General features: G+C 39.0%; 1 long non-coding RNA gene across 1 annotated transcript; it reads right to left on the bottom strand.

Annotated features, from left to right (window-relative positions):
- Positions 1–37988: 37988 nt before the first annotated feature.
- LOC128319161 (uncharacterized) lies at positions 37989–58868 on the bottom strand. Its single transcript, XR_008302592.1, has 3 exons — positions 58634–58868; positions 58126–58436; positions 37989–38562 (listed from the first exon to the last, which is right to left on the bottom strand). It is a non-coding gene; the product is annotated as an uncharacterized LOC128319161 (long non-coding RNA).
- Positions 58869–72089: the final 13221 nt, after the last annotated feature.

Here is a 72089-nt window from a genome sequence, read left to right as displayed (position 1 = left end):
AAATTCAGAAACACATCGACATTAAGTCAAAAAGGAAAGTGTAGGTCCTTATAAACATCATAAGCTTGTTGCTGATTGGACATGGTTTATGAAAATGATATACACCTTTTCAGACTTTTATGTCATTAGCATAGTAAAAACTATTTGGTGTATATTATGTACTTATGTTATTAGAGTAAGGAATTCGTTCTTCTGAATAATTGTGCTTTAGGCAGCTTTTAAGCGCTTACTTACCCTCAAAGTTGACATATAAAAAAAAAATAAAAATCATCTTGATAAAAATAAGCCCAAATAAAAGCATCGTAGATTCATTTCATCTTATATTTCATCTTACTGTACACAATGTCTGTCTCCCCGTTTTCTGTGATCTCTCAGACTGACGCACGCTGTAGCCAATCAGCAGCGAGCATGTGATGTCCAGTAAGGACCTACCCTTTCCGATTGTGTGTTTTGGAATTTGCTGTTGTGTTTTCACATTTACTGTGGTGTTTTGGGTTTTGTTGTTGTGTTTTCTGAATTGTTCTTGTGTGTGTTTTTTCTGTTATTTTCAATTTTGTTGTTCTGTTCTCTGGTTTGCTGTTGTATTTTTGATCTGTCGTGTTTTTAGTTTTGTTGTTGCATTTTTGATTTTGCTGTCATGTTTTTGTCTTGCTGGTGTGTTTTTGATTTTGCCATCATGTTTGTGATTTGCTGTTGTGATTTGTTGTTGTGTTTTGCACTTACAAAAACTCTATAGAGTTCCAGTAAATCACACCTGCAAGTATGAATATAATAATGAATGAATACACATATATTGACATACTCCAGAATTCTCAAAGTCTGTAAAAGTAGAGAGTTACACAGATGTTCTGTTCTCATCATCGAAGGATTACAGTGACTGGTCAAGGTTATGTTGTTGTTCCTTTATCTGCTCCCGTTAGGGGTCGCCACAGCAGACCACCTTCTATTGTTCACATGTTGATTTGGCATAGGTTTTACGCTGGATGCCCACCCTGACATAACCTACCCATTTATCCAGGCTTGGGCCCAGCACTGAGAGTGCACTAGCCTGTGTACCCCTGCTGGCTAGGGTCGGCACCCAGCATAGGGCTCAAACCCACGATCCCAAGATCAAGAGGCCCATGCTTTACCAACTGAGCTAGCCAGGTGGTATAATGACATCATAACGCCATTGCCCTCAAACAACCACTCTTCTGCTCCCCATTCTCCATAAAACTGGCCTCTGTTAAACAGCAGGTTACATTTTTCACTTCTAAATGGTCCCCAACATAGGGGCCCTCGAGATAGTGTTGCCTAAAAACATCTGAGTTTGGACAGATGACCTCCGGATGCCACCCGGGCGTGAGCTGAGCCATAGCTGTCGGGAGGGTGAGCACTTGCAGCTTAGAGGGGCCTCCGCTCTGATTACAGTCGGGCCCCAAGGGACCTCAGTGCTATGCTACTGTGAACTATAGCCCACTAAGTACAGCCAGACCTGGCCACCCTTACTCCAGCCATGAGGAACATCTATTTATATTAGACTTTACACTTTCTGTTCATAGAAGTACATAAATACACGCTCCACTGCTTCACGTAGACATAATAATCACACACCAGTCCCTAAGTGTTAATGCTTGAACTGTAAAACCCACTCACTCGCCTGTTAGTTTTGTTTAAAATGAGATCAGTGCCATCAATGTGAGTAATTCTCCAAAAGCGAGCCTGTGCGGGTCCGTCCCCTCGTAGAAACTAGAATGTTGTTATTTTTGGCTGCCGCGATCAATCTTACAATATCCTGGTAGACTTTGAAATGGGGGGCCGATATAATGAGCCCCGGTCAACCCCCCCCAACGAGCTTACCACTCCTGCCAAGTCTGATGGCTTTCTAATAGCAACACTGAGCTTTTCATTCTTCTCAAGTAAGTTTCTCTCTCTCTCTCTCTCTCACTCTCTCTCTTTCACTCTCTCTCTCTCTTTCACTCACTCCTGGAGCCCCTCTAAGTGGTTTCAGATTCTGAGTCCTGTCTGGGGCACAATCTTAATAAGGTTTGCCATGATGAAGGAGAGAAGTCTAGTTTAGACTGCGAATGCTTGTGCAAGCAGACTGAAAGGCAACTCCCCCAAAACCCCCCCAACAGTGTATGTTGATAGGAAGTTTGGATACACTACCTGAAATGCAGGTTTTGCTTTTATTATTAACTCCTGTCCTATTTGCATTTCACTAGATGGAAGATGCCTTTATGCAGGCCAGGACAGAGATACATGTGTGCATGCATGCAAGCTTTGAGGCTCATGTGTGCACAAAGCAACCTTTTATAGAGAAATCAAAAGAAACATTTGGACATTCATCTGTATTGTCACTAGGCCGTTGAAATGAGCCTCTGTGGAACTAATACAAAGGGACTCCTCTAGCCTGCAGCATCACAATCACACAATTCACCTTTCATATATTTTTCAATTCAAAATCGATTAGTGAATCTGTGAATCTGTGTAGTGCTCCAAATATCTTCTTTTTATGACCCTGAGGTAGGAGTAGAAAAAACAGAGGTAGTAATGTCAGCATATTCAGTTCTTCAACCTCAGCTACATCACTCGAGTTTATAATTGGTCTCAACTAGAGATGTGCATGAGACTGTTTTTTAAATCCCACTCATGCAGTCATTATTTTTGCTTGTACCTGATATTTTCTAACAAATTGAGCTGGTTCTGTTTCCCAAAAGATAATAATGATCCTGACCAGGCACTTACTAAGGATGAATAACTGATGCAAATGCAGCATGCAACATGGACTTTGTAAACAAAACAAACAAACAAACAAAAAAATTTCTTGTATTTGTATCTGTTTAAAACACATTATTTGTTCAATCTGAAAAATCTATTCATATTCGCTTAAATCTTTGGTGCATGTGCAATGGAGGGAAATGGCTTATTTCATTAATTGTGGTTTTTGACCTCAGAGAAGGTCTTTCACATTTCAGGAACTGTCTATGGTGAGCCATAGAGGAAGTTAAGGTGTAAGGCCAATGGCGGCTGCTGCTGCTGCAGGATGGCTTACCTCTCTGTAGCACAGGATACCAGCCAGACTGATGTCTATCTCCTCTTCCAGCCTTGAGGCATGCGACGCTTGCAGAATTCAGCCCCAGGTGCATTACATTTAGATCTTTCACCTCATCAAGTCTGATGCAGATTTCAGACAAGTTTGTTGCTTGAGTAAAGTGGTCTAATGGAGGACATCATCTTCTGCTGAATAGTGTTGTGAGCTCAGTCAGAAATGAACTACTAAGTGGATTGGCTAACACTTTACTATATTAATATATTAAAACTTCACTAATGCTTTCATATCAGGAAATAATGGAGCATATACATCAACAGCCTCTGACTGATATATGAATAGCCATTAATAATATTAATAATTAAATATTATCATCTTGTTTGCTCATTTTGTTAATCAATATCAGGACTTTAGTATTAATAAAGATCATTTACATTACTATGAAAAGCGTATTTGGAAAAAATGTAGGTTAATGCAAATTATAGGCAATGAGAGGGCCTTTTTATTTTTTGTCTTCCAGCACCTCCAATTCTAAACTAAACCCTAACACACAATATAAATACAAATGTAAAAAACAGTCCCCTCCAAAAGTATTGAAATGGCAAGGCCAGTTCTTTGTTTTTGCTATACACAGAAGACATTTGGGTTTGAAATGAAAAGACGAATGTGAGATGATAGATCCAAATTTCATCTTTCATTTCCTGATATTTACATGTAAATCTGTTAAACAACTTACAACACGGTATCTTTTGTTTGAACTCACCCATTTTTCAAGTGATCAAAAATATTCAAATGTGGCTGACAGTTGTTTCTTGTTGCTCAGGTGTGCTCTGTTAGATTGGTTGATAACTTTGAATGTCTGCTCTTAGATTTAGCCCTGGGTTTTGCCTGTGAAGACTGCATTTGTTGTTGAAAAGAATAAACCAACATGCAGACCAAAGAGCTGCCTATGGGGAAAAAGCAAACCAATTTGAATCTGAGAAAAGAGGGAAAATCAATCAGAGCCATTCCACAAGCATTGGGCATAGCCAATACAACAATTTGGAATGTCCTGAAGAAGAAAGGAACCACTGGTGTACTTATAATCATACATCAAACAGGTCAGCCAAGGAAAACAACAGCAGTTGATGACAAAAACATTGTGAGAGCTGTAAAAAAACAAAACAAAACAGAACAGTCAGTGACATGACCAATAACCTCTACAGGGCAGGGGTGAAGATATCACAATCCACCATACTTCGCAAAGAAGTACAGAGATGAGCCACAAAAGTTCTCGAACTCAGAGTAACCTCTACCAAAGATATTCAAAGGCCAAAGTTTTAGAGCATGGTGCCAATAAAATGTGTTGATTTTAATCATGTTGTCTCAAAGCAACATGTTAGTGGTGCTGGCTATGAATTGCAAAATTTGCCAAGCTACTTAAATATCCTAATGTTGGGGTTAATGTACATTGAGCACTTTAATAAGTAAGGAATAAAACATGATGATGCATGCTATTGTAGGAAAATAATCAGTGATGGGGTGGATTATCACACTCCAATACAAAGTGAAGATACTGATACAACCCAAAGTTGACTGATTTCCAAAAAATAGCATGCCCTATTTTCCATTCCATGTTGTGTAATGCAACAATTTATAGTTACATTTAATGTTGTGCAACATATGGGAGACAAGTAAGTTCCTGTTATCCCCTACGTTATAGCAGCTATAAACAGTCATTCTCTCACCAGCCTCTCCTTTTCTCTCTCTTGACATTAATAAGATCAACAAAACATTAAAGAACACAGATTGTCATGTTATCAAGAAACCAGAATTTCCAAAGTCCTCTGTCCTTCAGACTTTCCTGTATTGGAAATCTTACTGACTGACACTGGAGACTCCTTCCATAACCATATAAACAAATATATGTTTTTCTTTGTTATATAACAACATGCTTTTTAATCTGTTTATTATTAGCATTAGAATATGTAGAATGTCCATCATACAAATCTCTATGAATTAGCTGTTGCTATGGAAACTATAGTATTTTAGAATATGCACATTAATATAAACCTGTGAATTGAATTAGAGCTGCTCTTATTGACAATTAATCAACATCTTCCGACCAATCAGATTCAAGAATTCAGCAGCATTGTGGTATAATGTACACTATTGATATTACTGAAAGTCATTATATTAATTAACAGAATGAGTTAACAAGCTGCTAATACTTAACTATTAGCATTATCAATGGCTATTAATGGTTAATGTATACACTTCATTATTTCCTGATGTGCTAATTATTAGTTTATGTATGAAGTCATCATTATATAAGCATTAGTTAAGTATTAATATCTGCTTGTATTGAATGCTTAAAGTGTTACCACTGATTTCAAACACAGACATCTGATTGATGCTAACAAAAAAGTCATATAAAAGTTTCAGTGAAAACTTCAGGTCCTTTAGAATATTTGTATGTTTTTGAGGCTCTCCTTATTGATCTAAAACACATGTGCTGAAATTGAGTATCAGAGCTGTCTAGGAAAAGCTGCACGTGTTCGTCTAGTGCCTGTACAACCATACAGTGCATAATCAGTGCATTCATATTACACTTATTGATTGTCTTTGACCGATATGTCTGTTAGGGATAAGATTTTATCCAGGCCATCTGACGCCCATTGATTACTTTGTTGTTTATATAAGATCTCAAAAAAAAAAAAAACATTGGCAGTTTTGGACTTTATTATAACTCCCATGTTGATCAAGAAAGGCTAACTAAATTCCATGTCTGCTTGTTGTGTCTATATCCTTCCAAATAACTCTGACTCATGTATACTCGTGCACGCACTGCCAAAGACCAAAACTTCAGATGTAAACTGAAATCCAATACTTAAGATACAGATCTGATTTGCTCCAAACAACATCTCAAGATGTCTCTTATCATTAGTCTGCTGTTCCTACCACCTCTCAAAGGAACAGTAAACACTAACTTAATCTCTGGCAATCTAATCAAGCAGTGAGTGGATTGTACGGTGCCTGTGCATCCAACATGGCCATGAATGGTGGAAATGAAAAAAGGAATGGCTCTGATGTACAAAAGTACACAACAGCACTGCTGAATGCTCGAATCTGATTGGTCAGAAGGTGTTAATTCATTTTCTGTAACATGAGCTCTGAGAGTGGTTCCAACTGCAAGGGTTATATTAATACACTCCTTCTAATATGTTATCGTTTCTATAGTAACAAATTAGACAAAGTGTTGTATGGTGGACACTCCAAATGCATGTGATCATTGACACGGTGAAGTTTTCGGTGAGGAGATGTTTATTTAGCCTTTTCAGAAGGAGTCTCCAGTGCCAGTGCTTTGTAACAGTAACTTTTCCGACACGTGAAGCTTTTCAGGAGAGAGAGCTTCTGTGTTTATAGGTGCTATAACATAAGTGGAAACAGGAACTAAATTGATTTGCGGATGTTCCACAACATTAAACATAAATATAAACAGATAAAAGGTATCATGTATTGTTCAATAATGAATTAAACATTGTAATCATTGTCAAATTGCTGTAGTATAGGAGCAATAAAACACTTTAGGATGTGCCATTTAAGACAATAATCAACACTGAGGCATCACACCACTATCTGTTTGGTTATTTTTTCTATATTAGCATGCCTATCATGTTTTATTCCTTACCTAATCCATTATGTTTACCTCTCAGGTTCTACTATACCTTGAGTCTGTAAGAACTGTTTAAGAGCCTGCTTTAAGAGTGTGGCAGAATGTACAACAGACAACACAAGCGTCCCGGCTAACCATGTGGAGAAGGGTTCTGGGAAAATGTGCTGCAAGCCATGAGTGGAAAACGTAAAACTTGTCATCTCCATCCAAAAGTGCAGCCACAGCTTCATCCGCAACTATTTTCTGGCACGCGCTCAAAGCGTCTCCCTCGCCTCGTTTTCCTCGTAGTAGGTTGGGAAGAGTGGGTGACCACGACGCCCTCCACACTATGCTCACCACATCAAGTGAGCTGGAAACGCTATGATTGTATTTAAACGCCGCCAGGCCATCCTTGCAGATATCTTAATGCCAAGTGAAACCAAAGAACACAGATGAATGATAGACAGGAACACCGTAGACGGGAGATATAGGTTGGAGTCTAGAATGCACAAGCATATGTTGTAGATTTGGCCCTTGTTTTTTTGAGCTCTTCTCGATTTTGCAGATAAAATGAAGAGGTCCTAAATTAGAGCCATGGGGAACCCATGCACTCAAACACAAAATACAGAGCACTTGTTTTCCTTGGACCTTCAATCTGCTACTTTTGATGGGTTTAATGTAATAATGTTCTTTACATAACACTAAACAGGTTAGCCTGTTTTTTTTTCATTAAAATTTCAAAGCCTGTTGTCTGTTAGCACAGGTGGCAGCTTAGATCACCAACGAACTCTCATTAATTAATCACAACCGATCTATTATGTAAGGAATTATGAATATTATGTTAGAGGAAAATAATTAACAACTATAATTAGCAAAGTTGATAAACATTTCCAAAAACATCATGTCCTGAAGTAGTTTATTCCTCTTATAGCACATCTGTTTGCTAACTTTTTATTATTTATTAAAGAATGACACATCGTATTTATATTCATTTATAGTTACAGTTACTGTTGTGGAATGCTATATACAGGTATATACATTTGTTCCCTTACCCGCAACAAGTTTATAAAAAAAAACACAGCTTGTCCTGAGTAATTTACCTCTGACTGTTGCAAGTGCTGACACTGGAGGCTCCTTCCGTGGAGGCTGACACTGGAGGCTCCTCCTTCCAACACTTCTCCATATCAACAGACACATTTTTTAAAAATCTGCTTATGTGGTGCATCTCCCATGCAACTCCCTGTGTAAGTTCTCACTATAGAAACGATAATATATTAGGACGACCACATTAATATGACACCTTCAGCTGGCAATACTGTCAGAGCTGCTGTTACAGAAAATTAATCAAGACCTTCTGACTAATCAGAATCGGATCGAATTGGATGGACTGGATAGGCAAGATGATGACAAAGAACCTGATTTAGTCTGATGAAAACTCTAAATCAGGGGTGTCTAATCTTATCTGGAAAGGGCCAGTGTGGGTGCAGGTTTTCATTCCAACCAGGCAGGAGCCACACCTGAGTCTCCTGAACGCCAAGATCAACTGATTAAACAGGTGGAATCAGGTGTGGCTCCTGCATGATTGGAATGAAAACCTGCACCCACACTGACCCTTGCTCTAAACCTTTTGAGGTGTCTGTTAAAAGAAGTCCAAGAGAATTATTTTAAATGCACTGAAAACTTTTTTTTATGTGCATGTTCTTCCTGTGTCCTCGCAGGTTTCTCGTGGGTTCTCAGGTTTCCTCCTACGTCCTAAAAACTGCTGGTAGGTTTTTAGGAAATTAGATTTAAAATAAATTGCCTCAAATGTGACTGTGTGTGCATGTTGCCCTGTGATGGACTGTCATCAAGTTGTATTCCCATCCCATGGGTTGGCTCAGGATTCACCGCAGTCCAAAAAGAGATACTGAAGAGGAATGAATGAATGAATGAATGAATAAATGAATGAATGATTGAAGTCCTAAAAACCTGTAAAAAGCCTGATGTTAGAAAAACACATTTAGTTTAACATCTCATCTCATGAGTCAGCTCGGGATCCACCGCAGTCCAAAAGGAGATACTGAAGATAAATGAATGAACGAATGAATGAATGAATGAAGTCCAGAAAACCTGTAAAAAACCTGATGTTAGAAAAACACCTTTAGTTTAACTTTTTCCCCAAAATCTTTCTGCAGTCTCAGAAAGTCGAGTTGATCATCATAACATTTTCCAACAATGTACACTCCTCCTCCGCCCCACATCTATTTTTTTTTTTTTTAAAGATTTGTTTCTGTTTCTGGTAGCCGTTTCAATAGTAACAACTAGACAAACCAGAATGCCTGTGGCGGGCCCACTTCCTCCCTGGGTGCCCCTAACTCATCGCTGATTGGCCCTGCCGCCTTTCATCTGGGCTCATGCCCTAATCAGAAGGGCTTGTGTTTTCGCTTTTTTCTCTACTTTTGGAAATGAGGTTTGCATTCTGCTTCCAGCAGCCTGGCCTGCTTGGGGGGCCAGCCAGCCGCCACGCTCTCCTAACACACACTCAAAGATTTGGCAGCCATGGTTGGTGACATCACACACACACAAACACACACACACACACAGTATAAAAGCAGACATGCAGTGAAAAACGAGACTCCAAAGTCAGTTCTCTGTTCTCATTCCCTCTAGTCTCTTGTTAAACCCTCCCCTTTTCCAAATGCCAAACTCCAGCAAAGCCGTGCTTTTTTTTTTTTTTTTTTGAAACAGCACACAATTTTAAACAATCCTACCATGATGATATCATAAATAAACAAAAAGTTAACCCCCAGCTTCCACATCTCTTGCACTTGTCTGTGCATGACCTCTGCTGCTTGACAAAATGTTTCAAGAACAGAATTATGTTTAGCAGCGGAACTTCCTGTCAAGAGGGAATACTGCTTCCTGTTTTTGAAACAAATTATATGGTCAGGGTCACAAGTTTGCCCTCAGGGGATAGCGTGTTCCCTCTCTGGAGAGCATCACTGAATGGAATAATAAAACTCATTTCCAGTGTCTTTCCAAGTGACGTCTAGATCACCGTTTTACTCTGAAAGTGTTACTTTCATTTATACCATAGCGCTGCTGTATTCTTGATTCTGATTGGTTAGAAGATGTTGATTAATTAGTGAGAAGATGTTGATTACAGAGTGATTGTATGGAGGATGATCTACATAAACTGATTCTTGTAATAGTTTCTATGAGAAAATGTTTACTTGGCGTTTATGGAAGTCTCCAGTGTCAGCACTTTGTAACAGTTAGAGGTAAAGCTGGACAGAGAACGTTTTGTGTTTCTCAGTACCATGACAATCACCATTTATTATCTTATGAATTTCAAGAGAGAGAACAACGGTATCAATGGGGGATGCCTCCATCACAAAGAAGTCTAATCCTTCTTGTTACTAACTTGTATGCCAGAAACACCCTTAAAATATACTTCAAACATGAAGGAAGCTATTGAAGATAAACTATTTCAGATATTTGCCTTGACCCTGATTGGATCAATTCCAAAATCTATTTAGTGCATCTGCTAGTTCCAGTGATAAGTCTATATAAATCCTATAAATATTCAACCACATGTTCATGAGATACTGCGCAAATGATAATCACAGAGGGATGGATGGACAGACAGACAGATGGACAGACAGATGGACAACCCGAAAACACAACGCCTCCATGGTAAGAGAATTGCTGTTTAGTGATAATAGGATGTAACTCATTTAAAGGATTTTCTACAACATTAAATGTAACTATAAATGGATAAAACATTTAACATGTTGTAGTTTCATTATGAAAAATATGATCATTTTCTATTGGTGCCAAGCTTGAGAAGATACCAAAAACCATACAGTACTTGTCAACCGAAAAAGGTATGGTTTGCTGGTAACAAAAGTTGCAGTACTTTGTCTGGTGGGGAAAAAAAAAGCCAAAACTAATCTTTGTAAGGGGAACTTCATACTTTCCCTTGTTCCTGGACCCAAAAGTCCATTTGCCCTGAGGGTCCAGTACATTTAGTCATATGGTAAAACTGTTTTCGAACCAGCGTGTGGTTGCAGGAAATCTCTGGTCTACCTGAAAACTCCAGTCCAGGGTTCACCTCCAGTGAACTCAGGTATGGATGGATGGTGTGAAAGCATCCAGAGGGCCAGACAGCAAGAAAGGTAACTGGTTCAAGTTTACTTCCTATTTCAAGTTTGACAATAACACAGAAAGGGATGTTGTGGTCCGCAGTTGAAACGGAAGAAATATAAAAAAAAAATACAGTAAGTACAACTTAAAAAGTGTATTATTTCTAAATAGGTACCAGCTTTGACTGAAAGGCTGAGCAGTAAAGAAACGGTAATTAAATAAATAATACATCACTTAAATAAGCTTTAATGAGAAGGATGGTACAGTGGTGTAGCAGGTAGAGATGCTTCACAGCTGCAGGGTTTGATTCTGAGTTCGAGTTTCTCCCATCTCCAAAGAACATGCTGGTATGTGGATTGGCTGCTCTAAATTGCCTCTAGGTATGAATGAGTGTGTATTTGTGTGATGCCCTGCAGGGCATCCAGGGTGTATTCCTGCCTTATGCTCAGTATTCTCAGTATAGGTACAGTTTTCTCCAGTACAACTCTGACCAGGACTGAACCTGCCTACTGCACCTGTAATGGTGTTGCCCTATCCCAAACAAATCCAATCAATCCTGGGGAATTTATATAATGTGCATGTTACAGTCTGGATTGGAGAGACCAGTGGTAAAGTGCATGTGTCCAGTGCCAGGTTGTGGATAAATGTCATCCCTGATCAGATGAGTCATGTCCACTTATGTCCAACCACTAATAGGATAAACTGAATAAACAGTGATCAATTGCAGAAATCTGTTCTGCTATTAGGGCTTATCACTAACCGTATGCCCAGGGTGTGCCAGCCTCACCCATCTGCCTCACACAGGGGTCTCAATAATTCTCAGTGGGATTAGCGAGGGAGGAGGAGGGTGTCGGATTCCGGATATATCTGTGTGGGCAACTGCATCTGATGAATTGAGTATGAGGACGGATAATGTGTAATCCCTCCAGTTGATCATCTGCAGTTTAGTTGCCTTTGTTCCCCCAGTCTTACATTTCGAGGCGCAACATCCAGGTGATTAAGGCAGTTATCCTCAATTCCCTCTCTTGCTGAAAAACCCAGGCTGGCTGAACACACCCTCCATCTGGAGCCTGGAGGACATGGAACTATCTAATCCTCAACATGAAGGCTGCAAGGGACATGTATGTCAGCAAACTGACCCATGTCACATGTAACATTTCAACTACACTGAAGGAAATAGTGCGGAGTTTCTGTGGTATCCATATGGGTTTCTTCCAGGTTCTCTAGTTTCTTCCCACCTCACAAAAACATGCTAGTATCTGGATTAGCTATGCTAAATTGCCCCTAGGTGTGAATAATTGTCTGAGTGTGTAAGCTGGATGGATTTATGTCCCACCCAGGGTATATTCCCACTTCGTGCCCAGTGTTCCCAGGATAGGCCCCGTGTCCACTGCAACCCTGACCAGGCTAATGCGCTCACTGAAGAATGAATGAGTCGTGCCTTGCAAACTTTTATTAATGTTGCACAACCATTTCTTGCTTTATTTCCTGGATCTTGATTATAATTATGGTCATGAGCATGCATAACATTTTGTAGTTCAATCACTCCTCATGTGAATCAGTAGCTCAGCATATGAAAAACATTTGATACTGGCCTGATAAGTGTCCTGCCATATGCTCTGGATGTGAAAGGAGAAAGTGAGGAAGAGACTGTGGGGGGAGAAGGGTGTCTTGGGAAAGAGGAAGAATGTGAAGTGAACACTTGTCAGGTCCGCACTGCCTGCTCTTCGGTCTTCAGCAGCCATTGTTGGGAGTTCCTCGGTTGCTTTTTTTCCCTTCTTTTTCTGTCAAAGTGCTATGTGGCCCCTGACCTCGTCTCTGTGCATGTGAGCTGTGTTTATAGGCCGGGTGCCTCTGAACCAGCAGTGCTCTTTATCACATTTTTTCCCACTAGAGCATGATAAAAGAGAAGGGAAGCACTACTCTGTTCATCCCCCCCCCCCGCCAACCCCTTTCCAGCCAGCCCACCTCCAGGGGTTTCCACATCTCTGCAAGCTGTACATCCAAAGGCACGCAGACACTTTACAATCACACACACACACGCAGGCAGAACTGCACAGCCACACAGACATGCAACACATGAAAACGATACTGAGAACAAGCTAAACAAACAGTGAGGAACTGTGAGATTTGATCAGGAAATAATGGTATGCAAAGCCATGTTAGGTTTTCAAATGAGAATTGCTGTACGTTTTTGAGAGCAAATATTTGGGCCGTTGTCAGATCTGTAGCGGAGTATTTGACTAGCTTTCCTCCAGCGCTATCTAAGAGGATGTTTTCTTAACAAACATTGGCCTGCCTACACATTCTTTTTTATCACTGTATCACGCTTCAAGGTCTGAATAGTAACACCCAACAGTGTCATTGTTCCCAATACCCCCCTGTCCAACAGCCATGATGAGAAAAAATGAGCTCAAGACCCCACTAGTCAATTGTCTCTATTGTGTCATCTCACAACCTGGTAAATAATCACATGATTCCTAAACAAACAGTGACATTTTAAAGATTGATTGTATTCTTTAAAGTAAAAGTGAATATGTTTAAAAAAAATCTCATTAGCTTTTTGTGTGTGTGTCTTTACAATGTCTCTACACAATTAATTGTCATTAATTATACCACATCACTGTTGAATGACTGATTTTGATTAATTTTCTATAAGGACAGTAGTTCTCAGGTTTATTAATATGAATCACAGGTTCATATTAATAAACTCTTTCTAATACGTTATCATTTCTATAGTAACAGTGGACATTCCGCATACTCTAAGACTAAAACTAAATGCATTTTTTAAAAAGTTGCTGAAAAGAAAAATGTATAATCGTTGGTATGGTGAAGCTTTCAGTAGAGAGAGTTTATTTAACATTTTTTAACATTTGTGGAAGGAGTCTCCAGTGTCAGCACTTTGTAACAGTCAGAGGTATGTTTTCCCACATGGAAAGTCTTCAGGCCAGAGGAATTTGTGCTTTGTGGTTTCTTTTGTATTCTTAACTTCAAAAAAGAGAAAAACAGAAAGGAACGATTGGTTATAGATGTCATAAGTAATAGCAGGAACTTTCTTGTTTTGTGTTTTAATGAAACGACACATCATGCTTTTTATCTATATATATTTTAATACCATATAGATAAAAAGCATGATGTGTTGTTCATTAATAAATAAATAAATAAATAAATAAATAAATAAATAATACAGCATGGGCAAATAGTTATGGTATAAGAAGAATAAAACACTTTGGGATGATTCTCTTTTTTTCTAAATAGGTTACCAGTTACAATGATCACAAAATAGAATAGTTCAAATTGAATTTGAATTATTTAAAAGATTTAGTATTGAAATGCATTTCAGTATAGTGATATTAAATTATAACAACAGTAGTTGTGCTACACTATGCTTTCTTATTGCATTTCTGATAGAAAGTGTCATTTTCACGGGCAAAGGAAACTAGTAATTTTATCAGATATCAATATCAGATTACTTTTAATGTATTTACTCAAAGTGACAAACAGTGTTCAATTTGTTCCCCCTTTCTTTACACAGAATATGTTATAGATTTGTTTTCCTTACAAATGTACTTGAATAAGAATAAAAGGATGGAGACATGGAGCCCTAATATGCATGTCTTGAAAGACGTGTCAAAGTTAAAACTATAGAATAGGGTTTAATGTAAACTTCTGACTCATCAAGAATAGAGTGTCTCTTTGGTCCTGGCTCAGATCTGACGCTTGCCACCTTGAGACAGTGGGACAATGGCTATCTCCAGTGGCAGAATGGTTTTGATGAGTGAGCATATAGTATTTGTTGTGAACTGCTGGCAGACCTCAGCGTGGCTCTGCCTGTGTTGTGGGTCCATGCAGAGCAGCAGGAGCTGTGACCCCATGCCTCCTTCACCCTGATCTGGCTGAGGGGGTAGCTGTGGGGGACAATGGTGTCTCTCTCTCAGGCCTCGCACGGCTCACGTTCGGCCCACATTCCTCTTGCCCACTCCCCACCCAGGGCGAACAATGCCTGCCCTTTTCACAGACTCTCTCTCCCCCCATTCCTTGACCGGCGTCTTCAATGGAGTGGTCCACGTTAATGATGGCACCATGCTCTCAGCAGGGAAGAATTCAAGAGCCTAGCTTACATTCCGTCAAAGATGTGTATCAAACGTAGAAAGGCCTCCGTCAAGCAGCAAACAAGAATGATTTGGTGCCAATACAGGACGTAGTGCAACTGTCATGGAAACACTTCTGACTTCATTGAACGTCATCACCCGGAGTAGTCAGAAATATAAAGCGGTATATCCTTCTATCTGACACATCATCTTGTGTAATCAACTGTACTTAGATTTTTTTTTGTGCCAGGGAAAAACAAACAAGTACCATGATCCAAGATCCAGCCTCCCATTTCCGAGCAACTATTTTAATCCTATACATGTTTGCAGGTTTAACTTAGCAACAATGAAGAGAAAAGGAAGTCTTCCATAAACCAGCTTATCTTTTAACGATGATATAAAGACAATCTTACATAACTCAGAAACTGTGTAAGCTGATCTCATCCATGGCTACCGTCTGTCCTGCAACCCCCGAGAAGCCTGTTGCATGAGTTTGCGTTATTTACGTAACCTAATTGTATGAACCTGAAGATGACAATCAAAGGAAGGTGAAAGATCTGGTGCCATGGCTTCCTCTCAGCATTTATGGCTTATGCAGGTGGTCCAGAAGAGAAGTTTCACAGTAGAGAGATATTCAGAGGAGAAAAATGAGATCAAACTATTTTATTGTACAGAGACTAGTAACTGTCATAATATTATCATAATCTCAGCTCATTAGCTTTATTTCCATACAGTGGATGTGCTTGTCATTTTGTTCTCTCCTGCTATTTTCTCCCAAAGTTTTTGAATAAGACAAATGTCTCCTTTTTTAGTTTCATCAGTAATTGGACAGTGTTTTTACTGATTGCTTGTATAGGTGACGGACTGCAGAGAACCCCAAAGTTGCTTATTTAACAACAACAAAACGTCCCAAAAATGTCTTTTTCCTTTTATATCACAGCAAATTTGCTGACGATTACAATGATTTTTATTTAATCAACAACAGATCGTGTTTTTATCAACGTATAGTTACATTTAATGTTGTGTATTGTCAAGTTAGTTCCTGTTATCACTTACATTACAGCAGCTATAAACAGTCATTCCTTCACCAGCCTCTCTTTCTTCTCTCTTTTGAAGTTAACAAGACAAAAGAATGCAGCTTGTCATGTTACAGAGGAACTGCAAAACATAAACTCCCATGTCGAAAAGCACTGACAGTGGAGACTCATTCCGAAACCATTAAATAAAGTCTCCGTGCAGAACACTTCACTGTATCAATGATTATACATTTTTTTTTGTTGAATCACAACATCGTTTAATCCGTTTATTACACCTACACTGGAGTTTATGTGAGCATGCACTATACATGACTCTGAGCTGCTACTACAGAAATGATAAGACATTAATATAAACCTATGATTAGACCTGCTGCTATAATAAATTAATCAACTCCTTCTGACCAATCAGAATTGAGAATTCAATAGCATTATGGTATAAACAGATGAAATGTATATATTGTTTGTTTGTGTGTAACTGCGTATACTGTATGTAATATGTATATGAATTTTTCATAAATATGTACATAAATTTTTGACACCTACTAAATCTGACCCTAATCTTAACTTTGGTAACCATAAAAAAAATGATTTACTCTTTTAGTCTTGCAAAAAAAAAAAAAAAATCATCATACCATTTATAAAAAGCACTTACATAGTCAGGACATTTTGCTCATTACAACACACACACACACACACACACACACACACACAACCAGTAAAATCCTAATTTTATTTCTAAGCATCTCAACAATAGTCTCCGGAAACAATTCTTTAAGAAACAATGATCAAGCTGCCAAAATAAAAATGTGATAGCACAACAGAAAGAACAATATATTTTGACTATGACACAATATGATAAAAATATACAAGTATAAATAGTTCATGAATCACCTCATTGTTTGCACTCCGCTCAATGTGTGAGGCCTTGCACATTTTCACGAGTCTCGAACACAACTCTCGCAGGTTAAATGACCTTTCTGTACGTGCCATCAAAGTGCCGTCTTGCAGAGTGCAGCATTAAAGGCAGTGAATGAACGTGTTACAGATTTGGCACATTGAGCCTGTAATGAGGCAGCAGAGCTCGTTGAACCAGAGCCATGACCACATTGTTCTACTGCAGACACAGACCTGAGGCTTTATTAATTATCATATTGGCAAGAATTGATTAAATCGCATTAAATCCTCAGCAGGAGACATTTCACATCTCACAAAAGAGCCTATGGCTTCGAGGAACATTGATTTTTTTTTTTTTACTTAGAAACATCACTGTAGTGACCCAGATGAAAAATAATCCAAATTGATAAATCAAGTTTTTAAAAGTTAACCCCAAACCCACAGATGCCAGACATATTGATTATCACACATCTATCAATCATCTCCCAAAGATTCATGCAGCAGCTGGTAAGTAATCAGGTGTCATTAGGTAAGAAAAAAAGTAGAATTATTGATATTTCTGTAAGTTTATTTAATATTTATGGAAGAAGTCTCCAGTTTCAGTGCTTTGTAATTATCAATAAGTTTGCCACCATAGGAAAGTTTTCAGGACAGAGGACTTTGTGCTTTCGAGTTTCTTGGTAACATGACTAGCTGTGTTTTTTTTTGTTTTTTTTTTGTCTTATTAATGTGTAGCTGCTAATGTAAATAATAACAAGAACTAACTTGTTTCATGGAGAATGCATGACATTAAATCTAACTATAAATTCATAAAAAATAATATGCTGCTCATTAATAAATTAGAAATTCCAAGCATTGGTAAATTGCTGTGGTATAAGAGGAACAAACGTTTAAGGATGTGAGGTTGTAGGCAAATCATCAACTGCAGGGTTGTAGCAGTAGCTCTGCTTTGCCTTGGGCCACATTACACCACTCTGTCACTGATTAATTTCCTATAACAGCATGACCTGTTGTGTTATATTTCTTACTTAATACTCAATAAAATTACTTTTACTTAGTTTTGAAGAAAATTACTACAAATAACACAATTTTAACATTGACATTTATGTACCTCCTTTTTCAACGAAGTCCCACTGACGCCCCCCCCCCCCCCCCCCCCCCCCCAGACATGTATCATTATCTAAGATTAGGATATTAATTCGCCAAACCAGCTAATATACTCCTCAATACAGCTAGCTCAGCACCATATGTGAGTTTGAAAAGGATCTAAATGACTAGTCCTTATCTAAGTCCATAACAGCAGGAGTAGTCCAATACTAAGCTGAGCCCTCACTAAGGATACAGCTATCCAGCTCCAACTCATTTATCTCTGCCAAATATATAAATAATGGCAGCAGGAAGATGCTACATTTTGCCAAGCTCTCACAGGTCCATATGGACTCATGACTCACTCATATGGAATCATCTAAAATGGCTATATTACTTCCTGTAATAAGATACTGTTCCCGTTTTTTTGACATAGTAGTCAAAAACACCTAAAAAACATCCAGGGTAAATGTAAAATCACTTTTGCATGAAACAAGCCAACAGCGCAGGCCTTTGAAACATTTCAGCAGACCATCTTCCCTGCTGATTCTTTCTTTCATGTCCATCTAAACAAATGTATGTAAAATATATGCAACTTGTAAGAGGTTTGTTTCCCAATTTCTCATTTGAGAGCAAGAACACAATGAGTCCCATTTTGCTGCATTGTTTCCCAGGGGGTTCCTTATAGTTACATAATAATCAGCTCCATATGCCCACCACCACTAATTATGTCCCAGGGTTGAGAAGAGATGGTGCAGATTAACTATGGCAGCCCAGGTTTCCCAAGTGTGATCAAGCATGGCCTTTTTTCTGCCACCCCCCTTTTTCAATCTATCTGCCGACCAAATTTATTTAGATAGCACAGCCTCCTTGACCAATTTTGGGAATAATAGACAGAGGTTGGGTGATTCATGGTTGGAGAAGCACATTGTCAATGTCTCAGATGTGGGGAGGGTTACTCAATGCCTACTTACAACCTGAATAATAGATCATTTTACTGATAATTATTACAGATTGATAGATACAGCGCACTAATTGGTGCAGCTCATACAATTGCCTCTGCAAAATTGCTGCACCTCTAAACCCCCATCTTGTATCTTTGAGACCAAGCAGCTGGTTGTCTTAGAGAGACGTTGCCCTTGCCCTGTCAGCTCCAGTGCTCATTAGTGGTGCTGTACACTGACACGGCCATAGAGGAACGGTTAACATCCACCTGTCAGACTGTGTCTGCTGATGGCAGAAGCGTGGGCTGTGGAGGCAGGGGGCCAAGCACTGCAGGGTGGGGATTGTGGGGTGGGCATGAGGTCACATTGGCCACCGTGAGACACTAGTTCACCTCCTCAGAACAATGCATTTGCTCATCTGTCTGCGTCTTCTCCCATAAAGCTCTGCCCACTTAACTTCGTTAAGAAGCTAAAAGGAACAGCTAGTACACGCCTGCATGCTGGGGAAGTCCTGCCAAAAAAAAAAAAAGACTTAATAAAGAACAAAAAATGATGAGGATGTACAGCAATAATGATCTGAGCTGATGAATGGATGTTAGGAGTAATTTTGTTAATAACTGTGATATAAAAATATCCAGGTCTTGAGAAATGCCACGGCTGAAGACGTGGGGTGCAGAATGAACGTGGTACTGTGGGGTGAAATACAACTTATTAATATTACGTTAATGATCACATTATTATCAATCCCAGAATTTTATATAATCCATTAATAATGAGAAATAGTTTCGATTTAAGCACTCTTTGTAGCATTACATAACTCTAAAAAAACATACATTTTATTAATTATTACAAGTTGCTACACTTTTCCAAAAAAAAAAAAAGAGGTTGCTTGATGGTTGGTTGATGGTTTTAGCCTGCAAAAGTGTTTCTAAAAGGATAAGGATCCTACATAAAACCTTAAGAGATCCACAAATGCACAAACTGAAGAATCCTTTACAGTACTAGATGAAACCTGTTTTTTTTTTAATCCAAAGTTCATTACAATTAAAATGATGTGCTTTAAAGTGCATCGCTTTATACTGACCTATTCATGTGGATTTGTCTTCATTTTTAATTTGTTGTTCTAGCTTTTAGAAGTTTTTAGATACATATCATACCTTAGCCTTCACAGAGATCACTTTCCAGTCGGTGTACAGGAATATACATCCCTTCATGCTCTTTATCTTATCTTCAGGAAACTGCATACTAAGTGCAACATCTATTTTCGTAAGCATGATAATTACAGTATTCATCTCAGACTTACAAAAGATTAGATGCGTGTTAGAAAGAAACACACACGCATACTATACTTGTAAGGACTTCCATTAACATCATTAATAATTCAGATAATTAACGTTATACCTATACCTAAATCTAGCCCTAACCTTAACCTCAGTAAACAAAAGAAAACCTTGTGATGTTTTTGAAAGAAATAAAATAAAATAAATTCTTGTGGGGACTAGGCAAATGTTCCCACGAGATCACAATTGTCAGATGTTCCTATCCTCATGCAGATATATGACTTTCCCATGGCTGAAAACATGAAGTTACAGCTTTACCTCTGACTTGTTACAAAGCACTGAAACTGGAGACTCCTTCCAAAAAAAAGCTCCTGTTGAATACAAGCCCCTGTTGTTACTGTATATATAAACGATAATGTACACAATGACAACGGGGGCATTAATATAAACCATGGAGCTGCTGTTAAAAAAAAAAATCAACGCCTTCTGACCAATCAGAATCAAGCATTAAACAGTGCTGTAGTATAAGAATGTTGTATTATCAGAGATACAGTTTTTCTTTGTACTTCAACTCAACTCAAAGCTTTGTGATATGTTCTCTAAACAAACAAACAAAAAAAAAGAATTAATATATCAACAAAATCAATTTTATATTTTGTTAATATAAAATTCTTTTGTTAATATATCAACACCTTCAAGCTGTGAACAAAAAGAACAAAAAAGACAAGGATGTACAGCAATAAAGATCTGAACTCATATGAAGGTTACATGTGACTTTGGTAATAATTGTGATATAAAAATATCCAGGTCTTGAGAAATGCCATGGCTGCAGAATGAACGTAGCACTGTGGAGTGAAATAAACCTTATGACTATTACATTAATGATCACATTATTATCAATCCCAGAATTTTACATAATAATTTCTCTCAATAATGAGAAATAGTTTCAATTTAAGCACTCTTTGTAAGCACTCTTTGTAACATTACATAACTTATTTATTAATTATTACAAGTTGCTACACAAAGAGGTTGCGCAATGGTTGGTTGATGGGTCTAGCCTGCAAAAGTGTTTCAAAAAGGATAAGGCTCCTACATAAAACCTTTAAGAGATCCACAAAGGCACAAACTTTTCCTTTACAAAAGATTTTCCTTTAAAGTACTAGATGAAACCTGTTTTTTTTAATCAAAAGTGCACTTTTGTCTTACTATCCTTGTCAGGACCTTCCATTAACATGCAGCATAATATGCTGTAATATAATAAAACACTTTTCTGTAAAGAATCCCACACAGTCTGGAGAAAAAGATCGACTAGCAAGCCGACATTCCTTGCCTCTGTGTGGGTGGCGTCTGTCTTAAACACATGAGAAAAAAGCCACAAACCCCAAGAGGCAAACAGCAAATGCATTCAGGCACAACACGCATTCACTTTTAATGCGTTTCCTTTAAGCACCTTATGCTGGTGGATATTAAAACCTCACTGCACTGCACTGACCAATTTTACAAGATGTGAGCCAGATGCTTGACTTGCTTTCCCCGTCCATGTTTTCAGAGGCAAACAAATGCCTGCATTCAGCCTACCAAAAAGGAAATGTGACCCAAAAAACAATTAAATTATGTTCATCTGTGTCAGGAAGTAGAGAGACAGACACACAGAGAGGAAAAAATAGAGGGCGGGAGTCATTCCTTTAGTTCCAAACTGCTTTAATTTGCAAATTTGATTAATTTGTCAGCTGGAAGTGATGTCATCTGTGTCCAAAATTACTTAGCAGAGACAGAGAGAGAGAGAGAGAGAGAGAGAGAGAGGGAGGAAGAAGACATGGGCTTCGAAGTCTGAGATGTAACGAGTAGAAGTGATGCAGTGGATACTTGGAAGCCCAACCTTGTAGAGCTGAATGAAATGCCTGTGGAGGAAGGCGTGCTGGGAAGCGATAGCCTTCACATTCACTGCACATCCTGTTTGCTCACTCACTCCGTTTTTCATGAATGGCTCAGCAGAGGTGCGCTCCCATTGGCTGCCCAGTGTCCAATCAGAGCGACGTCTGATGACCACACAGGGTGCACGTGCAGCAACTGCCTCGGAACATTACCGCCTGTAGCTTCTAACTAAAGAGCGACCGCACCGGCTTCCTCTTCTCATCCGCACCCAAACAGACAGCACCCCCATCCCCCAACACACACACACACACACACACGCACGAATCTGTCTCTGGCTTCAGCTGCTCTCAGTACAGTAGTCTGCTTTGTAGCCTTACTTTCTTGAGAAAGGCCTCTTCCTTTTCTTCTGAGTGGAGTTGTGAAGCGGCCCTCACAGGAAAGAGCAGTTAAATGGCTATAAATTTCACTTTTTTTGCATATGTTCTGCACTCAGAGTTTTGCAACGAGCTTTCAAAAACTTCCCGGCTTTTTTCCTTGCTCTTTCGGAGTATGTGTAAGCCTGCAAGCACATCACATACACATTTTGTATGGCAATACACTGAAAAAACAAACAAACCTTAGTTTACATGCTTGTTTTCAATCTTGAAGCAGCCATGCAAAGTCGAAAGTGTCACCAGTGGCACATTTACATTTTCACTTACAGTTGAAAGACCCACCTAAGTTCATCAGAACTGCTTTATCAAGAGCTGGTTTTATCAGGCAGCAGTTGTCGAGAGACAACAGCAGCCATGAGCTTCCAGATAAAACAGCTGCCAGTGTGTGTATACAATACATGCAAATTGACAGCTTGTTTATCACATATAATCAGCCATTTACTAGAAAAACGACTCTGCAATCCAGTCTCATTAACTATTTAGGTGTTGTTGCAAAGAGCAACACATGGACGAATATATAGCTTGTCTGATATGTAAAGAATGAAACAGGTGTGCTGTTATATAAAAATAATCAGTGACAGGATGGTGTGATGAAGTTACTGTTACCACATTATTTTTCCAATAACAGCATGTCCTGAAGTGTTTTATTCTTCATACACAACATCAATTTGCCAACAATTACAACTGTTTATTTATTACACAATGACACATCATACTTTTTATCTGTTTATAGTTACATTTACGGTTGTTGTCCATGAAACAAGTTCCTGTTATCACTAACGTTATAGCAGATATAAACAGTTGTTCACTCAACAGCCTCTCATTTCTCTCTTGTGAAGTAAATAAGAAAAAAATACAGCTTGTCATGTTTCTGAGAAGAAGACTTGTGCATGTTGGAAAACTTCAAGTTTCAGTTTTATCTCTGACTGGTACAAGAGCTGACCCTGGAGACTCCTTCTAAAAATGTTAAATAAACCTTATCTCCTAAAAGAAAACCTCATCGTAATCAGTGATTACACAAGTTTTTAAAGATCCGTTTATGTGCCGTACAAGTCCCTGTGTAAGTTGTTGTCTATTAGTGCAACAAGCACATTAGGATAAACCTGTGATTTGGCACTTAAGTTCATCAGAACTGCTTTATCAAGAGCGAGCAGTCGGTGAGAGACAACAGCAGCGATGAGCTCGCAGATAAAACAGCTGCCGGTGCTGTGTGTGTAAAATGCATGCAAATACACAGCTCATTTCTCACACCTGATCAGCCATTTACTAGAAAAAAAATGACTCTACAATCCAGTCTCATTAACTGTTTATGTTTTTAAAGGCAGTGGCTGCTCAGGTAGGAGGAAGAAAGAGTGTTCCACAGAAGATGAACTGAGAATTTGCATTTTTTGGGGTTTCCCAGGAGTAGAAACCTGATTAACGCTGCGTGCAAAGCCAGACTTCAGGAAAAGACGCTGGTGACGTTTCCCAGAAAAATGAGTACTGTATATAACAGCATGTCTACTGCAGCATCACCAACTTTTCACTTTTATGAAGTCTAATTAGCCATGTTTCAGACCTTCCTGTTGAAGTAGTTGTTTGTTTTATGAGACACCTGTATGTCATTTCCTGACGGAGTACACACGGTGTGCAGACGGAGATGACTGTACTTCGCTTTTACAGCAACAACACACTGGTGTTAGGTTCTCTAACTCCCCCCCGCCTCCCAATAGTCTAAAACAGGGTTCAGGGCTGCTTATTTTATGAATAGAAATCTAGCTCTGAGTTTGAGTCTGAGTTCTATTTAGAGTGACACGAAGAGACAGATGCAGTCTCAAGGATTTCCTTGTGAGAAAAAGTGTTAATAATCAGTTACTGCCCTGCCAAACATTTCTAGCTGGCAGCCAAACCAATTATCGTTCCTAATTATGACAAGTATTAGCCTGGAATGTCAACTTTTGTGAACTCCACCTCCACACTCATGCCTATTCAGAGGTGGACCCGACAACAGCTGCATACGAGAAAAAGGGACATGTACTGTATTTCTAAACAAGCACCACTAACGAGGCACACCGCCCCATTTCAGGAGTTCATTAATGTTGAATGGCTCCTCTCGCTGAGGCCCCTCAAAGTGGGACCATCGGTGTGGTGCACAAAACCCAAAGTGTAGCTATAGGGCACAGGGAAGAGGCCAAGAGTGCTAAAGGCCTCAACTACGTTAGCGACTAATGTGGAATCTGCGCATGTCTGGTCTCAGGCATGGAAAGGGGACGGAGTTGGCATCATTACGGAGGGGCGGGGTTAGACTGCAGGGGCTAATTAAGACTAAAAGAAAGTGTAGCAATGAGTGTGCATTCCCTTACACAACAATCATATTTATTTCATTTTATGTGACTAATCAGGTGTAAATATATATATATATAATAATAAGCCATAAAGCCATAACATTAAAACCACAGACACGTGAAATGAATAACATGTCAAGGGGTGGGATATATTAGGCAGCAAATGAACTGTCAGTTCTTGAAGTTGATGTGTTGGAAGCAGGAAAAATGGGCAAGTGTAAGGATCTGAGCAACTTTGACAAGGGCCAAATTGTGATGGCTAGACAACTGGGTCAGAGCATCTCCGAAACGGCAGGTCTTGTAGGGTGTTCCCGGTATGCAGTGGTTAGTACCTACCAAAAGTGGTACAAGGAAGGAAGGTGCCCAAGGTTCATTGATTCATGTGTGTATATATATATATATATATATATATATATATATATATATATATATATATATATATATATATATATACGTTTTATTATTTCACTCCCACATTTCCGTATCAGTTATTCAAATGTTTTTAACAGATGGCATCAGACTGTGTCCAAGTCTGCTCCAGTGTGTGTAGTAGGGATTGTAAAAGCTTACAGATCATATCCTCTTTCGATTAATGAATAATTCACTTCCAATATCTAACACTTCCAGTTTTGAAGCAGTCAGTAGTGAAAAGGCATGCAGGTATACGCATGTAGACACAATTAATCCACTGACGTTACAAAGGCAGGTAGCTACAAAGCCTAACTCCAGTCTGTGCTTTCATCCTAGCTTTCCCAGGCTCCATTTGGCAATTAGCAATCTCGGTGCATTTCGTACAACCCCCTTATTACTTAAACCACACGGTGGGAGACCCCCAGCCAGGTATTGTGTTTTAGCTCTTCAAATTTTTTCACTAATTCTATCTCATACTCATGGATACATGCAAGGAGTTGCTTTAGAGATCACTGAAAACCTCCCAGCCCCCTCACCCCGTGCCCCGGTGCACAAGCAGGACCCCTAAAGTGAACTTCGAGGAGGGGACCACCCTGCGGGGCCTCCGCAAAAGTGAGGACTCACATTCCAGTGTCCACCTATTGAAACACAAACAGTCCATTTAAATTGGCTCCTTGATATGACCCGGACGGGTCTCCTTTTAAAGCTCGGACAGAATGCACTCATTAGGGTTAAGACGGTGGAACGGATGGCCGTTTGTGGATAGAGAGAGGGGGTTGGTGGAGAGGAAAAGGCCATGTTGGAGAGGTGCACCATCTGGAGTAGTGATAGGGGAATCGGCGAGTGTTTGAATAAGCTGGGATGTTTTCTCTTATTTGTAAACAGAAGGCCAGGCCGGCAAACTTCAGTGTTAATTGTTGACCCTCCTAGTGCCTGAGACAATGCAGACTGAAGCATCCTTTCTGTTTACCAATTGTAATGGGGCCAAGTGTTGGGGTAATTAAAGACTTTTAATCGAGTGCTCTCCCATTGAAGAGCAGCAAGTCCACTTCATGTTCATTTGCAAAGTGAGACACGCTTTCCTTACACTTACTTATGACAATTAACACCATTGCGGAGGGACACTTTAAATAAACACAAAGATTGGTTTCAAGCTTTGATGCAACCTGCCGCCACACTTATCTCCGACTTTCCTGCTTTCTAATGTGATTTGGTTTCTTGTGAAAGCAATCGGGGGGTATTTATCAATTTAAATGAGCCAATATGCTAAGTAGGACACTAAAACTAATATTTTATGTCCACAAAATACTGCCCTCTCGCCTTAACTGTTTAAGACAAGTTGCAGAAAAATGTATAAAACAGTGAAAATATTTTTGTTTCAAAATGCAAGAAGCTCTTAACAACAGCACAACTGCAAATCCATGAGCTTTTTGTAATATTTAGTATTTTGAAGTCAAAAGCTGTTTTAAACATCTTGTTTGCATATTTTAGGCCATTCTTACCCTTTAGCATTGAGGTTACGTTAAATCTTGTGCTGCCAACAACAAACAAATTACCATTCATTGTAATGCAAAATACAAAGCTTTCTTTATCTTGCTTTGCAAACATAGTCTCTGTGTCTTGCTAATTTCCCATTCCACATAAGATAGATGTTTATCCGTGTTTATCTCACATACAGTTAGATGTTTAAATTTTAAGGATGTATATAGGAGAATCTGTTGTAGACAAAATTGTAGAAAAGTAATTTATTAACTAAGCAATAAATCACTTCAAGACATGCTATTATTGGAACAATAATAAACAATCAATGTGGTGTGACCCAACCTGAAGCAAAGCGAGTTATTGGTACCACCTTGAAGTTGATTATTCTCCTATAACAGCATATCCTCAAGTGTTTCATTTCACTTACAACAATTACAATTTTTATCTATCAAAGAATGATGCATTTTACTTTTTATCCATTTATAGTAACATTTAATGTCGTGGAATGAAATTCTCTCTTTTTTAAGTTAAAAAAATGTACCTTGTCTCATTACCAGGAAATAGTAAAATGGAAAGACCTCAGAAAACCTTAAATAACACCTTTACCTTTGATTGTTACAAAGTGCTGACACTGGAGACTCCTTTCAAAACTGTTAAATAAATGTCTACCATAAAATCAATAAAAAAAAAAAAAAAAAAATATATATATATATATATATATATATATATATATATATATATATATATATATACATATATATACATATATATACACACACACTATGGAACTACTGTCAGAACTGCTGTTATGGAAAATTTATCAACACTTCTGACCAATCAGAATTGCGCTGTGGTACATGTAAGGACCCTCAGGCTGCCTTTCACACTTTAAACAAAAGTTGACACAGACAGTGACCATATGTACAGTCAGGGTGAGAAATTTACAGGAACATGTCAAAGAGTCTTTTAAACAGCATCTTTGCTGTCCAGCTGCTGGTGAAAGAGGTCAGACAGAGTGGACGACCACAGCCAGATGACCATTCAGAGCATGTCACTGAGTCACCACTGCACTAAACTGCTTGCAAGGAAAGTAAAGGAAAAAGAGAGCACAGAAAAAGTGACATTCAGAATAAAGAAATAACAGACAAAAGAGTGCATGTGATGGTTCAGGGTGGTTATCTTCTCAGATGTGGTGAGACTCAGGATTCAGGACGTAATGAGCTGCACCAACAGATGCCCCGGAGCTGCAGCTGCCCCCGTGTTCAACTGCTGAACCCCTTTTGGTGCCCCCCGCCTCTCATACAGGGAGGCTTAGCAGTCGGTTTGGAGCGAGTCAGGCCCAAATCACACACACATGCGACGGGAAAGAGAATGCTTTGATTGTGCAGAGCAGAACGCAAGCACCACCATACTCGTGCATTTATTTTAGCCTGTGTGTCCCTGATGCACCGTTCAACAGCTCTGAGGCTCGGGTACGCCTCACATGGAGACCCCCCCCTCCAACTCCTCTCACCCTGGAACTTTCCAAAACCTCTCTGCAGGAGAAGCTGAAGTAGCCAGAACAAAAGAAGGGAACCTCTTTAACATATTTTTTCTATCATTATTATTTTCATTCATTCAGCATTCAGATGTAGCAGGATGACTGAATGCTATTGAGTCCATCTTCAGCTTGCATTTAACGCCTCTCTGTCCCAACACGAAGAATAGGTTTATCAAAGACTTGGAAAATGGTGTGTTTCTAATAAGAGCAGGATTTTAATTCTTTTCTACACTTTGTGAGCCATGACAAAGCAAAGTGGCAAACCTAATTACACAGGGGCAAAAAACAACAACAACAAAAAAAACATCCAACCTCATAGCCAATACCAATATTCAGGCTTTATCAATCTACACATTCTTGCATTGAATCTTAAAACCACATGCCAAAAATGAGTATACATATAGAGAATACAGAAAAAAACCTTTAATTAATTTGTGTTTACAGAAGCTGTAAAAGTTCCCAACATACTAAGGATGTAACTGAATACATTATATGGAATACAAAGACAGATACAAATAGCAAATGCACTATTCTATCACTATTTTTTATTTTAATTTTTTTTTATATTTCGAATTGGGCTAGATTTGGAAAAAGGTTACAGGAAGAAAAAACAAGTCCATGGATACTGACCCCTTTGAGATAGTTTAGAAATAGTCTGTGCCCACTATAATTGGAATAAATAAATGCAGTTACATCTAATCAATATCTGCAAACAAAGGGAAAGTGTAAGTACAGACTGTGTATCTACAATTTACAGAACCATTTCTGTTGTAAGATATATTACAAGATTAGGTGAAGGAGTGTTAGCTATGGGTAGTTGATAATGTACATCAAGTGATGATAAAAACACAGGTATGACAGATACTGCAAATCAGAAATGCGTGCATGCCATGGTAACCTTGGTAACCACACAAAGACTGAGAACAAGAAAAAAAAAACCTGCATCTCCTTTATCCAACGTCTGATCTTTTTGGGTTAGTTTCACATCTTTTTTGAGATGAAGCTAAGCTGGAAATTCTGATGAGATCTGGCAACCCTGGTCAGATACAAGGCTCGCGGGAGAATGTGCATCAGTCCTAGGCTACTACTTTGTTTATATTTTGGGAAATAGAACCAACTAAATTCATTAGAAAATATCACAGACAGGCACAAAGAAAGAATGAGTGCAATTAAAAAACACACTTATGAACTTGAATAATGCAGCTGAGGATGAGGAAATGTCTCAGAGTCCCACAACATGCTGACAGTGCTGGTATTTCTACATCTGAGCATTTTTTCCCCCCGTGTTTCCGAGGACATAGATGTAGAGTTCATGTTTAATAAAAATGACATTAAATCTCAATGCAGACACAGATAAAGATATTTGGAGCACTAAACAAATAAAGATACAGTCAATTATGCCATACATGGTACCTTGTCTATGTGGAAGAACTCAATATCTACAGTTAAAGATCTTTTGGATCCTGATGTGCAGTGGGATGGGTGGAGTAGGTGGGGTTGCAAATCAGAAATGCATGCAGTTGGATAATCCTTCTCTCATGTCTTTTGTATGCTTTTTTGAAAAAATAAAACGCTGACTTACAAAACAAATAAAAATACAAATACTGTTATTGTCATTGTGTTACACTCCTACAACATACAAAAACAAAATCAACATTAACTGTAACTTCCTGGTCTGGTTTAACCACTCCACAGTACCGCAACCAATGAGCGCAGTCTAGATTTTCTCCTTTTCAGGTTTGCTATCTGTCCATCTAATCTTTAGATTTCTCTTTAACACATCAAACTGGAACACCAGGGTTGAGTTCCTGAATTACAACATTGTTAAAAAGGTTCAAAGTGCAAATTACACCCCTATTACTGAGTGCGCTGATGGTTTGGGTGAGACCCAGTGTTTGTCATTGATGGTGTTTACATGCACTCCATCATTATCTGATTTCAGAGCTTACTAGATTATATGAGCGGTAATATAAAGAGCATATTATGAGACATCACGTCAAAACAGTTGTCAGCCTTCAAGGAATTTTACTAGATTATATGAGTGGTAATGTAAACAGCATATTATGAGACATCAGCCTGATAATCAGATTAGTCAGTTCATGTACACCATTAGTTTATACATCATTTTTTTCGATCTGTACATATGCGCAAACATAACTATTAAGAAGCACAGCATTATGTGCCATTTTCTGCCATATAAAATAAAAAACTGTGTCAGGAAGTTTGAGTTGTACATCATGTCTGTTCTTCAGTAAATGTTGCAATTCAACTGTACAGGATATTACTTCATGTAAATACAATGCAATCTGGCTCATTTAGAGCCAAGTTTCTCATGACCACATTATTTCATACTGGAGCATGTCAAAAGATTGAATAAATTATTAACAAATTGTATTTTTGAAGTTATGAGATTATTTTTTAAAAGATGTTCTTCTGGTTACCATTTTATATCATTCCTGCTTATACATCTGCACAGATAATCTGCATTTTAAAGCAAAGATTTAAATGATCATAGTCTTAAACAATATCTTTTTTTCTTTGTAGCAGGGTCCCTGTAGTCTGTGTACAGTGTGTTTATTCTTTTTTTTTTTTATTAAACTTTGATATTATTTGGACAGACTAAAAGAGAATTTTTTTTTTCATAAAATATTTTTAAAAATTAAACATTGAGTTGTTTTTATTTGTTTGACCACACAAAGTCTAGAAATCAAATATTCATGAATTTAAATAGATAGAGTAACCATTTTCATCTGAACATCTATTATTATATCATACAGAAAAGTGAACCGAAGTGATTACCACCAGAGAAAAGGGTAATATAGTTTGTAAAGACGAGATTATACAAAATAATAAATAAATAAAACAATTTGTGTAAAATGCAAGTAACAAAACTTTTAGGAGACATTTGGGTTCTACATATACTTCCTATACCTTCTAATAACTGTTAATAAAAACAAATGAAAACTTTGCTATATAAGGATTTAAAAAATGACAATAACAATCTTGATCAGTCTATCCATTATGATAATTCATGGCTGTTCTCGCTTATCTCTTCATGAGTCTTGCCATAATCCTTTCATAAATTCCCCAGCATTACGTTATAAAAGATTAATGCAGTGCTTTTAAATGTGTTATAAAGGCCCTATGTTGGTATCGTTCAAATAAAGTGTTACCGGATTATGATCGTATGATCTTTTGCACCTATTAGTCCGTTTAGAGAGTCAGAATCAGAGCAAAATCGATACTTTTGCTTCCTTTGCTATTTGGTTTGGATTCAAATTCATATAATTAATCTAACCAGAAAGTTTAAAAAAAAAACGGCTGAGGTGTGTGTAGGGCTGAAAACATACTTGAAAACATACTAACTTCATTCACTGGTCAGAAATACAATGATGGAGAAAGGTAAACAAACTTTTGGCAAGTGTGTGTAGAAATTAGAAAAAAATTAGCCAAGCACAGAGAACGCAGAGTTGGCACTAAATAAATGATTAGATAATTATATAAATAAATAGTTTACAGAATTTTGTTTATCGCATTCACTGTTTATTTTCTCTTTTTGTTTGTCGGTCCAAATATGCAGAACTCGTCACATTTCTGCAACACTACAGCTCAGTTTGTCTCATGAGCCATTTTAGCAGCTACAAAAAAATTATTTGCCAACAAATAATACACTGCATATTTGACTCACTTCCTGCAGTTGGGCTGCTTCAGAGTCAAATCAGCTGAATTCACTTGGACTTGAACCAAGACTGCCTTGCTTAGGTGGTCTCAGACCAGTTATTTTGGTCCATACTGAGTGGGATTGTTGTGTTCTCACCTGCACAAAAGAACCACACCAAGGGAGAAAACACACCAGGCTCTGATTCAAACGGTCTAAACATTGTGTATGTCAAATTCACAATAGCAGTTTGTAATATAGCAACCCAGGACTCTTCATTTGTGGAGAAACCAAATACCTGCTCTATTAGATTGAGAACAAACGCATGATCACGCTCCATGTTCAATGTGCTGTGTTGCAGTTCAACAGAGTAGTGATGCTTAAACCTGTTTCTAACACCTCATCTCGAAACTGCTGTGTTAAAAACTGAGAAACGGTCAATATGAGGAACGATGGCTGCCAGTACCAGAAATGATCTAGTGCTTTCCAATATGTTGTCAGAATGTGATGACTAGGAGCGATGCTGTGAGCCTCAAACCACAACACTGGATTCATTGCCTCTGCTTATCTAAACAGTGTCAAAGTGTTCACTTTTACTGGTGGTCTCTGCCGCTCTTGACAGATTCCATCTGCCATTTTACAGTCTTATGGGCTATTTAACAGAGGCCTTCTATAGCCAAGAGAAGAGCAATGAAAGGAGATGCTGGTATTTGCCCGAAACTTTAGACTTTTACTTTTAAGGAGGCAATCATTTAGCCACCTTGAAATCTGAACTTCCTGAAAAGTCCTAAAAAAGCCCACACTCAAATGTCCTCTACCCAACCTTACTGTGCACACTGTTAGAGAAGACACTTGGGTGTCACTTTAATGTCACTTTAATGTCACAACGAGCCAAATTTTTTGCTATGCTCTGTTGACTCTGGACATTGCAGTTGCCTGGGAAGTACCTTTTCTTTATCTATTCTTTATCTAAGGTGACATTGCATGCAGCTGAGTAAGCACCTTGTTCATGTGGGAGCCAGGTTATCACTAATCTCCATCTAGTTTCGTATTAAATAACGTCAGTGACAAACTGACAGCTTGCCTGTGCAAGTACTATCAGCTCCAACATGCTACAAACCATGCCGTGGTCACTCAGATGGAGGACAATCATAAGGAGAACTCCATGATGAAATTAGCTAATCAGCATCTGACTTCCTGGATGAGTGTAAGGAGAGTTTTGCAATGAAGTAGGCCCAAAGGACGTGATATCTTAGGAAGCCTGCCTACATGTCAAATATCATTCTGTTGCTCATAGTCTTCATGAATCTATAGTCTGGGCTATCATTTTAATTACACAGATCATGCAGTGATTATCATTATTATTTATATACATATTATTTATATTTATTTAATATTTATTCATCTCACACTGAGGTCAATTCCTGTCTGTGTTTGTGTGTCGGTCTTCTCACTGGAAGACTGGAAATGGGAACTAACGCATACATCGTCCAGAACATAGCATTGGAGGGGGCAAACCTTAACTACCAGGTGGTAAATGGCCATATACCATACCTTCCACGTGTGGACTGTTTGATATATATGTGACTTGTGTTATGTTTTGTGGGAGGCTGGTGGCAGAGAAAGTGTATTAATCGTTTTGCGGCACTGACGCCGTTGTGTTTCTCATTTCCTCTCCCTTATTTCAATTCATACATGATCGATTGTGTGATGATTGGAGAGTAATGATGTGGAAGAGTAAATATTTACAGATTGGTAATGAGTACTGGAAGGGCACCCAGAACTCCCCCTTTGACCAACACTCCACAGCTCCTCCCTCACAGCCATAACATACATTCCTCCACAAATCTGGATTTCATTGATGGCAAATCCAGTTTGCCAAGGTTTAATTCATGTGCTGCAATAGTTAAAGTATGCATTCTGGTATGGGGGGATGGGGAAGAACCTCTAGCTTGCTCATTCACACATCACCAGTTCTGGATAGATGGCTGAAGATTACTTCATCTAAGAGTTTCCATAGCTTTCTATGAATTTCCACAGAAAATTTAATTCATGCTTCTTAACCGACGGACATGTAGGTGAAGTCTAAAAGACTAGCATCTTGTCCCATCAGTACAGTCAAGTATAATTTCACTGCATGTCTATCACTAATAGCTTCATTCATTTAATATGATCCTTTAATAATGATAAATGCTCCAGCAATCAGCTACAATCCTTCTGAAAAGACTGTGGGATCAAACGGAGCAGGACTGCCTCGTCCAGGCTGCCTGTTCCCCTTCATCTATTGCACCTCATCAGTAGATCACTCCTGGTGAAAGATGGTAGGAGCTTAGGTCCGCATCAAAAGACATTCCTCTTGCTCCTAAAAGACAGGGGTCTCTGCTTTCAGTCCTTAGGCCAAAGTGCATACATGACCTCCCCTCCTCCCGCACCTCAGCCACTCCCCCTGGTCCGCCACACAGGCCTTTCATGACTGGCCCGACTCAAAGCTTTGCAGCTTGTGAGAGGAAGTTTCCAATTTCAGCCATGCATGTGGGAAAATATGTACGTTTCTGAGAGGACCTTTTGTCTCCAGCCATAGTGGCAGCAATTGGAGTGCAGAGGTCATGAAATGCAGTGTGTCACTGACACTAAGCAGGCATGTATTCAGCATTTTATAAGGGTTCCCCCTTTGCTGGCAGAAAGACCGCCACCATCACCTTAATGCAATATTGTAATATAATCGATTGTACATCTTGGCATATCCATAGGTTGTGAATGTTTTTGAAACCTGAGCTGAATGAAGTCCAGCAGGCTTCCCTGTCCTGGAAAAGGATGTCATTATTTCATTGCACTCCTTGTCTTGCCAGTAGGGGTTGAGGAGCTGGGGGGTTTGGGATAGTGCTTGTTGTTTTAACCCTGCAGCCAAGGGGTGGCAAAACATGGCGACAAAGACCAACCTGTCCGGTTCCAGCTTATAAAAACATGAACAGGCCTCAATGTGATGATCATAGCCTTGAGTTTGGCTCAGATCACCAAGGACCCCCAGGAGCAAATGCAGAAATCATTTCCCCATTCGGCCGTTTTTCTCTAGGCCTTCTAATCAGCTCACAATCCCAGCAGACCCAATGTGTGAAAGAGGGAAGAAAAAAGCAACCTTGTAAATTCCTTCCACACAAAAGAGATGGGGGGAAAGGTGCTCTTATTTTGAAATAGTAACGGGAAGTCTTTCAGGCTGAACAGAACAGACTAGAAATAAAAGTGTTATGGCACACAAAATAGCTCAGTTCCCTGGCAGCTCTACAGTAAAAAGAGTATCTTTCAACTGAAGACTACAAACGTACATAGACGCTTATTTAGTCCTTGATTCCCTTGTACAAGGTTCCTCCCTAGAATTGAGACCCTAACAGGAGGAGTCTGCAGTCCCCCCACTCGGCCCTGGTCAAGCCCCTTTTGGGTTAACCCCTTGATTAAAGGGCCCATTTCCCGTTGCAAGGCTCAGGGGACACAATGCGAAGGCCTGGAGAGCCCTGCCACAAAAGAGGCCAAATCTTCCCACAACCCCGGCATGTCTCTCACTGCCAGGATTTCACAAAATGTATCACCATATCAAAAGTGCATTCTACCTGACCCCATTCCCCAAGACTGCGACCCCAAGCTTTAATGGCTGCACCAAGACAAATGGTCACTACATGCCCTGTCCGAGCAGCCTTTTGTCCACTTTTGGAGTCCCATCATTCCTGGTCTGACAGGTAGGTTACTGCATGAGGTTCCCTTTCTCTCTAGTTTTGTAAAACCAATAGATAAAAGGTGAAAAAAAGAAAAAGCTAATTTTAATAGAAACCTTCTGTTCTATGAATTGGATCTTTAGTGAATTATCAGACTACTGTAATTAAAAGTAATTCTGCATCTTTTGAATGTATACAGCCTGACCCCATGCAACAGCCAATCAGAAAACATAAGAGCAAAGTCAGAAACACAGCAGCATATTTGAAACACAACAACAACGCCAAAAATACAACAAAACCAAAAACACAACAGCAAATTTGAAAACACTGTAACAAAACCATAAATACAACAAAACCAAAAAAACAACAGCAAAACCAAAAACAAACCAAACTGAAAACACAACATACCAAAAGCACAGCAAAACCAAAAATACAGCAACAAAACCAAAACTCAACAGCAAAACCAAAAATACAGCAACAAAACCAAAACTCAACAGCAAATTTAAACAGCAAAAAATATGAGAACAAATTAGAAAATGCAGGAGCGAAATTAAAAACATAACACCATTAACTCGGTTAGACGGAAAGTGTAGGTCCTTGTGGAACACCACACGCTTCTTGTTGATTGGTTACAGTATACAATGATCTGAGAGACTGCAGAAAAAAAGAGTGCTGCAGGACTGTTACAATAAGAGAATATATGATTCTAAATGAATCTACTGATGCTTTTATTCAGATTTTATTTTTATGGTTTTGTTTTTTTTATGCAGTTGTGTTTTCTGATTTGCTGTTGTGTTTTTTGGTTTTGTTACTAAGTTTTCTAACACGATCATCAAAATAAACTAGCCATTGCTATATAACTTGATCACTGTTTTCGTGTTTATGGTGGTTAGTGGTATATTTTACCACTTACTAAGACTATTTTCAAAAAGGCTTGGGCAAAGCAGCATTTTACATTTTTTTCATGATGCATGGGTGAGTTTTTCACACTGGTTTCATTTTATTTGTTTTACCCCAATAAAGAGTGATAGCAGTATTGAGCTCCCTTTGATGACCTCCCTGCCTGCTGACTGAGCTCAAAAGAGAGGTATTCTCATCCAATTTCATGGCCAATATCAACATCTTACATTTATACACACAAATCATGATTAACATGACATACTCTACAAGGATATGCTCAATCTTGAGAATAAGGAGGTCAAACAGACTGTAGCTACCTGAGCTGCTCGACACAGCGTAGCCCCCTAGAGGAGGAACTTTCACCCCTCAAGTCATCCCCCACTCTTCCCCTAACCCCTGATGGCTAGATGGCTAGATGGCCCATGTGTATCTCATATCTCCCACCTCCATCCTGCAATTTCACATGAGCTCATTGTCCGTCTGTTGCCTATCTGGAAGTCAAAAAGTCCACCCAAGTTGTCGAGTGCTTTTTACCGGGGCTCGGAAATTAAATATAAAAATCAATTGGGTCCCAGTTTCCAATTTAAGATCATTTTAGCTGGTAGAGGGAGTGTTCAGTGTGATGTTCCCTCTAACATTTAACCATGATCTGAGTGCCATGATGCTTTTGTGAAACCTAGTTCTGTTCACTCCAAGCAGAACTAATATTTTTCCGTTCTTATGCTCCGACAACAATATAACATTTAAAACCTGTAAAACAGTTCATTCTGTTCCTTTCTGTGAGCTGTATGTAAACCTAATATAACAAATTAGCATGGAAATGGCAGGTGTGAAATTTTACCATTTGTGCTCTGTCATACCTATGAAAAAGATTATACTAATTTACCAGATGTCCAAGTGCAATGTTATGTTGTCAACAGAGTTAGCAAATTCCCTGCTTAAAAACTCATAGACATACCAGCTGGTGGCTAAATGTTCATTTCTAGTTTGGGTTAGCAAGCTAAGCTGATTTTTTTTTTTTTTTTTCAAAATTTTCTGATACAAATACAGGCTTGGTTATCTAGCTAATGCATATTTTAACATAGATACCAACATGTATGTTTAGCTGTAGCATTTGTGATTTTTGACCTGTTTTTTCAGCTAAAGCCACAAATAAAATTGGTGTGCAGAAATTCACTTAAGGAAAACAACAACAAAGCAATAAATGTGCTAGAGTATTTGTGGTAGAAGTTTTTTCTTTCTGCCTGGTAGTTAGTTGGCTACACAGACAAAATACTATTATTAACTAATAACAGAGGTTTAAAATTAACGTTTCTATTACAGAACAGTTACGATCGAGTACATTTTAGGTTGCATTTTTGTTCATTTTAGTATTTTTGTATTTTGTATTTTAGGATTGTTTCTTTTGTAACATTTTGGACTACGCATAGTACATGTGATATAAGAACAAAACAATCAAGTGAAATGAAAGATAAAAGTTTATTTATTACATTTCCTTTTCACACTATTTAAAATAACAAACAGCAGTCGTGGAATTAGCGTCTAATAAACATTCAAAACAAAAACAGCGTTCAGCAAAACGTTAATCTGCAGTTTGCCACATATATTTTTGTTTGATGAAATCTTAAATTAACAAAAATCTTATAATTTCCCATGCTAATTTGTTTCTCTTGATTTTTATGACTATTTTCTACAATTTTTCATGGCACGGAAACATTCTGCTGCTGAAGTGAAATCGAATGTGTTCAGTGTTTCTCTGCAGCTTGAGATGCACATCAGCCTGGTGACCTCCTCCTGAAGGTGACTACGCAAGGCTGTTTTAATGTGATTCTGCAGTGAGAAGCCTCTCTCTGTGGGCACGGTACCGGGAATGGCGCAGGCTACTTTTGCCAATGTGGCCCACTCGGGATACAATGAGCTGTAGTCGCAGATTAAGAATTCGCAAACTATCAGAAAAGTTAAGTGCTGTCATCACTGGGGTGGCATCATGCTGTACAATTGTGGCTTCAATGAAATGAGTTGCTGATGCTTCGTCTTCGCTACCTGGGATTTCACAGCCAAAATGACCAGTTCTTTTTTTGATGGATAGATCAGCATATTCCTGAAGCCCTAAAGTGGAATAATTAAGACACATTCAGTATATACTCAAAAAACATTAATAATTTGAAATAAGAAAAAAAAGATAACAAAATTCCATTAACATTAAATTAAGTTTTTTTTTATTTAAAAAGCCTTAATATTTTGTTAATAATTTAATTTGGTTAAAAATTACACTATACAATTTGATGGAATATTGTTTTGAAATTGATATGCGTGAAAAAGGTTTTTTTTTTTTTTTTTGAGTACTAGAAAACGAATACAATTGACCTGACTATAATCAGACTACCGCCCTGTTTTGGATATCGGGAGGGGTTCAGAACAATGTCAGAGGCGCTGACTATGTCCAGTATGTCATCAGGGAATTGGTTGTGCAGGGCATCTATGAATGTAGCATTCACAGACAGCTCTGAAAGACTTAATGGACCCTTCACTCACATGTACCACTGTCACATTCTTGTATTTGCTGTCTTGAAAGTCCTTCTCAAACTTTGCGTCCTCTGGACCAGGCGCATCTCTTAACTGATGCAGTGCCACAAGAGACGCTTGAACCATGGGTCGGATGCTAGCCAGATCGACGTCCTCTTTCTGGAAATCCAAACTTGGTTGTCACTGATGGTACATCAGCAAGCGTGTGTGAGGGCAATAAAGGAGTACTGCTGAATTTGATTTAGAATACCCTGAACCAGTGTAGGAAACACGTCTCAGCACAGCGTTTCATTGGCCTTGTCCTTCACCTTGTCAACATGGCTTGCCATAGCGGTTCAGTGCTGGGTCAAGTTCACAGCGACTCTGTGGTCTTGGCATTGAGCATGTTCTGTAAGAGCTGCCATTTTCATATTGGTTGATCCATTAGTGAAACTGTTCTTTCGTCCAGAACTTACACAGTGTGAGCAAAATATTTTTTTTTCTCTCCATCAATAGTCTCGTATCTTAGCCATGGAAATTTCTTTTTCCGTTCGGTTCTAATTGGACGAGATTTCTGCTTCTTTGCAGGTGAAGTGACGCTATCAGATGGCTCAGGGACTACATCATGCTCCTCATCCTGCCATTTACCAACTGGCTGGTTAGGATTTCGAAAATGACTGAGAGTTGTTTGCTTAGACATATTTGTTTGTTGCGCTTTTGCATGATTGCTTGTTTTGTATTGTTTTAGCTATGTACCACGCATGCACACATACAAACTACATAAGTATCAAGGATGCAATAGCAAGCGAATCAGAGTACAAGTTACAGGAGAAACATGAGAAAAAAACTATTTGCGCAGACAGAGACCTTATTTAGGTGTGCAACTGCAAACATACTTTGTCTAATGTATGTCTGCTTCATGTTAATATTTTTATTGGACGTTGTGTCTGAAAATCTTTTATTTTATCGGACATTGGGAATTTTTAATGTTAAAAATTGATAAAATAAAGAATTGTCGGACGGCGTCATGGACATACCCTATTTTATGCAAAATCCATTTACTAGTTCTATCTTTGTCACCACTTTTTCCAACACCTCCACTATTTCCAGTAAGGGCTTCAAGCTTTGCCAAAAAAGCAGTCGCCTGTACCTTCACTAGAGAACTCAGATGTAATAAGGGAAGCCTTGGTGGTGAAACAACTGACATTTCGAATAGCCACACTTCCTTTGACAATGATGACATCTTAAAGAAACATTCAAATAAGAATACTTCACTACACAATACTCATCATGATATACAGTCATGGATTTCCTCTCAAAAAAAAAAGAAAAGAGCGGTCCTGTTCAGTGAGAGCCTGTGACCAACAGGTCAGTTCCATTCTCTCAGCCTTTCCATTCTCTCTACCAGCTCTTACTAACTTCTGGGACATGATCTTTACACCCAGATTTCCATGACAGGTGAAATTAGTGAGAGCTGCCGCAGCAACCCCGATCAAAAGGGCCTCTCTTCTCCGCAGCTGTTGCGTGTAAATCAGGAGCGATTTCCGCATGCTGTCTGCTCCTGAGAGAACTGGAGGAGGGGGTCCAGGGGAAAATGGCTCGCTGGGCTCGTGTTGTGCAATGGAGGCAGAGACAAGCAGGTTTAGAACATGGTGTTCAGATCGAATTGCAGATACGAGATGACACTCAGTGCGGCCTCAGAGATACGTGGATGACAGCTGGCTTGGTCATGGAGACACACATGGCTGCTAATGTAACATGCATTCCAAACCACTGGAATCACATTAAAAGCAGCGATGGTGGTTTCCCTCAGAGGTGCCTGCGGCTTTAGTGCCTCACTGGCCAACCTCTCACGCTAATTATGCCAAACTCTGAGCTGGTGAGAGGGGTCATACAAGCAGGACTCCAGAGAAATGTTTACTCATCCAGATGAATTAATGAGCCTGAACACATGTGCGAGTTCAGAGGGACGCCCGTTACATAAGGAGAGCTGCTTCATCAGGGGCGATGCTGGGTTTGGTGTGATGACAGAAAGGCTACATGTGTGTCGACACTAGTGTAACCGAAACCAAAAAGTATTTATCTCACAATAAAAGCGCAGGAAGATAGCCATAAACTTAGATCCATCACTGCTACGTAAAAGTATAAAGTAAATCCATGACCCCTGCTTTGCATAAAAAGACCTTTCTCCTATTCATTCAGAGATAAAACGTTTCGAGATTAAAAAGGCAATAAAACCTGACAGAAAAGTGGTGTGCAGTTTCTTCTGTGCTGTGAGCATTCATTCATTAAAAACAGAAAGCGGAAGGGCAGCAATACTCAGTTCCTGGAAATGGCAGGCCACATGGAACAGCCGCAAAGGAGGCAGCTGCTCTGAGAAGAAGAAGTGAGTCTAGTGTGAAGAGCGGATGATCTCAGTCCACCAGGCTTGAAATTGATATTAGGGGTTCAGAGTGTGTATGTACATGCAGTTGCTAGTTTAAAAGCTACATTTATTAGCCATTGTAGCAGGTACATCTGTAGTATAAATCGCAGACTGGAGCTCATGAACACTAATGAGCATGGTTTCTGGAGTTATTAAACATCTCTGTAATCATAAACATCTCCAGCTAACAGTGGTACTGTGGGACTTGCTCATAACTAGCACACAATATGCATGGAAAATATGAGTTTTAGTCTCTAAATACACACCTACAAGGTGCATCTGGACAGCAACACTGCTGTACCTAAAACCAGACACACTACTATGTCAGTGTAACCACCACCCAAATAATATCTGCTAAGTTGTGGTCCCTTTCCACTGATAGACTGCATAGTAACAGGTGGGCTATGATCACTGAAACCTGCAACTCTATAGTAGATAATAATGATATTCAACACATTTTCTAGCTGCTAAACCTTTGGGTAGAACATAAACAAAGATCTATCTATATTATAGTTTCTATAGTAACAATTTATACAGTGATTTGTATGGCGGATGCTCCACATAAATAGTTTGTTAAAAAGTGTGTAGCTGTTTAAATGATGACATTTTCTGAGAGGAAAGGTTTAGTTAGCATTTTTAGAAGGCGTCTCCAGTGTCAGTGTCAGCACTAAAGCTGTAAAGTTTTCTCACACAGAAAAGTCTTCAGGATGGAGGACTTTGGGCTTTGTGGTGTCTTGGTAACATGACAAGCTGCATTTGTTTTGCATTTGGTTGCTATAACATAAGTTATAACAGGAACTAACCTGTTTCGAGGACGTTCCGCAACATTAAATGTACCCATAAATGGATAAAACTTATATTGTGTCATTTTTTAAATGAATACAAAAAATTTAGTCATCTGCAGATTGCTGTGGTGTAAGAGGAATAAAACATTTCAGTACATCCAGTTATAAGAAAATAATTAAATTCAGGGTGGTAACAGTAAATACAGTAAATACAGACCACATCACACCAACCTGCTTTTATTTTCCTAGAGCAGCATTCCCTATACTGTTTGATTCCATACTCATTTAATATTTGTTGCAAATAGTCATAGACATTATCAAATGCTCTGTGCCAGACCTGTAATGCAGGAATTTGATTGAATCTGAACGGTTCAGATGCTTCTTACACTTCAGAATGAACCCTGCTCCAGTGGAACAACATCATTCACCAAAATCAAACGTCAGAATAAAAAGCCTGGAAGAACTTCAATGCTCTACAACCTCACAGGGATATTGATATTGGGGATTTGTGCATATTTGTCGGCATGCATGCATGTGTGCACGCCTCTATATGACTTTGTGTGTGTGCACTGAGTGGGGGTCAAGAACGGATGAGGTCCACTGGCAGGAGGCCACTATTAGCTATTCAAGCAATAACGGCTAGTGGTGGAAGAAAGACAAAGAAAGAGACATGGAGAGGCAGACAAAGACAGAGAGAGAGAAAGGCACACTAGGCCTGAAGTAAGTCACTTTCAGGGCCTCACAATGCCAGTGGAAGAAAGAGGCCGATGACTGCTGCTAGGAGACTCCATTAAGAGGCATGCGGATGGTGGGCCCCAAGGCCCAAAAAACATCAATGGGCTCATCCAATCCTCATTAAGGGGCTGAAATGATAGAGATATACATGAGAAAAAGCCCATAAGAGAAGAGAGAGAAAAGAGGACCATGCCACCCAGTTGAAGCAGGCTTGGCTCGAGTCACCGAGCCCAGCGAGTGAGTGCCCAAGTCAGCAAGCACCACCTGTGGCACAACAATAGCACACAATGTACTCGGAGCATTAAAAAAAAAAAAGTCTTATTTCCTTATTTTACGATAGAACAAGTATTACATAGTAAGTGTTGTGACACTTCCTGGTTGGATTATTTAAAAAAAAACAAAAAAACTTATGACTCCAAATGTGAATAATCAAAATAACTGTCCTCTTATTAGGGGTGGAACACAATGCCAGTATCTATATCTTCATCTGTTTAGTGCTCCAAATGTATGTATCTGTTTTCAGATTTAATGCTGCATTTGTGAAATTGCAACTTGTAACTTCCCACCTACAACTGGTAAATCATACCGAAAACACCCCTCAACTTAAAATTTTAACTATCCAACTTGGGGTAATCTTCTCAACTGCCAGTTCCTTCTCTGTTTACAGACTGACATAAATCAACATGGCCGCTCACACTGTCAACAGTTTAAAATTAGTTTATTGCAGTATTGGCTTCAGACCATTTAATATACAGACACAATACTTGGTTAAATCTCTAAACTTGACCATACTAATCACTGTTTTGAGAAAGTAATCATCAACATTAGAGTTATCACTATTGTCTGCTGGCTAGTTTGCTGCTAACGCTACTCGCTATTATCTGCTGTTGTTGCTGTGCTGCAATTACAGTCCAAAATGTTGCATGAATGTTTGAAGTTCACTATAGTAGAAAAGAACCAGGAGCTAATCAGGCCTGTAACTGTAAAAGTTTGCTTTCTATGAGCTTTATGTGCTCTGACAGAGCAAACAAAAGACAGCTTTTGTACAGGTGTTCATGTTTTTTCCCCACTTTTCATGTCAAATGTCCTGAGGTGGGAAATTACGTGCAAATTACCACTTACAAGGTACCACAAATGCAGCATTACTTTTGAAGTGGAAAGTCAGAACTTGGAATGATGTCAATTTCAATCTTCATGCATTTGAGCTACAAAGTGGGAAAAATTGCTTTTCAGCTAACTATGATGAGCGATGCATATTTACCTCATCAAAACTGGAAACTGTACAGTCAGTATTATAGATTTAAGAAGTTAATATGTCTAGTATATACTATAGTACTATAACTCATTTAAATGTAAAGAACTGCCACTTTGTTTACTGTTGATGCTGTGAGCAGCCATGTTGATTTGGCGTCATGTGCTGAACTTGGGGTTGAGGAGACCGCCCCGAATTTACAAGTAGGAACTCTGAGTTGAGGGAGCGTTTTCTTTGTTTTTTCCTAGCCAGAAGTCGAAAATTCCAAGTTAATTGAATGTAGCATTATTTCCAACATCGGCAAGAGCTTTTATTACCAGTTGGAATGTGTGACCTAGTAATCTCCTGGTTATTCACATAAAGCCTTCCTGAAGTTCTAAGACTTGTCAGCTGCTTACACAGTGTGTGTCAGCGGAGCCATTAGAGTCGCAGACAGTAAGTCAGCATTTGGCAATGATGTGTGGACCTGAGAACCGGTGGAAAGCACGGATTCCAACACTCACTCGCTCAAAACGCAAAGCTTCTGTAGGTCAGAAGTTGAGATCAGTAAATGTGGTGAGTGAGAAGACTGTGCAGGTATTCCTGTTCTCTCCATTAATCCTGCAGTTAATTACAAACATGAGGATATGAGTTACTTCCAGTGCTGCGGTTTAGCGGAGCATATTTCCCCTGGCATCCATTAAAATCATGTAATGATTAAGAATGAGCATGTGTTATAGTCACAAATGCATATTCTTGGGTGTGTGAGGTTAAAGGGTCATAAAATCCATGTGATTTAAAATCAAACTAACATGAAAGCAAAGATAATAGAGCATTTGCAAGAAGAAAAATGAAGACAGTGTATTATGTGCCAAATTTTATCAGATGTACAGGAGAATGCAGAAGTAATATAGCGCACCATATAACTGCCATGTTAATGAAAATTTAAAAATGTATGCCAATACAAGGATTTGACCATGATATAGGAATGTAATATTAGATAAATGCAGTTTTATTAATAAAAAGACAAATAAAAAATAAAAGAGGAATATGGGGTGAAATGAAAAGGTTTTGTTCATGCATCTCAGAACTATTAATGATCAGTAAATGTGAATTTGTAATAATTACTAGTTAATAATAATTTACTAAATATTATTTATTTATACATTTTATACATTTTTGTTTATTTTATTTTCTCTATATGCATGTTTTTTATTGATATGGGAAGTAATTTACTGGACCATATATTTAAGTGACATAAATTATGCATATTTATGTTTTTTTTTTGAGGAAATAATTAACAATTTATTTATATTATTTATATTTTTTATTTATACTATACAACTATATAAGTTTGTTTATTTATTTATTTATTTACTTTTACCTGGGTGTGGTCAGGAGGGTGTGGTTATGTGGGTCTATAAAGCGCAAGGGGGGGGGGGGTCATGACTTCTATGTATGTGAACTTCAGGTTTATTTCACCAATTAAAAAAAAAAAAAGAAAAGAAAAAGAAAACTGAAAGCCTCAGACCTTCTCTGTCCCTGTCTTTGCTGACCCATAGTCTATGTCCTTTACCTCAGCGTGTCTTTTGGTTGCTGCATTCCTCAGTCTACCCATGAAACAATCGCATGTTCACAAACTAAGCACATAATCCCCCAACAGCAGAGCCACTCACTCAAGCCCCCCGATTTCAGAGGAGTAAAAAGGAAAAGCTGAGGCCACAGAGGAAGAGCTATGGAAAGATGAGAGCAGGGGGGTGTGAAAGGAGTGATAGAGAGAAAAAGCAGCACCCGGTGAGGGCACGGACGTGACTTAAGGAGCTGAGGAGGCGAAAGAGAGCGAATAAAGAAGGCCTGGGGAAGGAGAAAGAAGTCAAATCCTGCGATGGGTGGAAGCAATTGTGGGAGAGAAAGAGAAAGGATTAGGCGACAATGTCGGATAGTGCAGAGGGGTCGGGGACCTGAGGCCCCGCTTGGCCTCCTGGGTAAGGGACAGATGAAATGAGGAGCTCGTCCCTTCAGGGTCCAGCAGAGTTCAAGTACGAGGAAGAAAAGAAGGCCTCTCTAGTGCTGTGCAGTCTCAATCGTCACACCTACTGCCTCAGGCAACGACACAGAGCCATGCTGTGCCACAGGCACACTGTGTAAATTAACGTTATTCATGCGTCATTAATGTTATTTCCAAACTTTGTACTGGCCTCAATTTCTCTAATCAATTCATAAAAATCATATTTATATGACGGGCCTATGTAAGTCAGAGTAAATGTGTTAAAAAAGGTCTTTCAACTCCCACATGTACAGTACATTCCAACTGCATACCTTACCTACTGTGTCACTTTTTTACTGTACTTAAGTCTGTTTTAAAGTAACTCTACTTTCCTTGAGTTATTCTTTTACTCACTACATTTTTTTAAAATCATATGTTTGCAAAGTCATAAAGTCACGTTTTAGCATCAGACACCTTCAAGGAGTCAATCAAAGTTCCTAAAAAAATCTAAACTTTAACAGGTGTGACAGCAAGAATGAGCGCTAATACCCGTCCCTGTTATTATATACTCTTTGTATTTATCACTGCAGATACCTGTATTGTGACAGGTAGCTATTAGCATTCAGCTAGTTTAGTCAGAGAATGTTCAGAATTACTATCATGCTAGCTAACGTAAGAGATTGGGAATAAAGCTGTTGTTTGTTAGCCTTAGCTAATGTTTCCCCATGTTCCTTGCTGAAAGAGCACTAATTTACCATCAGTAACTCAAGTCAGTGTCATTTGAAATTGAAGCAGACGTCTTTTTCTTTTGTGAATCTTTCCTTTTTCTTTACTGTACTTTTATACTTTAAGCAAATTGAAGAGTGTATGTGTTTTTGTACCTTTTCTTTAAATTCAGTGAAGGATTTGAAGCTATACTTCAACTTTTATCAGAGTATTTATTCAGAAGAATAGCTGATTTTTATTTAAATACTGAACGTGGGTACTTTTAAAACCTCTCCTTACCTGTTAGTGAAACTGAATAATTTATAGCCGTTATCATGAAAAATACAAATAAATATTACGTAATATGAGGAAAGAAATTATTCGAACAGTTCCTCGGGGCAACATTAATAGCAATTTATTATAAGTTTTTTGTTTGTTTGTTTTAAACATTGACCACAAAGTGTATTATTATGAGTTCCTAGCAAATGCTTGACTTTTTTTTTTTTGTTAATTGAATTGAATTGAATTGACATCTCAATTCTTACATATAAATGTTACATTTTGTATAAAAGTGAATAAATTATGATATAAAATAATGCATAAATGCATCAACATGTATTAAAAAAACAAAGTTCTATACAATGTCTTTGTAGCCGCAAATATGGTTATTTTTGTGGTAAATCAAATAAGTGGTTAAGATTCCTCAACATCTTTTTAACGAGATATCTTTATTTAAAAGATGCTTTACCAAGTGACTGAAAAGGCCTTTAGAGGGTTAAAGTGTTAATCACTTACATCCGGCCCACATACCCCAGCTCCAAGCAGGTAAAGGGTGTTTGTGTGTCTTTATTCAATATTGTTTGTTAATAATTAAAATGAAGATAAGATTTATGGGGATCATGAAATAAATTATACAATAGCATTGTTATAAAAGTGAAAGAGGTGACCCAGGTCAAATTAAGACTGATCAGCAAATGTTTGCATTCATGTCTCATTATGTAACAAACAATACAACCCGAGGAACATCCGTCATTTGCATATGAAGCTTGACCTGCTATAAATAACATGCAAAACAAAGCTATAATGACGTTTTCTTTCTTTTCTTGAAGAGGAGTCGAAACAGTGAAAGTTCGTTTGTGAAAAGTCTGTATGTCCTCTGTCCTCAATAAATGAGCCCGAGGTGGGAGAGATGATGTAATTTTTTAAAGAGATATAAATAACCATCATGCCCCAAGGATTACTAGTGATGCTTGTCAGGCTAAGACAAGACAATCATAGGTAAAGATGCTATTTAATGTATTTAAGGTGGCAAGGTATTAGGACAATATTTCTTTTCCAACTTACTTAACAATTATAAATGATCTGCATAACAAGATGACAAGTGATGTTTCTGTGAACCTGTGTATATATTGGATAATAAATACCTCCCTAATTGCTATTATAGTAAATACATAACAGTTCTGAACAGAGGTTCTTTTATTTTAAACAAAAAACCTGTCAGACAATATAACAACATGAATACACAAAAACAAACTGAAACCAGAGTAAAGAACTACTTGGAATTCAATTCAAAGGCGGCAGTTTGGAAAAGCTGCTCTCTGAAACTCCCACCTCCACTGTGATTGCCCAATAGAAATGTGTCAAAGAATAGTGAGTGGAAACCGGTGGATAAACACAGAAAATGAAACTATATAGTGTTTATTTCTGCTACTGATTCGTTAAAATAATGTAACAAGTTGCTCGGTTTTCTCTTTCAAATCAGCACAGTGGAGCTGTTTATATAAAATCAGTGTTTAGGGACTCAAATTAGTTTAGCCTTTCAAGTTTCGGAAAGTCGGAAGTTGGAGACAATTCATAGAGCAGTTCAGCTTTATTCAGCTCTGTGAAAAGTTCAAAAGCCTCGGATTATGCTTTCAATTAAATCTTCTCATTAGACGATGCGATCCGTATAATCAAACCGTATAAACAAAAACGGCAATTGCTTCATCAGTTGAAGTGTAGTGTAGACAACACAGAACTATCCTCGACTATGAACACTCAGGGCTTTCAGAGGTTTGTTTAATCAGCTATAACAAACCCTCAAATCCAATCAACTTGGTGTCTGATATTTAAATCACTCACATGAGAAAATGTTGAAAATATTACATTAAAATGATTATTGGTTTTGTTTCTTGAGTACATTTTATGTTCATAGTCTGCACTGCAGTTGCTGTTTAACATGTAAACAAATCAATGATCCTGAAAGTCTAGAATTCTGAAACTAATTCTGCATTCAAGGCAAATTTGCAACTTGGAATTTCCCACCTACGAGTGGAAAAAGACGCAGAAAACACCCCCTCAACTTGAAATTTCAAGCTGCCAACTTGGGGTGATCTACACTACCAGTTCCTTCCCAGACACGCTTTTGTGGAGACGTCCATGTTTTTTTTTTTCCCACTCCACACGTTGAACATGTCAAGGTGGGAAATAACATTATTACAACTTGCAAATTTCCACTTACAAGGCACCACAAACATAGCATAAATCATCATCACACTCATCAGCTGGTTTTGTCTTCTTTTGCTTTTTTTTTTTTTTTTTTTTTTTTTTTTTTTTAGATGGCTGAGAATGGTCACAAAATGTTGGAACTCATGAAGTCATGCAGTTGCTGCCTAAAACCTTAGTGCACAGTCAGAAAATAAAGACGTAAAGGGAACCCCATGGTTTCATGACACATACCCGGGGGCCTGTGATTTATTTATTTATTTTATTTTATTTTTTTTATAAATGACCTTATAGTGGTGAAGAGCATCACTGACTATCAAAGTTGGTACAGTTGTTATTGATATTATTACATTATTATAGTTATTATATTATATTACATTATTATATATTATTACAGCCTAATTTGCTGGTCACTTAAATTGAATGGAGTTCATCTAAACTTTAATGACTCTGAAGTAAAAATAACGTCAACTTACATTTTAACATGATATATTACTGGTGTGGGTTCTGTAGATGGAAAGCTCAGGACTAAGGCTCCAATAAATAAAAATGATGGTACACATTTGCTTAATATACCTAATATTTGACTTTTATTATACTAAATAAATAAAAGTAGTGATTATAAGAGAGTATTTATTCATTATGGGAGAGAGAGTCTCTTTATTTTACACTGGAAGTGTGGATTGTAAAATACGTAGCTGCAAAACATTTGAGAACCACCAGCATCATTTAAATATTAATCACCGCATATTAGTCCTACTGCACCCAGTAATCTAATAAGTGAAGAAAAAAACATGACTGGGTGTGCTGTTATAGGAAAATAATCAACAGAGGTATGATGTGATGCAGCACAACGCTAAGCAGAGTTGATTCTTTTTCTATAACAGCACTCCCCAGTGTGTTTTATTCCTCACACCACAGCAATTTGCTATGCAATTTTTATTTGTTAAAGAGCGACACATCATTATTTCTATCCATTTATTGTTACATTTAACATTGTGGAATGGCCATAAAACAAGTTCCTGTTTTCACCTATGTTGTAACAGCTATAAATAGTTATTCGCTTCCAAGAGTCTGTTTGCTATTTCTCTTGAAGTTAATAAGACAAAACAATGCAGCGTGTCAATTAACTGAGGAACTACAAAGTTGTGTAAACTTTACAATGTCAGAAAACTTAAAGAGACAGCTTTACCTCTGACTGGTACAAAGCACTGACATTGGAGACTCCTTCCTTAAATATTAAATAAATGTCTCCTTACAGAAAACAAGGATGTTTTCGTGTAACCGCACAGTCTGGAGTGTGTTATGCGGCTACTACAGTGATTTGCCAATTATTACAATGTTTCAGTTATCAGTGAGCAAGACATCATCCATTGTGAGGGTTTATAGTTAGATTTAATGTTGTAGAACGTTTGTGAGACAAGTTAATTCCTGTTATCTCTTACATTATAGTAAATCTGAACAGTCTTTCCTTCACCAGCATCTCATGTTCTCTCTCTCTCTTGTCATTTTACTGAAAATTTTTTTTCTGAAACTAATTCTGCATTCAAGGCAAATTTGCAACTTGGAATTTCCCACCTACGAGTGGTAAAAGATGCAGAAAACACCCCCTCAACTTGAAATTTCAAGCTGCCAACTTGGGGTGATCTACACTACCAGTTCCTTCCCAGACACGCTTTTGTGGAGACGTCCATGTTTTTTTTGTTTTTTTTCCACGTTGAACATGTCAAGGTGGGAAATAACATTATTACAACTTGCAAATTTCCACTTACAAGGCACCAAGAATGCAGCATAATAACACACACTCATCAGCTGGTTTTGTCTTCTTTTGCTTTTTTTTTTTTTAAATAAATGTCTCAAAACTTGATAATTATAGTTTTCTTTTAAATCCATTTATTATTAGATTTAGATTATGTGAATGTCTGCCATACATGCCCCTGTATGAACTGTTACTATAGAACACATTAGAATGAGCGCATTAATATAAACCATTCATGCTACAGCCGGAACTACTGTCCAAGCTGTGCTGTTATATAAAAGAAAAAAAAATAATGCACACCTTCTGAACAATCAGATTCGAGAATTCAGTGGTGCTGTGATATATTACAGAATGTCTTCCCGTTTTCAGTGAGAGTGCTATTTATGGAGTAATGTACTGCTGCAGTCTCAGTGCCATGGATAGGAAGCCATAATCCTATTTACATACAATAGAACTAGTTGTTGTCCCAGTGACATTGACAGTGGGAGTGGACACAGTGAGGACACAGAGGGGGGTCTCCATATCCTTAATAGAGCAGTGGGGGCTCAGAGTCTTGACCTATCTGCCCTCGGCTCCTCTCTGGCCAGTCTGGATTCTAATGGCCTACATCAGGATCAGAGCAGTGGCGAGGACAGTCAGACCTGCTCCCATTTGTTGTTCAGGACACTCTTCCTTCCTGTCTTGCAGACAATAGAGCGGCTAAACATAACTCCACCTTTATCCTTCCCCACACATGACCACACGAGACAGACCCATCCACCCATACACCACACACACGCACAAAAGGAAGAGGAACTTTTACAGTGTGATGCAGTGAGAGAGGCTGATGTTGGAAGGGGAGGGCACGGTTCTGAATAGGTTTATAGAGGATGTAGGATCTGTAGTTGGGAATGAGGGGACTCAATGGTGTTCACAGCTCCTCGGTAAAGGCCACAGAGTAAAAGCCACCCAGCCCAGGCTATTGTGCTGGAGCTCTGAGAAGCTGAAGGTGTCAAATCCAACACCACCACCCTATGAGGTCCACTCCCACACGTCGCTGAGACTAGAGAAAAAAGTCTCCGTAGCGTATCGACACAACCAGACGCATCGTCTCCTGACTTTAAAAAGATATGTAAAGTGAAAAAAACCCCAACCTAAATGCTACATGTGCCTATGTTTACTTAAAACAGGTCCCATGGAATCTTAATTCCATTTAAGAACTATTGGAATGTTTGACGATTATCAAAAAAAAAGTCTGTGTTTTGTTTTTGCAGTATTCCCACTCTCTAGCACTGGCATAAAACTTAACACCACTGAATTCACAGAATAATACTGTAGAAAAGAAGACGTTGACTTTATTGATTACACTGTATAGATTACAGGTCTTCATTTTGAATTAAACTGTGGCTATGTTTGATGGTTTGGAGGCATTTAGTTTTTCTAGTCTTTCTAATTTCTATCATGATAATGTGATATGTGATATCACAATACTGTGAAAAAAGGTTTGTGCTGATAACAAGCTGTCACCTCATTAGGTTGGAGCCACAGTTCTCAAAATGGGGCAAGGCACCCTCAGGGGTTCGTGAAGCGTAGCCAAGGGGTCTGTGATTTTAATCCAAATCACAACCCTCTATTATGAAAATTCTTATAGAGCATGTAGGCGTATAAATAATATCAGCTTCAAAGACTCCAATATATGGCCAAAATATTACTGTACACATTTAAACAATATGCTGAATACTTTAATATTTGGTTTATGTTCATAAAATAAATTTTTACCGACAAACTCAGACCATTTTTAGCAATTTTCTAGCTGCTGAGAACTCCTGCATTAGAGGTTAGCAGGCGTACCTTAATTAGTATGTAAACGCAAATAAATAAGAGTGAAATTTCACAAGATTTCCATTACGTTTTACACTCTGACACCGCAGTTAGGAAATGAAGGTGTTGCCGCAGAGGTAAGAGAAAACACGACAAGGCTCAATAGTCGGCAAATGTCACCTTAAGGCAAGAAGCTTGCAAAACGTCACAGGGTGAAAAAGAGAATTTCAAAGAACGCTCGAGAGCTCGCTGTTTGCATAAAGTGAACACAGACAGTATAAAAGGTTTCAGTCACACCTCGGAATATACAGACACAAGTTTGCTTTCTCAATTCTCAATCAAGTAAGAATTTCTTAGCAGTGTAAGTGTGGGGTATACTTACCCCGTCTCCCTCACTAATCTAATAAACAGACACTGGTGCTCTGAGATAAAGAGCAGGCCTTGGTTGGAATTTTGAGAGCAGTTGAGAGAATTATCAGTGTACAAGCTGAACGCTTCTTGCATTTACACTTTCACACTACAGAAGTTGCAAAGTTATGCAAGGTTCTCAACTTGAACTTAAGCACATTTTTCTTGCACAATACTGGCTCCAATGAGGAGCAGCAGCCCAGGGCCGCTGCCTGACTGTTCGATATATGACATTACTAATTAAATAATAGTATCGTCCCGTTAAAGTGCACAAAAGTTTTTTTTTCCCTCATGAGGCACATCAGAGGAGACATCATCCTTAATGCTTATCTCTAGGACTGAATTTTTTATGGATAAAGTTATTAAATAACTTAAAGTGAACCATAAATGTAGCATATGTGCTTGGTCAGCTTATCCTTCAAACCTTCAGCATGTTTTCTTTACAGGAGAAATTTTTTGATAAATTCAAAATAGGGTAATTTTTTTATAAAGCATGATAAAATGGCAGAATCTGAATGGGAAGCCCAGATATTCAGCTATATGCATAACTGTAAATACGCACAAATTTTCTGTCGGACTTCAGTTGCCAACTCTGAATATGACCCATTATCTGTAAATGTAACCATTGACAACTGATCATGATATTAAGTTTGAAGAGCTAAAAAATTCATCTAGCTATCAGTAACTCTGCGTTGTTATCATGAAAGCATTACGGTTGAGCATGCAGTGTATCATAAGCATAAAACTATTAGGAACACAGTTATTTAAAGACAGATATGCAACACCATTTGTGATTCCCGTTTTCTTCAAGTCAAGTCAAGTGCATGTCCATGGTTATGCCTTGTCACTGCCAAATCTGTGCTTCCTGTTAGTCAATTTACAGGTCTGATGTTTGTGTGTTTGTGTAATTTGTACTTTGATTGGACACTGTTTGCGTTGTCTTTTTACGTTTAGTTCCTCCAAAGCCATTTTGAAAAAACAGTGATTGACCTTTTTCGCGGAGGTGAAGCCACCTTTTTCGCGGAGGTGAACGAGGTGATGATGTGTTATGAATGTATTTGTGGTGGTGTCTTATATAAATTAGCCCACTTGCATGGTAAATCATGGTAAAGAGCTTAATCATATGGCATGACTGTCATGTGTCTGCAGGTTGGGCTAGAAAGAAATTAGCCCCATGCTGTACTTCATACCATTCCGTGTATTTTTACTTACAACCTTTGAAGGCGCTGTTGTTCTTGGTTCCAAAAAAGTAATAAATAATGCACTTTATACAATTTGTTAACAGTAAAAACACTTTTAATGTTTTTTCTTCTTGAAAGAGAGGGAGGTCTTAGCCCTGCTAGACCAGTTTTTATTTTTATTATTTGATGGCCGGTAGGCAGTGTGAAGCAAGAATTTCACTGTACAGTGTGTCTGTGTTTTCCCTGAGCATATGACAAAAAAGTCTTGAAGATCCTGGACGAAATGATCCTTAAAACCTCCAGCACCATGCCACATGTGTTAGAGGTTCATCAAACCTGAGGTCAGAGGTCAGGAGGTTAGGATTCTGTTTCCTGTTTCACACAGAACATGGCTTCAGCTGGGCCAAAATATCAGTCGCTCCATCAAAGCCCTGACAATGGCAGCCATTCACATCTTGGCTCATTCTCAAGTCATTACAGAGCAGGCACGGAGTGAGCCTAATGATTTTCCTCTGAGTATGAGGAGATATGTGACTCAATAAGTTACACTCTGTATACTTCAAAGATGGGAGTTAATTGAGCTGAAACACAATGATTGCTATCCATTTTTCATTCACTTTGGTAACTGATTAGTTATGCCAACAACTTAGAATTACACTATACTGGGTTTGTTTAGGGAATAGAACATAAAACTGAACACGACAAAAGCCGCTCAGGTATTTATATTACTGTAAATCAGATTATTCGATATTTCATGACATGATAAAGACAGTTAAACTTTAGATGTGCAATCCAGTGTTATGAAGATAACTGTGAGATATTGTAGGTGGAGGCAGAGAGGGATGTACGTGCAGGAAATTTAATATCAAACAAAACACAAATAAAATAAACTGCAGAGCTTAGAATCATAAACATGAACTATGAACATGACGTAAGGAACATACAGGCTATAGGCAATAATAGGTACAGACGACAAACACTAGACAGAGAAACACAGAAAAAACAGAACTTAAATAGTGTTATTAGTTAGCTGAAACAGGACACAGGTGACTGTTCAGTTAAGTCATGTGATGTGCAGGGGCTGATGGGTCTTAAGCTGATTTTGGCACTAACATGCCTGTAACAATATGGCAAAATTCTTGATTCAATTCATGATGCTCCATGTGTCAATAATACATTGTGTTGCATGGTGTCACACAACACAATGTATTAATTTTTTTCCACCAAGCATGTTTTATCCCAATCTTAATTTAGTCATCACAAAATCCCACCCACTAGCCTGTTATACTCTGTCATATAACTGCTACCAATCTGGGTGGATGAAAGCTGGTGAGCTTCCTCTGAAGCCAGCTGTCTAATCTGCTTCTGCAATGTCACAGGGCAGTTGAACATGCTTGGAGGAGAGCACTAACTACCATCTTCTGTATACATGAAATAACAAATGCCTGTGATTGGCTAGTGTTGCACTGATCAACAAGGAACAGAAGAATGCCTATCCACAGAAGGTTTTCTATCCAGAGACAAATGGCCATAATGGCTGCTTTCACACAATCCTATTCTTATTTCTCACTCCTGTGGACAGCGGCCGCAAGGTGGGCGGAATGTGACGGCTTTTAAAAAGCACTGCCACTGGTGGGTTTTTTTAGCCACCGAAGAGCGCTTCTAAAATCAACGAGTCGAGGGCAAATGAGAAAAATATACATGGGGGACAAAGTGCTGGTGAAAATTTAGTCTGAGTGAATACAAGCAGATTTGTGAGATGTTTGATTGAAAATATTTCATAGCCAATATTCCAACACTGTAATATAACTATAAAACAAAAAAATACATTTATTTCATCTTTGTTATTAAAAAGCTAATCTAAATAGCAGACTAGGCTACAGTAGCTAGGACTGGTGAGAGTGTTGTATGGTTACAGGCTCCAGCAAACACTCCACCAAGCAGGTGACTAAAAGGTAATGTTCCATGCAGTATTTTAAAAATGTGCATTTGAAGACTTTCTTATAGTAGGAGTCAGGCAGTTGTTATCGATATACTGGTGTAAAAAAAAAAACCACTGATTTAAACAAAATTATTGTTTTCCTTCTACTTTTGCTTCTATCTGTGCAAAATCAGAGAAAGTGGTCAAAGAAGTAATTGTGCTGCTCAGGAGGTATGTTTCCTCCCATATATATATGCAGGCGAGTATGTGTACAATGTAATTTCTGTGTCAAGTGTAACCTTCACATGCTGCACAAAAAAATAGCTTCATGCAACTAAGGCAGTGCGGATCCGTACAGCCAAACGGCAACATGCAACATGCTCAGGTACCATGTGTTACGTGAAGATGAAGAGAGAACACCGCATACCTTTTTTCCGTTCATAGACACCTAAAATGTGTTGGAACATCCTTTTATCACTTAGGTTTTAGCAGCTATAAACAGTCATTTCTTCACTAGCCTGTCTTTTTTCTCTCTCTTGAAGTGAATAAAAAAAAGTTGCTTGTCATGTTACAGAGAAGTCCTCTGTCCTGAATACTTTCCTTTGGCAGAAAACTTACTATTACGAAGCGCTGACTCTGGAGGCTCCTTCCATAAATGTTAAATAAATGTGTCCTTTCAGAAAACTCTGTTACTATAGAAACATTAACGTGTTGGATTGAATACATTATTAGAAACCTGTTATTTAAATTAAAGCTGGAACTTCTGTCAGAGCTGTTGTTATAGATGATGAATGAACACCTTATCTATATATAATCTATATATCTTTATATGTTTGTAATGGTTAACTGGTAAAATTCATGCATGAGGCTGACTGATCGATATTTATGTTTTAATATTTACATCTAGAAGCTTGAGTTTTATTCATTATTAACATTTATGCTGGAATTTAGTTTATGATCATTTATGTGGACATATTCTTACTCCTGAGTGGAATGACCATTTGTTAATGCAGGTGTATTTAGTTAACAATTGAATGAACATCAATTAGCATGTGTTAACTTCCTTTGCTGGTTTAAAATGATATTTTGGTTGATTGATGCTGTCGTTAATCATTTGTTAATGTTAAGTAATTCAGTAAATAATGTTAAGATAATGAAAAAGAAATTTAAAATGCCATTTAGTTAAAAAAAGAAAGAAAAAAAACTCACAGGTCATGTCAAAGTATCTGTATTAGTCAAGAATCTGCTCAAATTCCAAAGTGATGTAGCAAGCACCTACAGAATAGGTGGTGTAAGGTAGTAAGGTATTAGAAATATGGACTTGACCATACTTTTTGTCATAAACAAATCTCTGAGTTGGGTGTGTAATGTAATGTTTCACCTAAAAACATGGCCAGCTGCAAGTCAGTGGAGCAGAGTGTTTCGTTTTGCTTATTTTTGATTTCATCTATTATTTCAGGCTAAATCTGCATCTAGTGCTACTTCAAAAACAAATCTTCTTAACCATTTACAGGCCTGAGACCGGAGTGGATGGCTTTTTTCAGGTCCATTAAAGCAGTCTTTCTTCCCCCCCAGGACATTCCAATCGATTATGTGAATACATACAAGAGAGCAAACTTGCTCCATGCCTAGTGGGAAGGTCGTGAGTGACTAATACATTACTTTCATAAACATTAGTTCAAGCGTAGCATGCTATCTGCAGTGTAAGCACGGAGGCATAGGGGCAGGAATGTATGGGATCTATACCTTAGCTGCATCCTGCGCCTAGTCAGAGTTCCCTTGTTCTGTGTTTCATCGCCCAGCTCCAGTTACAGTTATCCATGCTGTGTGATCTGGATCGCAGAAACCGGCGTTCAGTTTCTATGTACCTCTGAGGGGGCTCATAAAGACCAACCCCAGTGCTGCCCCAGTGCCTGTGTGAGGGCCCGTACCCATGTATGGAGCACGTCTCATCACCCCACCTCCCCAGCACCAGGAGTTCTGCTAAATTCTTCACCTTTGTATGGCCCTCATAGACATGCTCCTATACGAGGGCCCATCCTTTCCGGTGCTAAGATCTGACAAGAGATCATAACAAAAGTGAGTGTTAAAGGCCAACCAGAGTCTGAACTGCAGACTATACAAACACCCTGTGGCATAAACGATGATGAGTGGGGTTTCAGTAGAAAGGGAAAGGTGCATTCTGGTAGGTATGAAGTGCAGTAGATTACTGCAAAAAAGGCACACTCGGGTCACAGAGCAGAGAGAGACACACCTGCATTCTTGACAATGGTGAAGGATTTACTTAAGCTAAACCTTTCTGATTGAGAAAGGCAAGCCAAGTTAGCAGCTTCAAGGCCGTCAAGGTCTGAATGACATGAGAAAAATGATCATTAATTATACAGCTTTTAAAAAAGATCCTCACATATACAGGGTAGCTTATAAATGTATAAATGTAATTATAATATTATACATCATTGTCATTGCATGTCATTGCAAATCCATTATCATTATTATGCAAAGTGACTTAGCTTCATTATCATTATCAAAGTTCTTTATGTTGTTTTTATCTTCACACCCCTACACACTCACCTAAGTGCACGTTCACACACATGTGTACACACAATGAAAGGGCAAAATGAAAAGGGAGTCGATTGCGTAGGTGTACTTTGGTATGAGCAGTCCCATGTGAACACACTGTGTTTGCTGGGAGGGATCAGGTAACCACACAGAGAGGAGGGTGCGACTCTTCAACCAGCCATTACTGAACAATGCGGCTGGGGATCCTCAAAAGGTCAAACAAGTGAGAGCAAAAATCAGCCGAAGTCGTAACTCCACTGAGCCGTGGCATTCACCAAAACAGCAAAGCTTTCTGCCAGTTTCTTGTCAGTGACACATGTTGCTCATAACACTCTAAGATAATATGTCATTTTTGGATTATGATGTTTTGATGATCTGCTAATACAATATAAGGATTAACAGAATTATGTTCATCCATCATGCACAGTGAAAATGTATTATAAATGCATCAAATACTTCCTACATTCTGGATTAGACTAGTATAATCAAAGCTAATAAAATAAAATGTTATGCTATAAAGACACACAGGCCTCAAAGTCGACTGGAATCCTGAAAAAAAAATGCGAAAAAAAAAAAAAAAAAAGTTAACAGGTGAACCATAAACCTTCACTGTATCCAGTCCTTTTTCTGAGCAACTTTTCAGACAAAAATTACAAATAAAATGTTTAGGTCTCGGTTGCAAATGACTATAGGACATTATGAACATAACTTAATCTCCGATTCCCTGCCAGCAGGATGAAGCTTCTGATATCATTTGTGCACTTTTCAGGCTACAAGCTTCAGGATCTTAAAAACTGCAATCTGATTGGCTGTCTGCACTTCTGTGTATATGCGCTTCTGTGTGTCAATTTCCAGGGAAAACACACATTTGAAGCTTTTCAGAGCAAAATATAGCCACAAGACTGACTCGCATTCCCGTCATTAAAAAAATTTAAAAGTTGTTAAAGAGTTTTATGTGAAGCAGTTAGTGGTGAGTAAGTGAGACATTTTTCCTGTTTGCCTACTACAGGGGCTAAAGGAAAAGGTGTATAGTTGGTCATTTTCCATGTTAGTCAAATTGTTTCTTTCTAGGAGAGTGGGCGATTCTTGGCCATGTTTATTGACAAAACATAGCAAACTCTCTAGCAAAGCTTGCAAGACTATATTCCCGGTAACATATAGGTTTTGCATTATTCACACTTGCACCATTTAAACAGTATTTCACATTAATGTCTCGTTACACAGGATGGCACAATTAACTAATCAGCGGATTTGTTGGAGTTTCTATTTCAAACATTTGGGGTTGTTTATTATATGTACGTAGACCACATTCTCTGAATTTGCTCCTGACTAGCTTATAAATTACACATCCCAGATTGTAGCATTCATCTGATGAAGAATTTTGTTCTAAACCAACAGCTCATTCAATTCTGGATTGTGCTTAAATTCCAATGTACTTTTTCCTGTTCATGCTTCACGCAGCTAATTTTTTTACTCAGAAGGTGTATGCATCTTATCTAGCAAATGCATTGGCTTCTGTTCACACATCAGCCTTATATTTCCAGGGATTTATAATAGGTCCTGTCTCAGTAAACTATAATGTTAAACTTAGTCACCTGTGGCTTGCATTCACACCTAACCCCTTCCCAATTACATATCATTACAATCCTCCATAAAAGTGCATGTGTGTAAGGGGATATTTATTTGTTTTTTCAGCCTAATAATAGACTGCTTTGCTGTCACTGACACGTCTTTGGTTCTCACATTAACAGACATCAGAAACAAACTCTAAATGTAAATGCCATATTCAGAATAACCTCACAACTGCGCCTTAGCACTTTAATGATGCAATGACAAACAGCTGGCCGAGATGCAACCAAGAAGTCGAGTTTGAAAATTACTTACAGTCCCCAGAAATGGAATCAAATTAAAGTTGACATTCTGCAGTTTAACATTATAGACATTGTAACTTTCCTAATTACACACAGTCATACAACCAAATCTGTCACTGCACAGGATAAAGTACACAGTGTAAATGAGTCACCATAGCAAATAGATTAGTCTTAGCATTGACTGCTGTGTTTCATTCCTAACAGAAGGATTATTTAAAATACCATCAGTCTTCCATATCCTAAAGACATGCAGATCATTCATTATCTGATGTACAAATTGAAAATGACCTGTGACACACCCTTTGAAAACATGTACTTCCTTTCCCTCTCTCCCCATGGCAATGTTTAAAAAATCAACAAAACTAAATATGTATTTTGATCAAACATGATCCGGTGCTTTGTCGGGCCAACTGTGCTCACTGCAGCTAACGTAGGTGAATAGGCAAGCTCAGGGAGGAGCTGCTTTTCACTGTGGTTAGTTGATGAGTAATAGCCCAGGCCCATCTTTAATTAACCTAGTTCCCTAGCTCTTAGACTCCCACTTTAAGCCTCTGATACAACGGGTGGGTGATTTCTAGGAAGCCAAACATCTTCTGACTTTGACTTTCACTTTTATTGGGCGCAGCTTTATAAGCCAGTACATATGATAAAAAAAAATGTGCCAACAATACACATGAGATAAATCAGTTACATATTTTGCCATTATGAGGCTAGCAAAAGTGCGTGGGTGAAATCTATTGATAAGATTGTTTCCATATTATTATGCCTACATTCCAAACGGCCACACCAAGCAGTCTTTCCTCAAGGCAAATCCGAGATAGGTGAACAAAAGATGTGAAGTCACAAATTAGATGATTTGTGCCAACATCCAGATCCAGATCCAGATCCAGGAAGACACTCACATCGTGGTTATGTCTTTGGTAGACTTCAGGAATGGGTTTCAGTCTCTGTGTCTCTCTTAACAATCTCATGCGTTCTTTGGCATGACTAAGACCCCATCCACACTTATATAGGAATATTTTTGAAAACGTAGCTATTTTTTCCTCTGCATTTTGGCCTGCTGTCCATGTTTTTGGTTACTGAAAACAAAGCTCCAAGATGGAGAAATTTTAAAACTCCATTTTCACGGTTTAATTTTAAAACTCCACTTTCACACTGGCATCATAGTGCCAGCCTGCACATACCAACTGCGGTTTTGCGAGTGTTATGAATGTGGACGATCATGGCTGCTGATCAGTTTGTTACTCTGTGGTCTGGTGGTACAAACCACACTGCAAACGGAGATTTTTGGATAAGACCCAAGTGTAACATTAGCAGTAGTTCCCTCTCATCGTCAAGCCACACATAAGAATCCGTGTGTTTATTATAATGCTTGGTTTTAGACCTTTTGGCCAACTGTGACCCTGACCAAGATAAAGCAGTTACTGAAAACATATGAATGAATGAGCTTTTGACCATTTTTCCTTTTCCACTGCTAAATACACATGCTCTTAAAGTTATTCTTGAGTCATTTGACATAACGGTTTATGAGTCAAATCACTTCATGTGCACTGAAGAATTTCTTACTTGCATGTCGTTCCTCTAGACTACACATAAGGCAGACATATTCGCAGCTACAGAAATACTATTCCTACCTAACTGGTTGGCATGTTCATGTGAGCAGTTTCAAAAAGATTTAGCATTTTCGTGTGGATGGGATTTTTCCAAAAATGCTGTTTGTTTGGAAGGGTTTTTCTTTTTTTTTATATAACAGAGGAGTAAAAATATCACTATACTTGTGGACGGGGCCTAAGGTGCCAGTTACGTACATGCTCAAGCACAGGAAGTCGGACTGACCCTGCAGAACTAGTTGGGATGACTGCCTCGTGACCCCACGCAGGGCAATTGGCAGCGGCGCTGTGGGGCATGTGGTTCTCTTTATTGTCCTGTCACATAATCAAGCTCATAGTGGAGAACCTTCAAAAGCCAAGGCAATTGTAATCAAGATCAGAAGTGGAGGTTACTCTTACCCACATGATGTTCCCGATGAAGAAGAATTGCTAGGAACACCAAGGAATTTGAACTTAGGAAAGATTTCTGGCATTTCATAACAGATTCCAAAATGTACAGAGGGTGCCAATTACACAGATAGCCATTTTGACCTCAGTGACATGGTCTGTGTCCATGTTGAAGCATGCCACCCAGGCAAAGAATACCACATGAGGATTTTATAGAAGTCTTTAAGAAGCACATATAAAACAACAGTGACAAAGAGAACAGAAGCATTAAAGTAAAGGGCAACATGCCTGTGGTCCTGCAACTGTCTACAACTGCATGCTTAAAATGGGACCTCTAAACAGTCATTCTGAAAGAATGTCACCCAAATTTAAAAACACTGACTCAGTTTCCCCTTAGAGGGCGTACTCCTGGCACTATCGGATATAGATGGAGACAGTCTCTGGATATCATGTGTTATGGGTCAGCAGGGAAAGTATGATTTGTTGATGACGGGACAATGTCCAAGATCAGGATCACTACTTTACTACTCAGAAAACAAACAGAACTTTTGCCTTTCCTGAATGGCTGGATCCAAAAGTAGGATTATGGGGTGGCACTACTGGGAAGCCATCATGGCCTGAGGAGCTGAGCTGATGGGAGTGGAGGGCAAAAAGGGGCTGGTTGCTTCTTGGAGGGCTCCTGAAAAGAAAGTGGGCCCCAGTAGAGGAGAAATTCCAAGCTGGCCCATGGTGTTTGTTTCTGGGCTTTGTTGCACTGAGGCCCAGGGCAAGCAGCGTTGCGTAAGCAGGCCGCGTGGCTGCTCTGGCATGCGGGCGGCTGAATTACTGCGGCAGATGGTAGAGGCGCTCCTGTGGGGGCCCACCATGTAGTGCCAATGTTCCGGGTCGGGTGCCCCCTTTCCACCCTCCCCTGTCCCCCCAAAGCCTTGCTAACGCACAAAAGCCCCAGGAAGTAAGGATGAATGCGCGGCCAGAGCGGCGTGCCGAGGCGCGGGCCACAATTGGAGCTTTCAATCAGCGAGCGCTCGTTAAAGGCGAGCCACGCTGCCGCTGCTGCCTGGCTGCCTCTGTGTACCGAGCTCACATGGGCCCTCGCACCCTTTCCTCCTTTGTCCTGGAGCGCGCCAAAGTGTGGGGCCCAATCGCCTGATTATTTAGAAACCAGTGTTGGCTGGCGGTGTTGTGCCCGTGTTGCTTTGAATTGGGCATTGTGTAGTCAAGGATCAAGCTCGTTTGCTGCTTAAGGATCCCACTCCTTTTTATAGGGCTGACTGCTTTGTGAGGGAGTGTGTGCTGGAAGCTGGAAGGTTGCTTTTACTGATCACAAGTTAAGATGTTTTTTGGCTGACGAACGCTGTGCCTTTCCAATGCTGTGTAAGTGCAGAACATTGCTGCACTCGCCTCTGTAGTTCAGGCCAAAAAACAGGATAGCAATGAAAAGTGATTCCTGCTTCTCTGTATCTAAGGGAGGTAACCAATAAATCCTTTTAGGGTGATGTGTAAACTTTCAAAACATTGTAAATTGTGCTTACAAGCTTCCAAAACACTGTTTTATCAGAGCTTTTTTCCACAATTTTTTCTTCCAATGTCCATCGGCTAGCTAAGCTACCAATCAGCTACCAATCTGGAAAGGTGAAGACTTACACATGCTTCCTCCAAGACACATAAAGCCTACCACCTTTTGTAGCTGCTACTTCTGGTCATAGGGTTGGTCAAGGTGATTCAATTAGTTAAGACTGCAGGCCAGATTGCAAAAACAATACTAGGTGAGGGGCCCAAGATATTTGATCTGGAAACTAAAAACCTTATAACTTGTCTCTTCAGTAAAACAATTAATGAAATAATGGTTTTAAAAAAATGGTTAGAGTTTATTCATTTTGAAGAGGGTGAAATTTGTATACAGTTGTGGTTATGTGCATTTTTCAGAGGTGTTTTACCAACTTGGGGATCTTTTACATTTAATGTCAGTTCCTCAGACTGAGCAACTTCTCCATCAGTAAGAGAAAGTATATGACTCTCATTAATCTCTTTGCTGTTCTGCATATTTAGCTAGTCCACTAAACTAATGTCAGGTTTGTTTAGATTTGGCAGTGGTGTGGCATATCTCTAATGCTATTGGCTGTTGTGTGAGTCAGTCAAGCACTACAACGTGACGGTACTCTGACATACTATTTCAGAAGGAACTAAATCAACATAAGGAATCAAATCACAGATAAGAAGCTATTTCATGGGGACTTTAAGAAGTTAAACAGATGTGATGTACGACTGGCTAGTGTTATTCTCAACGATAAGGAAGAGATGAAGCCCATGTTTCTTACACAGTGAGCAGGGCCACAGATGGCTTTGAAATCATTAAGATGGGTGGAACGTTAGACAGGTGAGCCCTTTTCTCAGTTTATCAAATTTTCCTTGACCTGTTTCAGCTGTATTCTGTGCATTTTTATCATCTGCCTGTCTCTGCAAGCAAGGTATTTACTATGGCCTGTTCTAGCAAGACATACAAACGATAACATATTGGAATGCCACACCAAGTAATCCAAGTATTTAAACACAGAGTTCTCCGGGCTTCCCCAGAAACGAGAAGAAACACACAGCAGCAACCCCGAAAGCTTCTGGCAGCTCTTCTCCAATCCTCCCTTACTGCCTTCCTGACACATGTGGGCCTGGGTGGGGGAGGACAGTGTGAACGGACCATCATTTTTATCATGATGTTATAATGCTGTTAACTGTGTTTATGGATGACAAACAGATGTTTTTACTGAGGCCCACAAAGGGGGCCTAAAATAGCCTCCAGACAGGAACAAACATGAGGCCGCGCAACTTAAAGTGCAATATAATGGGGCTGATTTGAGATGACTGGCTTTTTTAAACAGTCATAATCCCTTTTGCAGGCTCAGAAGCTGCCCAGCTAAAAAGGCCCATTGTGATGGCGTGGAGCTTGTGGGAGTGATTTACATAGCCAAAGGAAGGTAATCAGCTAGCACCACGGCCATGGAGGAAGGGTTCAAAGAGGGTTTGATGGAAGCCCATCGAATAAAAAGCTAACTGGATTGACAGTCAGCCCACCCCAATCAGTCCCCCACTCCAGCTCAGCACAGAGCACAAGGCCAGGGGTCATATTTTAAAAGGGAAAAGGGGAAACAGGCACAGGTTAGCAAACTTTGTTGGCTTTGTATTTTTAGCTTCAGTGTGCTGGCAGTGTGTGCACAGAACAATCTGAACAAGCTATAAGTTATGAGCTCCTCCAGGCATGCAGAGCCTACAAATCCTAACCCAGAAAGCACAAAAGGAACTCGTGGACCCCTCAGTTACTAGTTTGGTATGTCATTAAATCATGCAATTATGCACTGAAAGTACTGAACAAATGAAAAAATCTGCAGCATATCTAGAAAATAGTTTTATATATCTGTGGACCAGCATTTAATACACAAAACCAACCAAAGTGTATGAAGATGCAGCAGCCGAATTCCTTGTTTGTCTTGAAGTTGCCCTAACCAGACATTTCAGGCACCTTCAACCAAACAGATGGCTCCATGGGTGATTCTTGTGTTGCCTTCAAGTCCTATCAGAAATATCGTAATTATAAGGTGAGCACACTTGAATGCCACCGCAATGTCATAATTACAACTCGGGAACCCATATTTTCTGTGAGCCCTAAGTTTCCGATTAGCGGGCTTGTCAATAACAAAAAGTCATGGCGGCCGCCAATATGGAGGTGATGTCTAGAGCAGATGGTGAGATTCCGTTCAGTTCTTCATTTTCTTTAAGTAAGGCAAAATAAACTTCTTGTCATTTATGATACAAAAAAATATATAAAAAATAAAAGACATGTTCTGCACACTGTCCATTTTTCCAACCAAAACCACTTGAATACACACCACATCATTATCACCACCTCCGAACTCATACGCACGAACTTCCGAGGAGGACTTGAAGGCAGCATTGGTCCATTCATCTCTTTCTCTAGCCATAGGACATGAGAAGGATCATGGCATTTATGATCATACTCTGCAAAGGGAAGGGCACTTTAGAGTTTTACTGCAACCATTTTATGACAAATGTGCTCACTACCATCATAACTACAAGTCACTCATTGCCGAGAGGAGAGATAGCAGTCTTTCAGATAAATGATTCACACATCAAAGCTGTGAGAACCACCCCAATCCATGATCTACTTCATTATACCCCTCATTTAGTTATGATAGGCAGGGCACTTCCGATCGGTTTGTATCAATTGTCAGCCGGCTGGATTGCTTTGAGTTTAATGATGGGAAAGGAAGTAGCACAGAGAGATGGATCAGCAGGTCAAGTTCGGATCAGTTTAACAGAGTTAGACTAAATTAGCATGTAAGCTGGGCCAAAGGGAGTTTGGTCAGAAATGTCCACTCAGCCTAAAGAACTTAAATTGTTTTTTTATTGAGTTGAACAGGAAAGTAAATATGGAATTCAGACTGCTGTGATTCAGTGTCTCTTCCTTTAGTGTCTTTTAAAAATGCTTACACCTTACACCACAACATTGTTGAAATCTCAATTCTGATTGGTCAGAAACTGTTGATTAGTTTTCTACAACAGCAGCTCAGACAATAGTTGCAGCTGCAAGGTTTACATTAATGCACTCATTCTAATACCATTTCTATGGTACCAACACATACAGGGAATTACAGGGTGGACACTCCATGGTTAAAAAAAAAACATGTGTAATCACTGATATGGAAGGAGTCTCCAGTGTCAGCACTTTGTAACAATCAGGGGTACAACTATAACTTCGGACACAGAAAAGTCTTCAGGACATTGTGCTTTGGGGTTTCTCTGAAACATGACAAGCTATGATCTTTGTCTTAGTAATTTCAAGAAAGAGAAAAACAAGAGAGATTGATGAGGGAACGACTATTTATAGCTTATAAGTGATAACAGGAACTAAGTTGTTTCATGGATATTGCACAACATTAAATGTAAGTATAAATGGCTAAAACGTAGGATGTGATATTCTTTAATAAAACAGAAAAGGTTAGCATTAGCAAATTTCTGTGGTATAAGATGAATAAAACACCTTGAGTGATGCTGTTTTAGGAAAAGAATCAACTTGGGGTGGTAACAGTAACTCCACTTCACATTGAGCCGCATCACAGCACCACGTCATTGACTATTTTTCCACAACAGCACGCTACATTGTGTTTTATTCTGTACTTCAACATCTGTAGTAGTCTCTTTGGTAATTATGTCACCACAAAAAACCCATGTTGGGAGATTTACATGTAATATAAATGTGAACACACTCTGACTGACAAAGAAACTGACAAAGTGTCCACATATTTTTTTTTGTAATTTTCTGATTAAGCATGGACAGATACATGTGCACACACCTCACAGTCACACACACATAAAGACACACGCGGTCTCCATGCAGCTGTCGGACTTCACAAAGCCCAGCCTGTTAAGCTAGGAACAGCCAGCTGGACACAGCACACCCACTATTCGCTCTCCAAAACAAAACTGTACCCCCCTCACAGTGCCCCCTACCACCCTTACACTAATTACTGCATGCCAAGGCATTTGCCAAGCAGGCAGCTGTCGGCATGGGTGGCAGAGAGTGGACAAGAGGGGGACTGGGACAACAGGCAGACAGAATGAGTGAGAGAAAGAGAAAGACTGAGCAATGTTACCCTGTAGTGAAACTGCTAAGAAAATCAAAGAAAGTGACCACCGGTTCCTCATCAGTCCCAGGACATGTGCCTAGGCATAGCGCCATCATAATCGATGATCAAGTACGTGTGGCTCGACCCCATCCTCTCCAGGGGCTATTAGCCCACATTAGGTGTAATTGGGAGTTGGGGCCGCATAAAATCAAAGAGACTTGCCGGGTCATTAGCGCAGTTGGTGTAGCAGGGACTGGTCACATGTAGACAGTACATAAATGAAGATGTTCTTCCGCGTGATTTTGTGACTGAAAAAACTTGATTATAATGTCTAGCTGTTATAATAGTCTGAAGATAAGGGGTAAGATATCTTGTAGCTTGAAAAAAACTGAACTACCTTATCTTTCTTTCTACAGGCAAATTCTTCTCCACCCTCCTCTCGTTTCCCTACTCCCCCAGTGCAATCGTACAGAAAAAGGGGACGTTATCAGATGCTGGAGGCTGAGGGTGGATCCAGCTGCTTCTCAGTGTGGATGTGGATTTCTAAGTGTGTGTTTGTGTGTGTGTGTGAGCCCAGCTGCTTCTCAGCACAGTCAGACTCGCTGGCATCCTTGTGTCTGTGTTGAGCAGCAATGCCGGGGGCAGCTATCTGGGTGGCAAGGCCTGCTGGCTGGCATATGGGTTCCATGGGGAGCCTGTGGGCCAGTCAGACTGCGTGAAGCAGATGTTGGGGAAGTCAGGAAGGAAAAACGACTCGAGGAATCTCGTGTTTGTGGCAGGTAAAGTGTAACCAAAACCTTCCCCCCCACTCCCCCGTGTCATTTGCGGAGAGCCAAATTAGTGGAAGATTGAGACACGAATTAGTGGCCATTTGATCACAACAAAATTACGGAGAGACAAAACAATGCAATCAGTCATAACACAGGTCAGTGGAATCACATTACACAAATAACAAGCAGTAATATGTGTTGCACAAATGACACATAGTAAACAGACAAGAAAGCCTGCCAGGACGGCGCTTTGAAGCTATCAGAGGGCCTACCAACCCCACTCCCTCCACCACCCCCAGTAAATTGTCTCAAATGAGTCCTCTATGATTTATTACATTCAGTGCTCTCAAATTTGTCTGGATATAAATAAAGGCTTAATATACAATCGTGGATGGATATCTACCTGTGTGCTCAATGGAATGTAAACACCTTTTTGCCTTAAAGCCTCTTCATGTTGCTTCATGTTCTTCAATCCCACGCTCAACCGCTCCTGCCCCAAACACGTGGAGCAGCAGCGGGAGGTAAAAACAGTTCAGAACAGCTGATTCGGTGTGGGCCTCATTGACCATGAGGTTCAAAGCAAGAGGTAGTGGTCTACAGAAGGGTTCGGAGGCTTGCATATGCTGTCCCTAAATATTTAGACAATGGCCTCTATAATTGGACCAGCCGAGAAGGGGGACAAGGGCATAGCAAATTAGAAAGCAATTAGAAAGAAGCCTCCTACACTATGGCATGTGTGTTTGTATCTGTGTGCACTTCAATGGGGTGGCAGGCAATGATTAGGCGATGATTACTGTTCCAGAGTGGGATGAGGAAACAGTGTGGTCAGAGAGACACCATCAGATAAATTGGAAATATGTGCCAAAAAAAGTCTTTACTACAGCTCTGTATATACACTGTAAGAGCTAATTAGCCTTTTTACAAATGGCTGATATCTCTCTCTCTGGATTTTTCTTCTGAACTTTGGATTATCTGTATGATCTCAAAAACAAACCTAAAAAAAAACAATGTCTTTGCTTAGACTCCAACATTAGTGCATTTCCACCTCTGCAATATCTTTAAGCTCTCAATCATCAGCCACATGCCACGCAGGATGCTGCAAAAGCCTAAATAGCGTAGCTCCTTCTCCTCCCTTCCTCCAGCGAAAGTAGCGCTCTCTTTTTCTTTTGAAATCGCACTGTGGACATCTATCCCCGAAGGCAGATCAGCTGCAGTATGAGATAGGAGAGAGAGCTGTCATGAGAAGGCCTTCATGACTATTGTTTATTCTGCAGTGTCTCTGGATATGTCCTTGTCTCTAAAATAAGGTCAGCATCTGTCTTGCTTCCTTTTTGAAATGTGCTGGCTAGCTGAAAGGGGAAACAAGCACTGTCCTTCCTTATAATGCTGTTCTGTCATGGAGCAGGGACGTTTTTATTGCTTTTTATAAGTAGTAACTACAAAACTCTTGCTTGACAATTTGATTGACTATTATAATTATCACCAGGCGATGATAAATGATTACTTGATAATGATAATTGTTTGATGATAGCTTCAGGTGCGATTCCTTAAAAAGAAAGAAAAATAGGAACCAGGGCTTACACTGCCAACCACAAAATGACAGGTTTGTGCAAACTATAAAGCAGAATCAGAAATCTTCATCACTTTGTTTATATCGCTCTCACATTATTTGCTTATGTTTATAGCAACTGTCATCTTTAGTAACTGGGATTTACAGATTTTAGATACATATAAAAGACGGAGCAAAGTTAAGATAATCATTATAATGTTTACATTATAATAATTATAATGTATGGTACACACAGTCATAAAAAAGAACAAAAATGACTATTTAATAAGCATTACATACAATCATTTAAAAGTTCTACTAAAAAAATAGGAAAAACCAATTTTATTTGTTCATTCATTAGAACTACTTTATAAATAACAGTGATTTCTCTCAAAAATATATGTCAAAATAGTTCATACCCCTCAGAAATTTCATCTACTCTGAGCAATTCTGAGCTTGGGTGACTGTCTATGAAGAGTTTCTGAGCATGTTCTCCCCATGTCCATGTAGGTTTTCTTTGGGTTCTCCAGTTCCTCTCACAGTTTCCTCTTCCAGTTTCCAGCTACCTCCCAAAAACATGGCAGTTGGTGGACTGGCTAAGATAAATTGCCCCTAGGTGTGAATGAGTTTGTGAATGTGTGTGTGCATGTTGCCCTGGCATCTCATCGAGGATCTATTCCTGCCTCACCCCCAGTGTTCCCAGGAGTGGCTCCAGATTGGCTCTGATTACTGTCTGTCCGGATTCACGGTGACACGGATACTGAAAGTGAGTGAGTGAGACTTCTGGTCAGATGGGACCAAAATCAAACTTTTTGGTGTGCACCATCAGCATATTTGGTGAAAAAGGGAACTGCATACAAAAGAAAGTACCTCATCCCCCACTCAAAAATATGGGGATAGATCCCTGATACTTTGTTTTGTCACTGGCGGTTCAGGTGCTCTTGTGAAGATTGATGGCATCATGAATTCTGCTTAGTACCAACAAACATCAGCCAAAAAAAATGGTTACCTCCGCCAGGAGGTTTTGACAATGATGAGAAAAACATACTTTCAAATCAACACAGAAATGGTAACGCATGCAGTGAATCTCTACTCCAATTTCGATTAGAAAACCTGTTCACTCACATTTTACTTATAACGGAAGTCTAAGGACAATTGTTGCGAGAGTCAGTGAACATTTACATGAAGTATAACATTTTATCAATTCTCCAGTAATCAAAGTTGTAATCTGTGTAATGTGTATAATTCATCCTTATTCGTTGTTGACAACCTTACAGTTTTAGATCAGACGATAGTCTGATGGCACCAGGTCATAAGGCATGACGTAA

This window comes from Pangasianodon hypophthalmus, chromosome 11, assembly GCF_027358585.1.
Source record: "Pangasianodon hypophthalmus isolate fPanHyp1 chromosome 11, fPanHyp1.pri, whole genome shotgun sequence".
NCBI lineage: Eukaryota > Metazoa > Chordata > Actinopteri > Siluriformes > Pangasiidae > Pangasianodon > Pangasianodon hypophthalmus.
The sequence above is the reverse complement of the archived record's forward strand: the minus strand, read 5'-3'. Positions and strand labels throughout refer to the sequence as shown.